The sequence below is a fragment of the Dreissena polymorpha genome, chromosome 4, assembly GCF_020536995.1.
Source record: "Dreissena polymorpha isolate Duluth1 chromosome 4, UMN_Dpol_1.0, whole genome shotgun sequence".
Classification (NCBI taxonomy): domain Eukaryota; kingdom Metazoa; phylum Mollusca; class Bivalvia; order Myida; family Dreissenidae; genus Dreissena; species Dreissena polymorpha.
Window position 1 is genome coordinate 38,186,321 of NC_068358.1, and position 63,221 is coordinate 38,249,541.

At 39.0% G+C, this 63,221-nt stretch overlaps 3 protein-coding genes across 9 annotated transcripts; 2 read left to right on the forward strand and 1 right to left on the reverse strand.

The window, feature by feature from the left end:
* Positions 1–2,204: 2,204 nt before the first annotated feature.
* On the forward strand, positions 2,205–17,017 carry LOC127878355 (uncharacterized). Its single transcript, XM_052424884.1, has 5 exons — positions 2,205–2,525; positions 2,984–2,999; positions 12,631–12,826; positions 14,707–14,825; positions 16,609–17,017. The coding sequence occupies exons 1-5, from the start codon at positions 2,205–2,207 to the stop codon at positions 16,713–16,715; spliced, it is 759 nt and encodes a 252-aa protein (XP_052280844.1). The 3' UTR covers positions 16,716–17,017.
* A 2,547-nt stretch (positions 17,018–19,564) lies between these two features.
* Positions 19,565–39,584, reverse strand: LOC127880020 (nocturnin-like). Of its 7 annotated transcripts, XM_052427227.1 has the most exons (7): positions 39,243–39,584; positions 37,319–37,513; positions 36,932–37,047; positions 32,674–32,759; positions 26,784–26,883; positions 22,642–22,785; positions 19,565–21,691 (listed from the first exon to the last, which is right to left on the reverse strand). In XM_052427227.1, the coding sequence occupies exons 4-7, from the start codon at positions 32,746–32,748 to the stop codon at positions 20,886–20,888; spliced, it is 1,125 nt and encodes a 374-aa protein (XP_052283187.1). In that variant the 5' UTR covers positions 32,749–32,759; positions 36,932–37,047; positions 37,319–37,513; positions 39,243–39,584; the 3' UTR covers positions 19,565–20,885. The 7 variants fall into 7 exon arrangements, with proteins under 7 accessions (XP_052283187.1, XP_052283189.1, XP_052283190.1 ...); XM_052427229.1 differs by lacking the exons at positions 26,784–26,883; positions 39,243–39,584 and having other exon boundaries at positions 37,319–37,699; XM_052427230.1 differs by lacking the exons at positions 32,674–32,759; positions 36,932–37,047; positions 39,243–39,584 and having other exon boundaries at positions 37,319–37,699.
* Positions 33,562–36,607, forward strand: LOC127880019 (uncharacterized). The gene is made up of 2 exons (XM_052427226.1): positions 33,562–33,762; positions 34,395–36,607. Exons 1-2 carry the CDS (start codon positions 33,748–33,750, stop codon positions 36,147–36,149), a joined length of 1,770 nt encoding a protein of 589 aa, XP_052283186.1. The 5' UTR covers positions 33,562–33,747; the 3' UTR covers positions 36,150–36,607.
* Positions 39,585–63,221: the final 23,637 nt, after the last annotated feature.

Below are 63,221 nucleotides of genomic sequence, written 5' to 3' on the forward strand. Positions count from 1 at the left end.
CAGGCTACAAAAAATGAAAATGTTGGTACTAAATACGTCGATTGAACAGCATTACAACCAAAAAAACCGAAGCTGATTAGGGCTTCTGTACACCAAATCAAAACACAATGGTGAAGATCCGCCATGACCTCGACGTAATGAGATGGAAGTTCCGAATGCACAAAACGGATTCGTCAAATTGTCGCAACTAACGCACGCACGTCTACTCAGACGCACATTTTTTACCATGCGACCTCGATTCCACTGATTTGAAAAGCCGGAAAACATGCAACTCTGACTCAAGTAAGTTGACTGTCCGTCGTGAGACCAGTCACGTGATATGATAGAGACAATCTGGTTGGTTCAAGACGCATTTGTGCGGCGCTCTGGGGAAAACGGGGCTTGCTAAATGTTCGAAAATTTGCGTCCCAGATCCGCTTATGCAGTCCGAACAGGCTTATCAGGGACGAAACTTTCCACCTTAACTGGATTTTCGCTAAGAAGATAAAAGGAAAAGTACCATAAATACGAAAAGTGTCCTTCCTGTGTCGCCTGCTCGGACTTCACAGGCTAATCTGGGACGACACTTTAGGCACATGAGCGCTACTCAAATATGTCACATGCATTGAGCCCGGTTTTCTCAGAACGCCGCTCAAATGTGTCACGTGCATTGAACTCCGTTTTCCAAGAACGCCGCTCAAATGTGTCACATGCATTAAGCCCAGTTTTCACAGAGCGCCGCTCGCATGAGTCACATGCATTAAACCCCCTTTTCCCTAAGCGCGACTCATTTGAATGGTTCCTTCTCCTACAACCATGCCTCATAGCATTTTTCTAGAATGGTAAACAGGACGACAGAATTCAGTGATGTCTTTAAGATAATGTAAGAAGAACACAATGTATTTGTTTTTATCAAGTAAATTCTTTATTTAGATACAAAAATATCACGAACGAAAACTGTTCGCCAATAAGGTGGTCGACTGGGTTCGTCAAAATGAGTCCTTGGCCGCGAATATGACATCATATCGGCGACTACATCACAGGAGAGCGAAACGTGCGAAAGCGATGGCAAAGAATGATGGCACGGAAATTAAACTCTTAACGTATATACATATATACAGAATACATAAATTTAAGAAAGATTGTAAACAGTGTCGTTAAAAGCATCGTAGAGGCCCAGAGGCAGTTAAACTTTGGGAACGGCTGACGGATTTTTGTTATAAAAACTTTAACATGTTATTCTGAAATGAAGTAAAGTTAAACATAATCGAATATGCAATCATTGATCCAATATATAAATGCTCTATTAACGCGCGAATGATTTATCATTTAGTACCGTTAGAATATCGCGTTGCATGCTAAGTAGTTTTTTTTTGTATTTCGTCAAATTCTCATGGGGCCCCTAAAAATCGCGAGGCCCATAGACATTTCATACTGTGCCTTATTTCAAAATGTGTAATCCGTGACTGGTAGCGATGATTATAGAGATGAAGATGGTAGCGATGATGACAGAGAAGACTTTGAGAGAGATGATGATTGAGATGACGATGGAAGCAATCATGATGTTAGAGATGACGATGGAAGCGATGAGATGGCGATGAGAGAGGTGAAAACTAACATTAGGTTTTTGACATAATAACGTAATGACGTCATTACAGTATATGACGTCATTGCGAATAACCTCATAGTGACGACATTATAACATTTTCCTGCATGAAGAAGAGGAGCGCAAATTTTCGATGATGACGGTGACGATAGAGATGACCATCATGATGGTGATGATAGAGGTGACGATGACAACGTTTCAATAGTTCATTTGTTATATGACGATAATATACATGACGCTATTGTTGAATATTATATACATTTCTATGACAAACAAGATGATGAAGATTACGATAGTGATGAAGACGATAGAGATTACAATGGTGATAAAGATGATAGAGATGAAGATGATGATGATGATGATGATGATGATGATGATGATGATGATGATGATGATGATGATGATGATGATGATGATGATAGAAATGAAGATGGTAGCGATGATGATAGAGAGGATGATGATAGCGATGATGATAGAGATGAAGATGATAGCCAAGATAATAGCGATGAAGATGATAGAGATGATGATAGAGATGAAGATTTTAGCGATGATGATAGAGATGAAGATAATAGCGAAGATAATAGAGATGAAGATGATAGAGATGATGATAGAGATGAAGATGATAGAGATGATAATGATGATAGAGATGAAGATGGTAACGATGATGATAGAGTTCGAGATAATAGCGATGAAGATAGAGTTAGAGATGGCAGCGATGATGACAGAGATGAAGATATTAGCGATGATGATAGAGATGAAGATGGTAGCGATGATGATAGGGGGGGAGGATGCTAGCGATAATAGTAGAGATAAAGATGGTAACGATGATAACATAGATAGAAATGGACACAACGATGATAAAGATCACGCTGACAGAAATAGAAATGGTAGCGATGATGACAGAGTTGGAGATTGTAGCGACGGTGATAGAGATGAAGACGTTAGCGATGATAATAGAGATTACTATCTAAGCGATGATATACATTAATATGATAGGAAGATGATAGGGATGAAGATGATTGCAATCATGATAAAGATGCAGATGGTGACGATGATGATATGGATTAAGAAGATAGCGATGATGATAGAGATGACGACGTAAGCAATGATGATAGGGATGAAGATGGTGGCAATGACGATAAAGATGAACATGGTGGCTATTCAGCATCGTGGAAGCCAATAGGCATTGAAACTTTTGAGGCAAACGCGGTAGTGTTGTTTCTGTTGTGACTGCGGTTAACAAATTGGATTTGGTGCAAAAAAAGAAAAACTAATATAACTGTCGTCTAAATCCTTTATTAAATATGACTTTTGTAAGTTGACAATAAAATTTGAAATGTGACGATATTTATGAAATGTTTTGATGATTAAATTGTATTGCTTTGCTGTTTGTTACAGGCTCTTACCGAGCGAAGTAATTAGCTAAATTTCACTTACCGGTATACAATATTGAGTACATTTTACTTTGATATAAGTGAAATATTCATTATGAATAATTTAATTAAAAAATGTATATTCAAAATGTTTGATCTTAATCATTCGGTTGATAACTAGTAAAACTACATACTAGTACTTCGTTTTAGGGGCTATAATAAGGGAGGTAATTTTTTAATTAAATTGAATAATCCTGAGCTCCGACGGGAGATTGAATCCCTGACTTCCAGAGTGGTAGACAGTCACTCTAACCACGTAATGAGCTTTACGAACATCAAGGCTGTTGGAAGTAACCTTAAATCAATACACCCCAACCTCTTATAATGTTTAAAGGCCCAGTTTCATGTCTTGCATGTCATGCATTGCCCGCCCTAAAAATCATTCAACAGCTCACACGCCTTGTCGCAATTTACGTGAAAAATCCCGAGCTTCAACGGAGTGGTTGACAGACATTCTAACCACGTCACTAAAGAGCTAGCACAACAGAAAGCTGTTGGAAGTGACCTTAAATCATTTCATAATTAAAAGCTGCAGTATCAGAAGTATTTGCTGGAGTGTGCACTGCTCACTACAAAACTCAAAAGCATTTATATGAAGACACAATTATCTGTATGAGCACTTGGTACGACGTTATTTTTGAATATTTCGTTGTTCATGCGGTAGAAAAAAAAACATCGTTGCGTATAACGCATCTACTCTTTGCTTTTAGGTCGGATACTACATGATGAAGTTGTCTCCCTTAGATAAATCGAAGGACTGCATCCGTTTGTATGGTAACATAATTATGTAAATATTGTCACCTTACGCATACGATTTAAAATAGAACAAGGACAAATTTGTGTATCAATTCAGTTTTGTGTATTTAAATAAATGCATTTCAATTTTAATTTAAAACGTAAACAAAATATGAATCCATGTAAAAAACGTATGTTTAGTGAATTACATTTTCAAGCATATGTACATTAATATGTAAAACAAAAACAAATATTCACATATACCACACATAAGGAATACATTTTAATATTCACGCATTAGGCATTCGTTAAAAGCAAGGGCAAATGCACAAACATTAGTATTTGTGCGATAACTAGATCAATTAGAGGCGCGTTTTGCAAAAACAAGGCTTAATGTATCCGAAAGGTCGCTTAATGTGTCGCTTTTATTGGCAAAAATCTTGTTGCAGCGGAAACTGTCGTCCCATATTAGCCTGTGTGGAATGCACAGGCTAATCAGGAACAAAACTGTCCACATATGCATTAAGCCCCGATCTTCTAACACGAGGCTCATTTGATCTACAATGTGTGTTCAAGCGCACACGTGTAAATATCGCTAAGTACGGATCAATAAAATCGATCCGTTATGAATCACACACAGTGTATAATTAATACTAGTCATACATACGCAAGTGAATTAATAGGTTCTCTTTAGCATCGGTAACTCAAAATGAGCACTTCGCCAAACATTACGTTCAGTACAAAATTAAAACATCACAGGCTACAAAAAATGAATTTTGTTAGTACTAAATACGTCGATTGAACAGCATTACATCCATTTTGAACACAAAATCGAAACACAATTGTGAAGATCCGCCATGACCTCGACGTAATGAGATAATAGTTCCGAATTAACACAACGGATTCGTCAAATTGTCGCAACTAACGCACGCACGTCTACTCAGACGCACATTTCTTACCATGCGACCTCGATTCCACTGATTTGAAACGCCGGAAAACAGGCACCTCTGACTCAAGTAATTTGACTGTCCGTCGTGAGACCAGTCACGTGATATGATAGAGACAATCTGGTTGGTTCAAGACGCATTTGTGCGGCGCTCTGGGAAAACGGGGCTTGATAAATGTTCGTAAATTTCCGTCCCAGATCCGCTTATGCAGTCCGAACAGGCTTATCAGGGACAACACTATCCACCTTAACTGGATTTTTGCTAAGAAGATACTTATTTGAAGTCAAAATACCATACATTCGAAAAGAATCCTTCCTGCTTGGACTTCACAGGCTAATCTGGGACGATACTTTAGGCACATGCATTAAGCCCCGTTTAGCCATAGAGCCGTTCATAAATGTCACATGCATTAGGCCCGGTTTTCTCAAAACGACGCTCAAAAGTGTCACGTGCATATGAATTAAGCTCCGTTTTCCAAGAGCGCCACTCAAATATGTCATGTGAATTTAGCCCCGTTTTTCAAGAGCGCCGCTCAAATGTGTCATGTGCAATAAGCCCCGTTTTTCAAGAGCGCCGGTCAAATGCGTCATGTGCATTAAGACCCGTTTTCAAGAGCGCCGCTCAAATGTGTCACATGCATTAAGCGCCGTTTTCCAAGGGCGCCGCTCATATGTGTCATGTGCATTCAGCCCCGTTTTCACAGAGCGCCGCTCAAATGTGTCATGCACATTTAGCCCCGTTTTTCAAGAGCGCCGCTCAAATGTGTCACATGCATTAGCCCCGTTTTTCAAGAGCGCCGCTCAAGTGTGTCATGTGCATTAAGCCCCGTTTTTCAAGAGCGCCACTCAAATGCGTCATGTGCATTAAGCCACGTTTTTCAAGAGCGCCGCTCAAATGTGTCATGTGTATTCAGCTCCGTTTTCACAGAGCGCCGCTCAAATGTGTCATGTGCATTTAGCCCCGTTTTCACAGAGCGCCGCTCAAATGTGTCATGTGCATAAAGTCCCGTTTTTAAGAGTGCCGCTTAAATGTGTCATCTGCATTAAGCCATGTTTTCACAGAGCGCCGCTCAGATGTGTCATGTGGAATAAGCCACCTTTTTTACAAGAGCGCCGCTCAAATGTGTCATGTGGATTTAGCACCGTTTTTCAAGAGCGCTGCTGAAATGTGTCATGTTCATTAAGCCACTCACATGAGTCACATAAATTAAGCCCCATTTTGAAGCGCGACTCATTTAAACGGTTCAATCTCCTAAAATCATGCCTCGTAGCATTTTTCAATAATGATTAACAGGACGACATAATGTTATGAGGTCTTTAAGATAATGTAAGAATGTATTTGTTTTTATCAAGTAAACTTTTTATTTTGAAGCTTAAAATCACGCACAAAAACTGTTCGCCAATACACGCCGGGTATGCGAATACTTCGTTGACGGATGGCACTTCACTAACAGAGAACAACAAACGCCACGCGCGAGAGGTGAGTTCTTCAGCTTTTTTTGTTGTTATGTTCTGTTTATTTGGTTTTTAGACACAGAACATTGTTTGGGTGATTAATGGTATAGCACTTCGTATTGCGAAGAAAGAAATTCGCGGAAAAACGGTGAATTATTAAAAAAAACGATAAAATTCCATCGATAATCAGCATGAATTGAATGATCAGTACATATTTTAACAAAATAAACATACTTGGAAATAAATCAAGAACGTGCTTACTATTCGAAATAAAAGATCAATATATCCAGTAATGTTACAACATGTTACATTTTAGTTTACTAATGTTTTTGAGAAAATTCAAATGTTTTAAGAGTCGCATGCACATTTTTCATCTGCACTTCGTTTACTGATCATCTAAAAAACAAGGGCACTTCGTTTCCCGACATCTAGACACTTTTTTTCCAGATATAACACACTCGTTTTTTTGTGAATAAAAAATGCAGAATTCGCTGTGGAATACTGTTTAAGTAAGCAGGCAATAAAAAAAAATGTATGTACTTAGTACGCAAATAAAAAATGAATTACCGAAGCATGTTCTTATCCCTTTGAAATATGATTATGATTTGGTATAAATATGAAAGATAAATGTTAAACAAATTGGATATGTCTAATGAGTAAAATCTATATACCCATATATTTTAAATTACGTTCTAAACGGTTGATCTAAAGCATTTATCTTTATGTCCAAATGAAGGTAATAAGGCTATTTACTTATATATTAGATAGCATGTCATGAATAATCACTCTGCTTAAACTGCCTCTCAGAGATTAATATCAGCAGCGATGCAGGTCCGAAATTCTATTCGAACTTTTTGGCTCAATGCCAGTAAACGAAAATAGCAATAAAAGAACGGGCGGGGTCGATTTAATCACACGACAGTGGTGTAAAAAGTTATGCATATCCGTCTTTGTTTTTAATATAAACACAACACATGCTGCATATGAAGTTGCATATAAGTGACACAATTATTTATTACAGGATGAGTGAATCGGAGCTTATGAATGCCGCCGACGGTTCGTTGTTGGACATTAGTTTACTTCGTTTGTGGGGGTATACTAAGTACTGACTCCATAATATGACATTTAAACATTTTATGTACGCATTCCTTTTTCCAGAATCAGTTGTTTTTACGATTTAGTTTTACCCGTGTTTCTTAAAACTCAACCAATACAGTGATTTATGGTCAGGTGAATCGCACTTCGAGCAAACGTTAGCGTTGCGTAAAGGGAAGTGCTCCCTATAAGCAGGGCTCAAAATTAAGGGAGTTTTACCATTCTCTTTTTAATTTTGTTGCTACGCAGAAGTATCGTCTTGATGATGCGATTCAAATAAGCACAACCGACATAGGATTTTATGAAGAACAAATGTGTATTTTCCTCATAATGACCCCTTCACTACCGTTATCTAGAGCCCTGCTATAAGTAAAATTAAACACGATTGTGTTGATCCGCATTATCAGTTGTATTTTCATTTCTCTGAATCTCAAGTTACCAATAAAAAAACAAGTTCATTATGTACACATTTATTTAATAATAAATATTATCTTATTTGAAAATTGCAATTATAATAAACACAGTATAAATTAATAGCAATGTGATTTTTGAAAAATATATTTTCAAAATGTTTCGTATGAATAGCCATAATATAAATAAATGCATTTAAGGTAGAAGATAAAACTCAGTTATTAGAGTGCCCGCTTTGTTGAAAGTCTCCGTAATCTGAAGTGCCCTTTATCGGTAAACAAAGTGCCTGCAACTTTATGTATGCCACCTATTACAACATGCACTATCTTTTTTTATATTTCATTGAATACTATCAAAATTTCAGTATTTGAAGCACAGTGATTACTCTACATGCTGGAATAGCAATCAATTTCTTGCAATAATTCTAAGTAGTTTTATTTTGTTAAAATGATTACCGTTCATCCAGTTTATTCTGTTTTCCGATCGAATTTTCTATTTTTGGGCAAAACTGTACCATTCTTCCGTGAAATTGTGTATTCCCAATACAAAAGGATACACCATTTATCAACGCGACCATGTATCTTGTCTAAAAAACTAATCTTTAGGATATAACTTTAAATAAAACAGAGGAACTTACCTCTCGCGCGTGACGTTTGTTGTTCTCTGTTAGTGAAGTGCCATCCGTCAACGAAGTATTCGCATACCCGGCGTGATAAGGTGGTCGACTGAGTTTGTCAAAATGAGTCTTTGGCCGCGAATATGACGTCAAATGGACGACTACGTCACCGGACAACGAAGTGTGCGACAGCTATTGCAAATAATGATGGCACTGCAATTAAAATCAAAACGTATAATGCATAAATACAGAATACATTACTTTAAGAAAGATTGTAATCAGTGCCGGATTAAGCACCATGGAGGCCCATAACCAGTGCAACTTTTGGGGCCCGGACGACGGATTTCGTGATAAAAAGTAAATTCTGAAATAAAGTAAAGTAAAATATGATTAAATTTTATTTGTGGATGTATAAAAACGATGTTTACGCGCGAATGATTAGTCCTTTATATTGCATATCAGGGCCGTACCCAGGATTTTTTTACTGGGGGGGCCCAACCGGGGAGGGTTTGGGAGGGGTCCCCCCCCCTCCCTATATATATACTTTTTTTTAATTTGGCACTTTGCAAGGTGAATTTTAATGCTTATAAAAAACGTATTTTGTGATATGAATTAATGGAATATAACAAGTAAATCAGTACATTTCGGAAGTCTTAAACTTAAAACATTGGTGTGAATTCACAACAATATTAAAAGCTTTAGATTTCCGAAACTTACAGGTTTAAACTGACAATTATCCACATCAACTCTCGTATTGCTTCCATCATTTTTTTTCACAAATCAATAACGTCACAGGTTTTTTTTTTAATCTGATTTTTGGGGAAAGACCTTGTCATTTTTGAGGAAAAAAATGCGCGAAACGTCTAATATTTGGGGGAAATAATGAAAGTCTTAAATAATCAATTTAACATATTTGACTGTTTTTAAACAAATTCAAGGAAAGAGATGATTTAATTATACAATATTTTTCTACACTGGATCAGGTTAACTTATATAATGAGATCAATTTGTTGTTTCAATTTTCATTTTTTTACCAATGTGCCATTAATAGGTTGATATTACTCAATTCTCGGTACTCAATTATTTTAAATACTGAATTCTGCCAAATTCTTATCTGTTGCTCGGCAAATTTATGAATCTGTTTTTCTTTTAAACAAACATGTAAACTATCTCATCGTAGTCTTGTTCAGTGATTTCCTTTCAAAAATTATAAATACTCAGTTGTAATACCTTTGTCAGTTTATTTGTTCCGGTTCAAATTCAGGGCCCTATTCTCAATGCAAAAAGTATATATTGGGACCTAAAAATTCCCAATAAAAGGTTTAAAAAAAAAACTTTTAGAAGGGAAAAATACGTCTATGGCCTTCTCAACGAAGAAAAAAACTTGCGATGGCTATTATCAGACCATAGTCTACGAACTCCTGTAGCAGTTGCTTCCATTCACTGCACGTATCAAAATACATGTTACATCAACCATCGATAGGTGAAGCATTCATGATCACAATGGGGGACTGATCGGGGATGTGTGTACAAGGCGATAAGAAAACATTGCCTAGAGGCTTATCTCGATTGGCGAGCGTTAATCCCCTTGTTTATCAGGGACAATAAAACATAGCTGCTCTTTTGTTTTGAGGGAAAGTATACTAGTGGGCCCTTGCACGAGAGAAAAAATTGCAGTGGGCCGATTAAAAAAAAAAAAATCATAGTTCGACAGCCAGCTGGGGGGGCCCGGGCCCCTGGTGGGCCCATGGCCTGGGTACGGGCCTGCATATTTAGTAAATAATCACAACCACGGGTCCCCTTTAAGTCGCAGGACCCATAGGCATTTGCCTACTCTGCCTTATGGATAATCCGGGCATGCATGTGCTTGTGATACACAATGCCCCCTATTGCGCTTTGAAGCCGCATGGCATCTATTTTAGAGAACAAAGTAAAAAAAAGGCCAAATACTTCGCATAAAATCAATGGAGCATAACGAACTCACTCTTCATCTGTAATGCCTCAGTCACAAATAATCCGGTCGCCGGCCGATGTGTCCGATCTCCAGGCATCGGGATGACTAGACACGTCGGAGTCGTCCGCCGTCCGATGAGTGACACAAACTATTTGTTATTAATCGCCAACTATGTTCACTCTTAGTGTGACAGTGATCTATGCCTTTGACCATGTGATCCCAATTTCATTAGGACCCAACTATTTGTAAAGACCAAAGCACATTAGAAGTATCTAGCCAGTTAGTCAATACGTTCACATGTTATTTATGGGAAATAATTTTATCTCTCAGTGTTACAGTGACCTTGACCTTTGACTTAGTGACCCCAATTTCAGGGTTCATCTACAGGCAAAGGCCCATTTACATGGGAAATATCTAGCAAATTGGTCAGTCTGCTCACAAGTTATTGATCAGAAACGAACTGGTCTACCGACGGACAGACCGACCGACATCCAGCAAAAACAATTTACCCCCTCTTCTTCGAAGGGGTGCATAAAAATGGAAAATATCTAAGTTTATTTTTAGATAGATGTTTAATAGTTCTATGATTTTGAAAACGAATAACACTATTGGTTATATTTTACATGTGTTTCTACATGTAATTAAGTATTGCATCGATTTACATTGTGTCGCGCTTGACTAGGCAAATTGATTCCTACTTAAAAATGTTTGGTTAGAATAGTCATGATATAAATAAACGCATTTTAAGTAGAAGATAAAGTTCGGATATCAGAGTGCCACATTTATTGAAAGTATCAGTTATCCTATGTGCCTTGCTTCACAATATAAAAAAACTTTTACCATTGTATCAAATCCACCATGCCCCGTCTCTAAAAACCTAATGTTTTTGATAATTATAATGGAAAACAACTTACTAATTTACCTCTCGCACGTGGCTTTTGTTTAGCTCTGTTATCGAAGTGCAAGCCGTATGTCGAAGTATCCGGCTGACCAGCGTGATGTAATAACTAGTTCTTTACTGAGGCATTTGACGATCGATTTGCGTTAAAAGGTATAATGAAAAACATTTCCTTCTCTACAGGTGTACTAATTATGCCCATACTCATTTGGCTTAACCAATTATCTATTCAAGTTTGAAACATTTCGAAACACGGACGTTATTTGTTTACTATTCTGATTGGAATATTTTAAAGTATAAAAACAAACTTCCGCGCTAAATTCCGGATAGTTGTATTTTCAGTAAACAGTTCCTAAGTTTAATGTTTTAATAATTTCTTCATTCGACTCTTCAAAAACGAGACATTTGGACTAAGATTCACGATACTTTATTTGGACATAAACAAATGAATATGGTTGTCGTTGTTCTCGTTTTACTGGGCCTATCAGGTATGGAGGGTTCACTGTTATGGCAACACTTAAAAGATTTTGTTCTTGAATTTCTGCAATGTAGCATGGTTATGTTGTTATTTTTAATGCTTGTGTAATTTTACAGCAGTACATTAATACGTGTATATTCGTCTTAAGTACGACAAGTTCATACGTGGGCCTGGTTATTAAAAACGGCCCATTTATTTTATATAATAAATTACAATTAGTTCTACAAGCAATATTCTTATCACACTTATTTAAGTACCGGTACTTCAGAATAACCGTTTAAACAGATCAAACTCGAATTAAAAATTGTCCAACACAAGAATAATACAAATGAGCTTGAATATAACAACGAGACTCATTATAACCACGACGGTGGAGGTCTTATGAAACATAAGTCCGTCAATCACCGATTTATTTTGTATATATTTTTTAATATGTAGTATGTAGTAGACAAAAATACTTCTCAATACATACGAAAGTATTAAGCTCTAGCATTTTGCTGAACAAGTAGTTGAATCGCGCTCTGTGAAAACGGGGTTTAAGTGTGCTTAAAGTGTCGCCCCAGATAAGCAGTCCGCACAGATACTTTTTGCTTTTATTGTATTAAAGTGTCGCCCCAGAAAAGCAGTCCGCACAGATACTTTTCGCTTTTATTGTATTAAAGTGTCGCCCCAGATAAGCAGTCCGCACAGATACTTTTCGCTTTTATTGTATTAAAGTGTCGCCCCAGACTGCACAGTCCACACAGATACTTTTCGCTTTTATTGTATTAAAGTGTCGCCCCAGATAAGCAGTCCGCACAGATACTTTTCGCTTTTATTGTATTAAAGTGTCGCCCCAGACTGCACAGTCCGCACAGAAACTTTTCGCTTTTATTGTATTTTTCGTTTAAAGGAAGTCTCTTCTTAACGAAAGCGAGTTTGTGCGGAAAGTGTCGCCCCTGATAAACCACGTTACGCAAATGCTTAAGCCCCGTTTTCCCAAAACCAAGCTTAATTGTAAAGCCAAGGTTATACAATGTTGCAGTGGGCAGCACGTGGGCGGGCGAGTGCTGCTCAACTCACTACGACACGGGCGTGAACGAACACTCGGCTAAGTGGTGCCCGGCTTTCTGCTGCGGCTCGTCGCTGACAGGGCTGCTTACCTGTTGTGAAAACGGACTTCTTAGGGCAGCGAGCTACGACCGGTACCCGGTCTGCGCCGACTTCTTCGTCCAGAACTAGTTAGTTGCCCTGAGTGTTTGTGACGGGTGATGTTCGTTGTGTAATTTGTCTCATGCAAGGTTGAATTAATTCTTCTGATGAAGAATTGTTGTTTTTAGTTACCGGTATTACCTTTAATAGACCATGGTACGTGTTCGCGGAGATACATGTGTAAGATACGTATACATGACTGACAAATCGGTAATGTGCGTGTGTTCGATTTATTTGTCTCTACTTTATACAATAACATACATGAAAAGTATAGATGAAAGTATATGATGTTTTACCAAAAGCAATTAAAAATCTTCAAATATTATAGCAGAAGGCATTGTTCCAATACAAAAGTAGATAAACAAATTACGCAATTACTAGTACAAGATAATTAAAGAAAGTACGAGCGACGTTCGATCCGGTAGTTATAATACTGAAATCGCTTTTCCGCAAAAGATATGACGTTCTCAGTGACACCAATTATGCCAATTGTTTAACGTGTAATACTTCTTTAGTTAAAAGTTTCTGCCACTTTTCGACTTGGTATTCAGTAGGCCATGTTCCGTTTTAAGATTGCATTGTAAATTAATAACACACGGTTGCAACGTCAATTCAATTTTCATGTGTTTTAATTATGGGGGTGCTTTAATTATCGGGAAATCTACATCCGAGGAACAAAAATGCGGAACAAACTACATATACAATATTTGTAATTGACTACTTTTTATTTAATCGTTACCAATTTGCTCCAGTTTGAGTATTAACAGTATATGCTTGATGATGTGTTTCGGGGACTTGTTCACTTTTTTTTTCATTAAATGCCTCAACCTGCTTCATTCAACGGAACGGAAGAGCTGAAATTGTTTAAATGAAAACATTTTGTACCAAACGAATGATTTAAAAACAGCTAACTTCACCAAATAGACGAACATGGGTCGTCTGGATCTATGAAAAACGCTTACACCACTCAACTACGCCGACACTTCAATACCAGTAGTACCAGTATCAAGCCAGGTTTTGATACACATTTTTAAGCAAACAACAGTCCAAATGTTGCAATTGCTTTGCGTTTTTAAGGCTTTATATGTATATTTATACATTTTGTTTAGAGTTGGAAAAAAATCGTCCCATTCGAGTGGAGCGGGATTCGATAGTAGTTTCCGTTTTTCCGTGTGTGGTAAAGCGGACAAGGATACGACTTTTCGTATCTTGATACTTTGTCCGTTTTCTTTCTTTTTTTATAATATGTTTAAATTGACCAGGATATGATAGTTAATATCCTATTATTGTTACTTGATATTATGCTAAAAAAGACCAGACAACGATTGTTAATGTCCATTTTTCGTTACTTGCTAATATGTTAAAATGGATCAGGATACGATAGTTAATGTCCTTTTTTCGCTACTTAATAATAAATTTAAAAGGATCACGATACGATAGTAAATGTCCGTTTCTCGTTATTTGATAAATTAAAAAAATGAAACAGGAAACGATAGTCAATATCCGTCCGTCGTGAATCGCCACCCCCCCCCCCCCCCTCTTTCCAAAAAAACAACACCTACAAAGCCCTGACACACACGCGGCAAAATGGACTATGTTTCACATTAAGACTAAAACGGCTTTCAAAACATGCCCCCTTTTTTCAACCAAAAATACGGATTTGCACTATTTATGTATTGTAATTCACCAATGTTTCTGGCAACAAAACATCATGGCAATATTCGGAAGATCAATCTTTGTTTTACATCTAACGGCAACAACCCGTACTTCAGCCACTGGATAAGTAGTTTTGGTACATGATATTCTAATTAACCGATTGGCTAAATAATCTTATAAATAAAATAGTTCACATGACGAGGCACACAATGTTTATGGTATTTTGATTCAAGTACCGTTGGTTTCGCTTCAGTTGGGTTGCGATCGTGATCGGTCTGGGCGGACTGGCCGTCTTGACGTGTATCGGGATCATCTTGGCGTGCACCATCGGGCGATCACGGCAACCCGTCGCGCCCTCGGAGACACGAACACGTATGTGTCTTATAATTGTCTATATGTAGTTCACATCTTCTCAGATACAATTAAACATGCTTACTGACTGTTTCTTTTTTCGTTGAATCTATATCATCACCCCCTGCTTCTTTATTTACCATAGGCAAGAGCAACATAACAGTAAGTTAATGATATTTTCAATACTTTTTTGCTGAACCGACACCTCAGTGAAGCCTCGTGCACACTTTCACGATATTTGGTACAATAGCCCAGACTGATTTCGAACGTGGTTCAAATCGCGATCATACGATATTGCACTAGCATCGTCTCAGGTATACGTACGGTTGCTGTAAGGCGGCACTGGTAGGTTTCACCAAGATATGATACGATCTGTTGCGCTAGCGAAAAAACATACGATAAGAGACGATTGTGGCATTTTTTTTTCTGCGATTGCAGTACGATTTAAGAGAGTTAACCACGATAACATACTATTAATCAAGTACTTTTAAGACAATTTAGATACACGATACCTACCGGACCGGTAGATGTGCCTATTGCATAATCGTGAAATAATAGCCGCCAAACGTTGTTATTTCGGAGTAATATCGTGACCTACCGGTAGTCTTTGCGATGTATGGGTTCATCGTGTACACGCGTGAGATGTCAGAACAAATTTTGCTGAAGATCCTACTCGTATCGGTCAAGAACAAATGATCAATCCGTAGTATGTACGTAAGTACACGTACCATATCGTACTGTGTGCAGTCTTGTTAAGTCAACGTCACTCTGTAACGTGTTTTGTCACATTCTTGGCTCATCGTCGTTCCTCCGAATTTGTTTAAAGCGGGAAGCGGACAACGACAACGAGCGAGGCATGGTATTGTAATGCGCAATGGGGGGGGGGGGGGGTTAGAGGGTTAGGGTAAGGGTTAGAGTTAGGGGTCGGGTTTGGGTTAGCCTTAACCCATACCTTAACCCTATCCCGACCCCTAATCCTAACCCTAACCTTACATAACCCAGGGTTTCAAGCAGGACAATCTAAGCGCATCGTTCATAGCTCGATCTAGCCTATTCGATAGCATCAGCGTCAATTCGTGTCTGTTCATTTCAAATGACGGAACATTGTTATTGATGTCAAGTGTATGCGTTTTGCAGACGTAGTGTACGTATGATACGAGAACGGTGCGTATGATTGAGCTACGTTGAATGGCTTAAGTGCGTGTGTCTACCGCTTCAGTTATGATTTCAGTAGGATCTTCGTGGAAAACTATAGAATTACTATGACTTTTCACGAACATTCGAACGAGGGACAATATGGACGCGTTGCCTGTATGGCTCATTGCGATATTACTATACGAATCCCGCTTTATTTACCTCTGATCTCTTAAGATGCGACGTTGTAATAGGGGACTTATACTATATTCCATCACATGCTTTCACATGTATTGCTGTTTTTATGAGCCTGACACGGCAATATAATTTTCAAATTTCCAAAAAAATTTGCATTCGCCTTCAACCGTTGGGGCTATACGATATGCTACGAACGCTCACGTGTGACGTGGTGCATAACGATCGAAAAAGATGACCAAATATTCAAGAATCACAAACATACCATTACCGGTAATGTTTGCAAGTCATGGATTATCATAGCGAAATTCGTAACGGCGTGACAGACTTGTTCATAGCAGGATTTAATTTATTGTGCATCACATGGTGTCATTGTAATTAGTACCACAGTATCTATCAACATAGTAAATTGTCTTACATCCACCTTCCAATGTTATTAGTTTTTTCACGTGTTTTTTTCAATCGATTCTTGCAGCCGTTACAAATAGCGCCTACGCCTATGGCGCCCCAACTTACAACAAGCCGACCGGAACGGCGCACGGGGCTGGGATCAACGGGAACCCCACAAGTGTGGTATGGTGACCACAGACCAAGCCAACATGCGCTAGGATCGAGCTTAAGCTAAGGTTGCCTATCGGAGATACAAATGTATTAATAGCCGGGCTTATTGACGGCATATCCACTTACACTTATTGAAAAATATACATTACTGATTTTAATATCCATTCAGTTGCAATAGAATTTAACATAAACCAGTAACTAGAAAACAAATCCTTACTGACAAGTGACCTGAATCAAACATATTTTAACGGTTTATATTTTTTGAATACAGCTACCTTGAATCTCAAATTTGTTTTACGCTCAATAAATCTGATTATACCTGCCTCAATAAATCCGTTTAAACACGTGCTCAATAAATCTTATTATGACTCTTTCTGGTGTTATACAAACAGGGGCCAATACATACAAGTATAGGTCCCTGATACAAATTATAGTAGATCGAGGGGGTGGCCGGGGGGAGGGGGGGGGCAACTCCGAAAACTACATCGGACAATACCTCCATTGTTACTTCCCATTTGAGAGTTTCTCTTTGCAGAACCTGTGAAATTTATATTGACTATACATACTAATAATTACAACTCTAGTCTTATTGTATTCTTTAGTCTTATTTTTAATAGAATAGTTTCATGTGTATAAACCCACACTTTTCTATCTTTATTGGGGAATGTCAATCACTTTCTGATTGATTGGCCAACGTTCAAACATAATTGAAGTTTGATACTTCTGGTACTATGCGCACAATGTAATAAAGAATTATATTTAAAGTGTTTATTTGTCCGATCTCTTTATTGTTAACAAAGTCATTCCATGTTCATGAAACAACACAGTAACCTGCAGCATGTTTGAATTAGAGGCACATTATGCAAAATGGGTCTTAATTAAGCAATATGCCGCCAGCATTACTACAGGCCAGTCTGGTAAGGAGCTGCATTACTACAGGCCAGTCTGGTAATGAGCTACACTGTCCCCTATTAAGTACCACAAGATTTTGTGCTCTTATTAGTAGATAGGGTAGCGCCAGACAAAACCATGCGGATATGAGGGTGGTCTGGAGCTAAGCTAGCCACATATGGCATAAGACCCATTTTTGCATGATGCTGGTAATTAATGGCTTGTTTTCAAACCCTTTGAAAACATGTCATATATACAATGTAGGTTGCAACCAATGGTTTGCAATTCTACGCAACTTTATATAGTCAGATATCATAACAAACCACAGATAACTCTATAGTAATATAATAATTTGAACATATATGTTAAAATTGACCAGGCAATAGCTTCTTTCTGTGGATTTGTTTTGTCTTGCCTTCAACAAATTCTATGGCATTTTAACCCAATGCGAACAAGGGACAACCTTCATTTATCTTCACGGGACATAACACAGCCAGTAACCACCAAAATGTCAACATGTATCTTTATGGGAGATAACAGAAATATCTTCTGCAAGTAGTTCATATGTAACTTAATGGAGTAAACATGGCAAGTAAATTGGTTTCAATTAATGTATTGCTTGTATTTAAGATACTTTAAATCATATATGCTGCTTTGTAGGACTTGAATTTATACCAAGGTAATACACATAGGTATTTCATTGGGCCAACTGTTATGACTAAGTTTCATGAAAATTGGACAATAAATGTGCCCAACAGAGCCATAACCAAGTTTCACTATAGTGATATAAGAAATACTGCCCCGACCCCTAGCTGCCGTGTTTTTCAACAAACCTGAATAATTTTCCAACTCAGCGGAAATATCATTGGAGTGAATGTGTTGACCACGTTTCATGAAGATTGGACTTTAAATGTGAATTCTATAGTGTTAACAAGGTTTTACTCTAACCATGAAAGGAAAACTGCTCCGCTTCCTGGAGGCTGTGTTTTTCAACCACCCGGAAGCATTTTTAGATGGTCGCTTTAGCGACCGTCTAAAGTGCTTAGTGTAAAATTCAGGTCGGTACGTCCTAGGTATGATTAGCCCAATTCCCGCTTACTACGCGCGAAGAAAGAGTTGTATAATTTATGCAAGAGGTTTGAGTTCTCCAATTATGTTTATTCACAAATGGAAACATTATATTAATATCGTGTTAAATGCAATAGTTTCGAATGGTGTTTTATAGAAAAGAATAAAAAAAAACAATGATCGTATTGTACGTGTCGCGGAGGAGATTGTTTATGAATGATTAAAATAGTCCACTTTCTGCTGCGTCTGCGTGACGTAGTATTTTCGCTCATCTCATTCATTAATCTGAGGCTGGCGATAAACAAAGGGGAGTCCGGGTGAGAATAACGCACTAGTATAAGGTTACGCTTGTTTATATTCACAGGTCTCAATAAATAATACGTTGACCACGAGTTCAACAATTATTACAGGGATACGATAGACAACATAAAAAATGTTTCATATACGCTGAAACTGTTGAAAAAAACATTTAAATATAACAAGAATATTCTCTAAAAAATGTAGTCTTGCTGTTTTGAAATAAGGTTTGGAATTTTGGTTTCTAAATAACTTAATTGAAAACAATAGTTTAATTATAGTGTTTTTTACTTTTTAGTCGCATATTTACCGCATTATAATGTGTGTTATAATAGGCAAACCATACATTAGTAAAATTCAATCTGCCTTCGCACATCGAAGGAATGGGTCAATGAGGTGCTGCGTTTCCTTTGCTAACTTCAGTTAGAGGTCAATTCTTTACGCAATAGCAATCACAAGGCCCCGGCTTCAAAGGAATTGCGGAGTGTTCTTACATAATAAAAGTCGTAGTCGCATTGTATTTGCGTTAAGCGTCCTATTTGGTCAAGTGTTTTTTTTTTCGCGGGTGTTTTGGCAGTCATGATATGAGGCTATTAACTGGGTCATGCGAGTTGTGTATCGTGTTATTCTTAAAAAGTTGACCCAGCATTTGTAAAAATATTGCAATATATATACATTTCCAGAAAGGAAATTCATTTCTGCGTTGAATAAGACCGAGATCGTGAAAATCGCTGCACAGTTGATGAAGATATGGCTGTTCAAAGCGATGCACCCCGTTTTGGGGTGATTTTGAGTTGCATACCTTGTTATATATATATTTGATGGTGATTTTGTTTTTCAGAAAAGATAATTTTTCGTTATAATATGATTATTTTTCATTCAAAATGATGTTTTCACTAATTAATATCATAGCAACACGCTAACCACCTGTGGCCTACTTCTGAACTTTTTACTAAAGAAATGTTTTATCAACTTTATTCCACTATCAAATCTTATTTTGCAAGATGTGCACAAAAACAATGGTATACATTTAAATAATGTTGGAGTAGTCTGAATCCGTATTTAGAGATCCATTCAGAGCATTAATATTTTATCAGTATACTTCAGATTTTTACATAGAGAATAAAAGGTTAGTGTTGATTATAGATCAGGTTTATCATGCGAGGCTTGGAAAACAAATAGCACGAGCCTTGGCGAGTGCTTTTTCTTTTCGTTTTCGTGCCGAGCATGATTAACCTGATCTATAATCAACACTAACCTCTTATTCTATTTATACAATTATCCAAATTACATTAGAAGAAAATCTTGGATTTTGACAAATCAACACTAAACATTAACAAAGGGACACAGACATAACACTTAAATGTAAAAGAACACACTCACTGCAAGACTAAGAGACAGGGATATAAAAAACTACATGAAAATAAAGTTTATTTATGCTAATATGCCAAACTACCTGTACTATTGTTTGTGTTTTGTTGTACATTACTTGATAACTAACTTGATTTAAAGCATGTATGTCACCGATGGAGACGCAAATTTTAAATGAGGCCAAAACACTTAATTGCAATCTCAGGAATTCAACAATCATAAAGTTCAGTCGATTAACAATCATGTAATAGTGTAATAATAATACCTATAATGTCTCGTTAAAATACAATGTTTTGGAGAAAGTCCGTCTAAAAATAGACAAGGGCTTTTTGCTATCTGCATGGATAATATGTATACGAGTCAGATTATGCTAAATGTGATTCCTACAATTTATCAAATATATGTTCTAAGTTATTTATAACTAAATAAAAAAATAGATGCTACTTCAGCCGTATTGATTTAAAAAAATCAGCTGTTCATTCTTACAACTTCATTATCAATACTAGACAATATTTGATTTCCACAAAAGAACCAAATGCCACATGTTTAGTGGTCTCATTCATTTCACTTAACAATAGCAAAGTCACAGACAAGTGAGATATGATCTGAGGGGTATCTCAAAGATGGTAGCCGATCCTTTCCGACCTCTTCCTCAGATGGAACATCCAGTAATGCCTTGACCTTGAACCCTGATGCCGTGTACCAAATGTAGTCAATGACATGACACTCCTCAGAGCCCGGCCGGATTTTCCAGGTCGTAAACTTGGGCTCCGTTTTCTTATCTGGGCTCAGGCTTGTGTAGGCGCTGGTCAGCCCACTGGACTTCATTAACTCACAGACTGGTTCTGTGGGCTCTGCATTGAAATCACCACAAATTATGAGAGGGTAATCCTGGCAATTTTCTAGCGAATATTTACGAATGAACTCACCCTGTAGCTTTCGTTGCTCTCTGTAAGGTTTTTTGCTCTTCAAATGAGTAACACCTACATTGAACACGAAATCACTGTCAGCATTCAAGTTGAAAACAGCCATGATCATCACTTGGTTTGCAGTGTTCATACCTTCTTTTAACGGAAAGCTGTTTGAATTGCGTAGCGTGACCACTGATGGCTTGTAAAACAATGCACAACCATCCGGGCCCCAGTTTTCGGGCATTTCTAAACATGGGGAGTGTGGCTTAGGAAAGAAAAGTCCAACATACCCACAGGCAGCTAATGTCTCTGTCAGGTACTCAAACAGATCACATTCTTCCAGGCATACAATCGTGGCAGAATAACGCAGGATTTCTTCTACAATACGTAGCTTTCGTGTGTCATGTTGAAGAGCTGCTGGAGGGCATGCAATAAAATTGCCATCGCCACTGGTAAGTCCTGTAAAAATATAAAACATTTTAACAATGACACAAAAGTACTAGCATTCAAATCATTTCCTCAGGAAGGCTTTCTTTAATCATATGTGTGTTTTTCAAGGTCTATTAAGAAGTTAGACATTAGTATTCGTGATCAATGTCAGAACAATCTTTAAGTAAATGATAATAATCAAATGTGACATCAATGCCTGAAATATTTTGGAATGATTACCTTATTTAATATAATATAATTTACTGTACTAAAATGTTCAAGCAGAGCTGCAGCTGTTCATCTTGCTGATGTTGATATTTCTGTTAGTTATGTTAAAAATACCATAGTACTGAAGGGGTCAATTCATGTAATTTCTAACAGTCTGGTAACTTCGGACAAATATGCATGTAGAGATACAATACGACATGCATTCAAGGTAACTGTAAAGAATATCACAAAAGAACCGTCTTTCTGTAAACTGCATGTCTAAATATCTGTTCCAAGAATCCCTACCCTGTCTGCATTTACCCGAATTTGGGAGACATTCGTTTTTGAAATTGTATTACTTTCCAAAAAAGTGAGCTAAATAACACCAATAGTCAAATCCAATTTTCAGATCATCATGATTACATAGGGATATACTACAGAGCTAGCTTCAGCTTTTGGATGGTGAAGTTTCCTTACAAAAACTGTCTGAAATTATCCTCCATCCACCATAATGATGACGTTATAGCAAACCATATATCTTCTATGTCATAATCATTTCATCTGGTAATTTATTGTCATATATCTTCTAATATGTCATAATCATTTCATTTGGTAATTTATTGTCAATTTGAATTATATCAAGTTAAAACACTTTCTCATAATGAAAATGTTATTAATTAATTAATAATAATATATTATTTTGAAATAACTTTTACATGCACTGTTTTACAACTTTTAGTATTTTTTATAATAAAGAATAGTTTAAAAAATACCCTGTGCAAGCATGTTGAACTGCATGACTCGAATAACAGGACCATCACAAGAAAATTGTTGGAAATTTCGTGAAATAAGAGGAGGCAGCCCTAGCTTCTTGATTTTCTCTGTTATCATCTCCATGCTGACCTGGTAGTTTCTCTCTAAAAGTAATAATAAACATGAGTATATTCGGTATTAATTTTTACACAGTAATATTTTGTTCTGTAATATTCTGCTTCATACATTGTTGAAAACTACAATTTGGTAGCTAATTATCGGAATAAAATAAAGTGCAGGAGGTTTTCATCAAACAACACTTTTGTCATATTCTTGTGTATAAGAAGGGAATGTAGGTTTTGTCACACTTACATGTTACTCTTGCAGGGGACAAAAATATTTCTAAACTGCACTCGTCCTGCAGGACAAGTGCATTAAAATTTTCACTCGTCCTGCCAACACATGATCTTGTCCTTCAAATATGTGTGAAATAAAGATTGCAAAGGGCTGATATTATTAATACAGTTTCTTATATCACTGCTAAAATGCTGCTTACTCAGTTATTCATGCCAGCTGATCACAAAAGCAGTGAAATAAGTTACTTTATTTATGAGGAACACAAATTAATAAATGAAGAACATTTTTTGTTTTCCTTTTTACTAATGCTCGTGTGCTTTCCGTTTCGGACGTTTGAACATCGCTCCCGCCAACTTTAAAGAACGCTCGTTTGTCAGTCCTTTTCTGACGAAATTCAGACTGGTTTAAAGCCGTTCTTCGGGGTTAAATAATTCTTTAAAAATCAATACTTACAGTGAATGCAGTCGGATAGTTCCCTGTCAACATGGACGCGCAAAGTTTACACCAAAAAGTCAATATTTACTCGGGACACAGTTTTGCATAACAACGCGCAACTGCTGTATGAAATTTACAATTGCAATTTCCGGTTCATTTGCGTTCTACTTTCGGAATAGATATGCTTTAAGACAATGATTTTATTTAATGAAAACGAGTCTTACTTGTCAGAAAATACATATTTTATTGTCAGCTTATTTTCACTCGTCCTGTAGGACGAGAGCTTCAGGAAAATCCACTCGTCCTGTCAAGATTTAACTCGTCAATACGAGCGGACGAGTAGTATTTTTGTCCCCTGTCTTGATAACAAGAGCACCGCATAACGGGTTCCACGCTCAACAACGGGTGCAGTTTTGAATTAATGAAAGCTTGTCAGATTTTATTTTTTTAGAGGTCACAGTGACCTTGACCTTTGACCTAGTGACCCAAATATTGGTGTGGCATGTAGAACTAATCAAGGTTCAGCTACCTATGAAGTTTCAAAGTTGTAGGTTGAAGCACTTTGATTTTAGAGCCAATGCTCAAAACCTTAACAAAATGTTAAGGTTTTAGCAAGATGCAGATGGCGGACGATGAGCTGAGCTGGCTATGACAATACCTCGGGTTTTCTCCGAAAACAGCCGAGCTAAAAATATGTTACAATATAAACACAAAATAGACAAGAGAAAATATACATTGACGACAAATTTCATAAAATGCAGCAAATACAAATTAGCGCCCCGAGCCAATGTCGAAGATATTTTTTACATTTTAACCTACAATAACAGAATAATTCATCTTTTTATTAGGATAGGAGTTAGTGTTCATGTGTCGTACAAATAGATATTGTTGCAGGAAATTAGAATGATCCATTAAACTAAATTTAGATTCACATCGTACATGCATGATTTACATACTGGCAAATTTGACTGTAAAGACATTTTCCGTTTCAGAATTAATGGCTTATTTCGCATTTTTCGACATATGTTCGTCTGAACTTCTATTTTAATTTATATTGAACAAGGGCTGTTTGTAAAACATGCATGCCCCCCATATGGGCTGTCAGTTGTTGTGCCAGCCATTGTGTGAATACGTTTTTTTGTCACCGTGACCTTGACCTTTGACCTTGTGACCTGAAAATCAATAGGGGTCATCTGCCAGTGATGATCACCAATGTACCTATGAAGTTTCATGATCCTAGGCGTAAGCATTCTTGAGTTATCATCCGGAAACCATTTTACTATTTCAAGAAACTGTGACCTTGACATTTGACCTAGTGACCTGAAAATCGAAAGGGGTCATCTGCCAGTCATGATCAATAAACCTATGAAGTTTCATGATCCTTTGCGAAAGCATTCTTGAGTTATCATCCAGAAACGATTTTACTATTTCGAGTCACTGTGACCTTGACCTTTGACCTAGTGACCTGAAAATCAATAGGGGTCATCTGCCAGTCATTATCAATGTACCTATGAAGTTTTATGATCCTTGGCGTAAGCATTCTTGAGTTAACATCCAGAATCCATTTTACTATTTCAAGTCACTGTGACCTTGACCTTTGACCTAGTGACCTGAAAATAAATAGGGGTCATCTGCCAGTAATGATCAATGTACCTATGAAGTTTCATGATCCTAGGCGTAAGCATTCTTGAGTTATCATCCGGAAAACATTTTTACTGTTTCTAGTCACTGTGACCTTGACCTTTGACCTAAAAAAATCAATAAGGGTCATCTGCCAGTCATGATCAATGTACCTATGAAGTTTTATGATCCTAGGCATAAGCATTCTTGAGTTATCATCCGGAAACCATTTTACTATTTTGAGTCACTGAGACCTTGACCTTTAACCTAGTGACCTGAAAATCAATAGGGGTCATCTGCCAATCATGATCAATCTACCTATGAAGTTTCATAATCCTAGGCCTAAGCATTCTTGAGTTATCATCCAGAAACCATTTTACTATTTTCGAGTCACTGTGACCTTGACCTTTGACCTAGTGACCTGAAAATCTGTAGGGGTCATCTTGTTTTTGTGTAAACATCAAGGATAACAATCAAATATAACTGTTTTCTTTATGAAACAAAATTTTACGATTTGTACCAAACTTTATTCGTACCAAATTTCATTTAATTATTGAAAATAACATTGATACAAATAGTCATACCTATTGATTGAAATTTTGTATACTTTATAGATTACACAGTCAATAATGAACTATGAGTGAAGACCTGTATGAGTATAATTCTGAAGGAACTGATGGCAGTGATGCAGTTATAGAGGTACAGACACTGGCAAGCAAGGGGAAAGCAAGGATTATTTGAGAAAATCGTTTTATAAATAGTTTAACAATTTGTATAAGTGCTATGTTTTAAAAGCAATACAATTTATGTAATATATATTTTTGGAAGGTATAATTATTTTATATTTTATAAAAGATATAAGATTATTAATTTAATTAAATGAGCAAATAAGATATTGATTTGATCATAACATTAATACATAAATATGGCATATTTTAGATGAAAGGAAATTATTTAACGCATTGACTTGTTTGTGTTTGACATGAAACAATAACTTGTTTGTATATTAAATAAAATATCATACACATTTTCATACTGTATAAAGTAACTATATACAATGTACAACTAATACCTATAAATAAATACATGTGTTTTAATACATTTATTACAATGTTATAATACTTTTTTAGAATAAAGATTTCAGATTCGGACGAAACTTTGCCGCCATCTGACAAAGAAACATAGCCACCTCTGGAGGAATGTGGTCAGGAAGTTGTATGATCCCAGTCACCATTAGAATATTTTGTAAGTCATGGTGAAGGTAAACATGTTAAAAAGTGTCAAGTGATTTTCAACAGGACTACAATTTTATGCCCCTGAAGGTCGGCATCTAGTAATTGCATTTCCGTCTGTATGTCCGTCTGTCTGTCATACTTTTTCAAATGTCTGTGCTTTGAGGTTATATTTTACTGTTTACATAGAATGTCAATGGAAGGAGTAGCAGATTGCAGATTGTAAGCCATCATCCAAGTTATAAGACTACATCAATGTTCACTTCATTTTCATCAACACACAGCAATAACATCAGTATTGTGGTCTCATTGGAGCAATTAAGCACTGAAATGGATACACATTTTTCACATTCACATGATATACCGGTAAATGCCTTTTTCATTCTTTCTAACTATCATCAACAACCGTTAAACTAACAGTTCAATTTGTTAACTAATGCAAAATAAGGTTATGGTTGTTTTTCAATGTCATTATTTGCAAATACATGTATATGGTAATCATATAGTATTGCTTATACCTATTTCATCTCTATCATTATCCCCATGTTTCTGAGAAAAAGTGGGGATATTGTGGTGATGTTCGTCTGTCCATCCGTCCGTCCTGGCCACCTGCTCCTCCTACACAATTAGCACTAGAACCTTGAAACTTACATACATGGTAGCTTTGAGCATATGTGCGACGTAGACAGTGACAGAATTTTGATCTGACCACTGGGTCAAAAGTTATGGGGGTTGGGGCGGAGCCGGGTCCGAGACTTTCACTCATTTTTTTAATGTTATTTTACATTAACTTCTTCATTTCTGCACCGATTTACTTCAAATTGATACTGAGCCTCTCTTATGAGAATACGGTCAATCTCAACTATGCATGGCCCCAATACCAACCCTGGGGCGCCCCGGCCACGCCCACCCAAAATTGCCTTTTACTATAATTTCTTCATTTCTACACAGATTCACTTCAAATTGATACTGAACCTCTCTTATGACAATACGGTCAATCTCAGCTATGCATGGCCCCATTACCAACCCTAGGGCAACCCGCCCACAAAGGCCACACCCACCCAAAATTGTCTTTTACTATAATTTCTTCATTTCTACACAGATTCACTTCAAATTGATACTGAACCTCTCTTATGACAATTCAGTTAATCTCAACTATGCATGGCCCCATTACTAACCCTGGGGTGTCCCACCCACATCGGCCACGCCCACCAAAAATTGCCTTTTACTATAATTTCTTCATTTCTACACCGTTTCACTTCAAATTGATACTGAACCTCTTTTATGACAATACAGTCAATCTCAACTATCCATGGCTCCATAACCAACCCTAGGGCGCTCCGGCCACATAGGCCACACCCACCCAAAATTGTCTTTTTGAAAAGCATGGGGATATTGTGGTTATCTGCGCTGTCAGTCCATCTGTCCGGGCTACTATCTCCTCCTACACTATTAGCACTAGAACCTTGAAACTTACACACATGGAAGCTATGAGCATATGAGCGAACCCGCACTATTTGGAATTTTTGATCTGACCCCTGGGTCAAAAGTTATGGGGTTGGGGTGGGGCCGGGTTAGAGATTTTTACTCATTTTTTAAGGTTATTTTACTATAATTTCTTTATTTCTACACCGATTGTCTTCAAATTGATACTGAACCTCTCTAATAACAAAACGGTCAATATCAACTATGCATGGCCACATTACCAACCCTGTGGCACCCCGCCCACATAGGCCACGCCCACCCAGAATTGCCTTTTACTATAATTTCTTCATTTCTACACCGATTCACTTCAAATTGGTACTGAACCTCTCTTATGACAATATGGTCAATCTCAGCTATACATGGCCCCATTACCAACCCTGAGGCGCCCAGCCCACATAGGCCATGCCCACCCAAAATTGCCTTTCTCTATAACTTCTTCATTTTTACGCCGATTAACTTCAAATTGATACTGAACCTCTCTTATGACAATACAGTTAATCTAAACTATGCATGGCCCCAATTCCAACCCTGGAGCGCCCCGCCCACATAGGCCACGCCCACACAAAATTTCCTTTTACTATAATTTCCTTATATCTACACTGATTCACTTCAAATTGAAACTGAACCTCTCTTATTACAATACAGTCAATCTCGACTATGCATGGCCCCATTACCAACCCTGGGGCGCCCCGCCCACATAGGCCACGCCCGACCAAAATTGCTTTTTACTATAATTTCTTCATTTCTACACCGATTCACTTCTAATTGATACTGAACTTCTCTTATGACAATACGGTCAATCTCAGTTATGCATGGCTCCATTACCAACCCTGGGGCGCCCCTGGGTCAAACATGCGGCGAAGAGATACGCGTCTGCCTCTGCCGCGCCATTTCTAGTTGCATTTAAATTGTATTTAAATGAATCGAAACGTATTGAATGTTTATTTCATTTTCAATATTTGTCATCATAATTAATGCAGTAGTACTGTGGGATAAAGTAAAACCATGTATTATTTAATTTTTATTTCAGGATTATTATTTTTATATTCCATCCTATGGTAATCGGAGACTAAGAAAACAGTGTAGACAAATGAGGTATTATTGATATAATATTTAGTGTATATTATTTACATTTTGTATTTTCACAGTCGCAATTTTCAAATTATGTACACAATGTTATTATTAAAAAAAATAAAATTATATGAGCCTCAATCTGGGAAAATGAGCTTTATGCATGTGCATGTGTCCTCCCAGATTAGCCTGTGGAGTCCGTAAAGGCTCATCAGGCATGACAATTTCTACCAAAACTGGATTTTTGTTAAGGGGAGTGATCCTTAAACGAAAAATACAATAAAAGCGGAAAGCGTCTTCCCTGATCAGCATGTGCTATTTATTGTACATATATAACCATTTGAAAAAATGGTTTGTCATAAAATGTCATATGAATGAACTTTCATGTCATGAAATAACATTGTGCAGGTATAATAAATTAAATACTCATAACACAATTATGCACTTAAAATTATTATATTATTACATCACATTTTCTTAACGAGGTATTTTTTTGCAAAAAAGACACAGTATTAGTATTTTTCATTATTATCATTAAAAAAATGTGCATTTCAATTCATTACAGCGTGCAATCCAGGAGGGGGGAGTTCTAAATAACTTGTATACAGCCAACCGGGTTTCTTTGTCTGTGTGAAGTGTTTAATATATGTAAAATATGTTAATGCAATCTTTAATTATGTCATATAAACACATATACAGTACTTTTTAATGTGGGGTTAGATTTTCTTTCAAAAAACGTATATCCATTTATTACCTCCCCTGAATTTTGCAATTTGTAATCTATATTTAAACATTAACTCTTTTACATATAGGGTACAAAGTGTATATTTTCTGATTATTTTTAAAAAAATGTATAATTTGCCATTGATTTTGGTGACATCAAAAATATGAGGTGGTTGCTACAGAGCGGCGAAACGTCCATAATTTATAAAATGCATCCGAAAACACATAAAACATATATTGTTCACCTGAAACAAAACAAGAGAAGATATAAAATAATAATAATAAAACAACAAAATATACCTTATTACTTGTCCAAATTTTTGACGCTCTCAAATATTAAGCTACTTTTTATATGGTTCCAAAGAATTTAGCCCACATAAAAAGTATCTCTAAATTCTTTGCGGGTCTTATAAATGAGACTAACCTTATTACAAAAGCGAGAAAACAACCCAGTAAAGGAAACCACGGAGTGTAGATGAATCGAGTATTTGACCCTTACTGTAGTAAATTCAATCTTATGCAAAAACTATTCATCCGATTTTATTGGTTTATACGTTATCTTGTTGCTTATTAATTCCTCTTTCAAAAAAATATAACTTTTAGTATATTCCCGTTGTAATTAATGGATTTATAGCGAGTTAAACACAAGAAATACACATTTTATGTTTTACCACCGCGCATTTTAACGTGTTGTGGCTATCGATCTTTTACAATTAGCGTACAGCGAAGCGCCGAGGTTATACATTTTGATGTACCCACTCACGTCTTTTGTTAAATTATAGTTTCATTTCTCGGCCGATGTTTACAAATTATATATCATTAGAAAGCTTACGTTACGTAGTAAACAGATATATAAATATATATTAAGTTTTTCTTCTGATTTCGACAGCCTGGCGAGTTATAACTTGAACTTTTGCAAATATCATACCGTTTTGGAGTTTTAGAATCTAGATTTACGGTTGACATGTTCGTACTTAATACCAATTTGTAGCGTTTATATTTGGAGTTCAGTTTTAAAAATTACATATTGCTCAGGAGAATAGAATTCTGTATACGATAGAAAAAAAATTGTTTAAAAACGAAAGTAATTAAGGAATGAAGGCAGAAAAAAGTAGCGCGCGTTCCTAACGCACTGAACTGATGCTACGGTCTTGGCGATTATGCGTTCGTTTAGAAACCGGCCATTGAATTTCCTTTGCCATATTATTATATTTTTATGGAATATATTGTAGTATTTTGTTCACGAAACATATCAATAAAGCTTATTATACATGAATCTTAATAAATTAACGATTTCAGCTCTTGTTTATAACACAGAAAGGGTGTTAAATTTATGATGAAACAGCGTATATAGCGGACCGTCTCGATATTATTCGGCTTTGCATGCATACTTGAAATAAAATGGGTGTCAAAAACATTTATCGTTTGCTGTTTATTATCAACGAGGTAATTATGTATAATTATTTGAAATGTTACTCTGGTGTCATAGTCCCATGTTTTTCCCTTAATCGAACAATAACCTTCGCAGTCTTTTGTCCCACCCCTGGAATTGCACGTAAATCTGCCTCTGATGCAGTATTAATTTGAACAACCATTTTTATTTATTTTATGAACTAAATGAAACAAGCACGGGTGTGTTGCAAGTCTATTTAAACTATACAGAGTTGTGTTATGTATTTATTGTACTCTTTAGTTTCAATCTGAAGTTACCAAAATAGTATAAACAATGTACAGTCAGTGTATCTATTCCGTCACACCTTACGCTTTTTCGCTGCAAATTTCTCACGTGCGATAGACACATTTCTCTGTTTTCGTATGATGAGAGACACTTTTTTTATCGATAATTTAAGACTTACTTGAATTAAATCGAGCACGTGTAAGTAGGTAAAACCACGCGTGTAAACCTGCACCCGACGTGTCCGTTTGCGATAGCAGAGAAACTATTCCGAATCGCAAATCTATTTTTAGATGTGTGCTCTCGGGGGTCATCTCAAAATGATTTTTGACTGTCACTTTGAGCAGATTTTTGTACAAAAAGGTATCGAGACATTGTTACAAAATATGGAGTGTAAATAAAAAACACGATTAAGTAATAATTTTACAATTTTATTTCTAGCAAATCAACTGCCTGTTGAAATAACACTTTCAATGCTGGATATTTTTTGCGTGTCTTATCAACAATGTGTTTCAAAGATAACACACACATTCGTGTAGTTGAATCTTTGTTACAAACTGTCTCAAATCATTTTGGCTATTTTGGAAGGCTGAGCTAATTGGATGCAAGTGCTTAAATCCAGTCCATAGACACATTAATTCCAAATCTTGAAATGCAGCATTGAAAGGTTTAAAATCAATAACAAGGGATTTTCATGTAAGTACCAGCTGTCTATACACAAAGTTTGGTGTTCATTATGCAAGGGTACTTAAGTTATTTAGCAAATCAAACTCTGAAGCCCACCCACACACCAGCTACAAGTGATCACATTATACAACCTGTCATAAATGACAGGCATATTCAAATGGCCACAAGTATATTTTGAAGTGAATCATTAAACAAACCTACAGGCAATTGTGGAGTACTGTATTGCATATTAGTATAACATATCATTTGACTCTGTTGAATGGCCACAAAGATTTTCAACTTTTGTTTACAGACACTGGACCAACCCACCGATGTGAATCCAATTCAGCCCCATACTTTGTACATGGGGTAAAATAAAAAAAACTAAATCCTTTTGTGTTCACCTTGTTGCACAATGTGATCAACTGATCATGTGAGAAAATACCACATGTACCATACTGTATTCATTTTTATTACAGTTCATACTGTATGTAACCTTATATGTTTACATTTATTAAAGGCAAATATTTCCTATGATATCATAGTTTATTTATACAGTAATGCGTGAGTATAACATACATTTTAATTTATAGCTAAGTTAAGTATGAAACTGTGCTCTGTATTCAATGAATTTGAAAATGGCTTTAGGAAGTTCACAACTAAGATACACACAGCAATCAAAATGGTATTTAAGTCAAAATTGTTATGTGTACCATTATAAGATGCACATTATACTTTGAAATATTTTTTACCGCATAACTATTTAATTGATTAAGATAATTAATTACCCGCTTTACAGATTTCGCTGCCTCTACAGCTGGACTACAATGTACTGATGATCTGTTTGTCTTCTGCTTTCCCATGGCAATTGTATCTGCAAATGTAAATGATATAACAAGTGTTAACCCTTTACAATGCAATAACAGGGTTTTACAAGGTTTTGATGTTGACACTAGATATAATTGTGATAAAAGGAGAAATTGCTCAAATTTGAGCAATTTCCCTTTTTATCAAAATGATATATAACCTTCTAAATCAACTTTGTCTTATTACATTACAACTTAGTGTGTTATCTGCAACCTCTTTCAGTTTGGGATGGTCTAAACCTAAAAATTAAGGTAATGCGGGCTACACAGAATGTTCCATGAATATTTAGAAATCCGCCAATTTATTTGAATTAATATTATAACTTTATCTTTATAATAATATCTGTCAGCATATACTCTTTAAATTTGTTCTGAGACAGCATACATTTAGCATTTCCCTAATGCAAAGAATATTATTCAATGCATTGGATAATTTGTGTAAATATTGTGACAAAATTATAAACTGCTCATTAATGAGCCTGCAGCAGGGATATAGTGAACATATTGTGACACACTGTGAATAATGAGACCAATTATTTGAAAGAATTCATCATAGCTTTTGTTTATAATAGTGTTCATACATGTATATGTGTGTGTGTGTGTGTAATCACATGAGCTTGAAATTCTATCACTACATAAAGTCTATGCATAAATTATTAAAAAAATACCCCACCCACCCCTCTTTTCTATATATAAAAAGACAAGCTGTCTTTTTATATATAGAGAAGAGGGTTGGGTGGGGTATTTTTTTTTACTAATTTATGCATAGACTTTATGTAGTGAAAGAATTTCAAGCTCCTGTGCTGTAATTCTGACAGTTAAGACAGTTTGTCTGACCACTGAAAGTTTATCCCTTATTCTTCCGATACCGTTATTCTCGAGATACCGTTACGTCACATATATTTCTAGAATTACAGCGTGTGCGAAATTTTCATTGTCCGAAAACTACGCCAATTTTGTTGGACCTCGTCCTTGTAAGAAAATACAGAAGAAAAGATGCGTCATAAGCAGGTATATTGCTGAAAATCATCATATTTATGCTAAATTATAACAAACAATATGTTAATCAGTACCCTTTGACCCAAATTTACTTTAAAATCCGATTTGGAATTATGAATTTATGTTGTCGTTTGTTTACACAGAAGGGAAGTAACTCACAAATAAGGTCAGTATATTTTTGCGCTTAAAAGTATAGGTAATGTCAGGAAGTCTACGCTAAACCACCATGTTCACTTATGTGCATCAAAATCAATTAAAATCCAATTTAAAACTTGTATTCAAGATTGGTTGCACTGAAATCCGTTTCCTTAATGAGGTGTTGTCAAATTTTTTCCGGGTATTACCGGCACATCTATTGCAGATCTAATGGAAAAAAATATTGCGTTATGTCTGAGCCATGAATGGCAATTTAAGCAATTTAAGTAAAATAGTTTCACATTATTTCGACTGAATTGTGTGCTAGAAAAAACTGTCGAGTCCGTGCCATTCAGCGAACCAGATTGTTGAGTTTATGAGCAGATATTTATAACTTTATTTAGAGGGGATCGAACAATGAAGCTATTGATCGAAAGTTTAGCATGCACCATACGAGCTTCACATGAAACACATGTACTCATTTAGGTAGCATTAATTTTGCCTTTCAGCCCGTCCCCAAAAAGTACAATGCTGGAAAACGAAATTACAATCCAGAAAGCCTGCTTCTTGCTTATAAGGCAGTTAAAGAAAAGGGTATGAAAATTAAAACTGCTGCGCGCAATTTCGGAGTTCCGACTCAAACATTGAGGGATCGCGTTAAGGGTCTTGTAAACGCAGAGAATCCAAATGAACGATGGAGAGCTATGACCCAAGAAGAAGAAGAAACCCTAATTGAGCGCATCACAACGTTGTCCCAGTTAGGGTATGGTATAACCAATGCCAAACTTAAACAGCTGGCCGGCGAATTGCTTCACAAACTTGGAAGAAAACCGGATAACAAACCAATGAGCAACACCTGGCTCTACGGGTTTAGAAAAAGGTGGGACCACAGAATAGTTTCATTAAAGCCGAGAGCATTAGACACCAACCGCGCCAAGTCAACAACCCCAGAAGCGTTAGAGCAGTATTTCAAGAATTTAGAAATGTCCCTTCACCAACACAATCTCCTTGACAAGCCACATCTTATATTCAACATTGACGAAACTGGAATTCAGCCTGGACACAGACCACCCAATGTTATCGCTCCCGTCGGCAGCAAACCACAGGCCATAACTTCTCCCAGATCCACAACAAAAACCGTTATCGCGTGCGCTAATGCCTCAGGAAACTCACTCCCACCCTATTTTGTTTTCAAAGGCAAAAGGTATAACCCCGAATTGATGAAAGGTACGTCTCCGGGAGCCAGGGGCGTCATGTCAGACTCCGGATGGTCTAACGGTGACGTATTTCTTGAGTACCTGAAGACGCACTTCCTTGAGCACGTCCCTGCCCTTGGACCACAGCAGTCAGTTCTTGTTATCTACGACGGCCACGCATCTCACGTGAATCAAGAGCTGATTGATTGGGCAAGCAAAAATCGAGTGGTTTTGTTTGTGCTACCACCACACACATCTCATGTGCTTCAACCCTTGGATGTTGGTATCTTTGGGCCTTTTAAATCTTACTACTACAATGAATGCGCGTCTTTCATGAATGCTCATATGGGGCAGAAAATAACTCGTTTCGACATGGCTAAGTTAGCATGTAAGGCATACCTGAAGGCCATGACGCCGCTCAATATCCAGTCGGCATTCAGGAAAACCGGAATACATCCCCTGTCAAGCAACGCAATATCTGCCGAGAAGCTGATAACGTGTGAGGGTTTCCGCGAAGCAAGTCCTGTTCGCAAAGTAGCGGCACTGAAGGGCGGGAAAGATGCGGTGCTCGCATTTCTTAATTCAAAGAAAGAAAACGACATAGCGTCATCAAAGAAATGCAGCATTTGCCAAACCGAAATGAAATGCCCTTCGTGCAGCAATGCAAAACCACGGACGCACAAACCAAAGTCAGGAGGACGAGACATTACGTCAGACTCGTATAAAAATGAGGTCGCAACATACGCATCCCAGAGAAAGGAACAAAACGACACCAGCAAGATAACGCCCAGCCGTCCACTACCATCTACAAGTGGCCTTCAAATAAATCGACCCGATGTTGCCATGGAGACGGACACAGATGATGATGAGTTGGACGACAGAGTACCGTGCTGCGTTTGCAAGCAGATTACACCTCCAGACTTAAGACTCCATCCACATTTGAAGATCGTCAACTGGGCACAATGTGATAAATGCGACGGTTGGGTACATCTAGCTTTCTGTACAACCGTTCGTGTCGTCAGACGTATGTCGGAGTTCGTGTGCCCAAAATGCGAGGTCGAGGCTTAACAAACAAATCAGCAAGCAATTCATATCACAGTTTTATTTATGTTTTAAATCTCGTTATTATTTCTGTTACTGTTTGAAGCCGTTTTGCATTATACAATTTAATAGTTTAACGAAATTTGCAAGTTACATACGTTGATTTCATTTTAAATTGATTTTGTACAACTGGATTAACTTTCACGAGCCGACCGTAGCGAGTGAGTCATTGTGTGTGACGTCAGCACTTGGCCAATGAAAAGAACGGTATCGAGAGAAGCGCTTGCTGTACGCAGATCGTCATGGTCGAGTACATTCAGGTAGAGGTCACAGATTATAACGTTGATGTTTGATGTTATTTTTGTTTTTAAATTAAAGTTGAATGTTTTTCCCATATTTTGTTGCGTTTTAATAACTTGTGAGTTGAAACTATAGCCCACAGCATCCAATGTAACGTCTAAGAGGAACGGTATCTAAAGAACAGAGCATATTTATTTTCATTACACATTTACAAATGGGAGAAAATATTGCAAACATTTTATTTCAAGGCATACTTTGCATGTCAACCAAGTTTAATGACGAACTATAGCATTAAACAACAGACCAAATCCGCAAAACATGAACCAAAAATGTTTGTCGAAGTTACGGTAATGTTTATACGGCCCCCGAGTTATGCATCCAGGTGGTACGGAATAGATACACTGACTGGCCTTTATATAATGGTGTTTATCTTTCTTAAATGAAGGTGGAAATGCATATTGATGACTGTAACGAGTAAATTATATATAATTCAAGAAAATAACACGAACCTTTTGGTAACCTCGGTCATTGAACCAGATTAATGTTGTCCACCGACTTTTCAGACGTCCGAAAAAACGCGCCGGAAATTCAACCGATCTGAAGCCTCGTTTTGGAAATCCAAGCGCTGGCAGACCAAGAGTTCATACATTTTGTAAACATCCATTCAGTAGACAAAGAAATAATTACTTTACATGAAACAACAGACAAAATTAAGTTTCTAAACATACTCTCTCCGTACCAGCCATTCAATCTAGAAATATGTCGGAATCGGACAGGAGCCGGAATAGATAAACTGACTGTATTAAAACCAAGTTGTTGTTTGTTTGTTTTTTAATAACGATGTTAACAAAGTTCACTTAATTAATGGCAACAAAGGCCCACCATACTATACATACCAATCAAACTGGTAAGACGTATGTGAGCAGCCAAGTTCCCAGCACCTCCCTCCTTCTTATCACTGCAGTAGAGCCCCTGGATGCAAACTGCAACACCTCTGTGCACCTCCGCAACCTGCGATTGCTAGAAGATTCCTTGCACAAACTGCGCCGCACCCCTGTGTACCACCGCAAATTGCGATAGTTCTAGTGCTTCTGAATAGATACGCATAAACACGTGACGTCACAGCAACAATCGTTATTTTCAAGAAAAAACCGTCTCAGACAAATTTATTATGCCAAACTGGCTCAAATTTGCCTAAAACTAGTTGTTACTGATGGATCTCCACCGACAATCGTACTCTTGACGACCCACGCAGTGAAACCCACGGTTGCAAAAACACGTGGTTTGCCAAACTGGCAAAAGTAGCAGTAGGAACGACAACTCTGCATGGAGATTGAAAAGTAGCATGAACCAACAAGGGAGGCAACTCGTGATGTCACAAATCGGCAGTAACCAAAAAGTGGTTCTTTATTATCTTGCTTAACATGGGTCTAAATTACGTTTTAACGCTCTTTTCTGATTGGATTAAACAGTCTAAAATCATCCAATCAAGAAAGTAGAGACATTTATCGTGCATAACATTCAATGCCATGCTCTATGCAAGCTATTTAGAAAATAAAAATCGTAAACCAAAAAGTTCGGAATGTTTTTTTTCGCGGTTATAGACGGTGTTACTTGCTGAAATCAGTAAAATATTGCTTTGAAATCATTTATGTATTATTATTGAACAAGAAAGTGGTCGAAAATAAGTGGAAAACATAAGTATTGTGATTAAAACTTGTGTCTGCTTCAATTTTACGAGTGGTTACGGAAATTACCGATCGTACAGATGTATTGACAAACAAAGGCCAAATGACCGAATAGCTTTCATATTTCAAGTTTATCAGCCTTGAAAGCAGCACTTTTTCAAATGAGAAGCAAAATCATACATTTATCAACCAGTAATAGTCAATAACACCAAAATCTTTGGGTACATCCATTTCGTTTTTCAGAAACCACGACATGTATTATTTTCGGTAACCGACGATCGGTCATTTCCGGAACATCTCGGTAAATTTCAGCAGACAAGTTTTCGTCAAAAATTCTTATGTTTTCCGCAAATATTCTACCACTTTCTTGTTGTATACCAATACATAAATGATTTGAAAGTAATATAACATTGATTTTGGTCAGGAACACTTTATATAACTGCTAGAAAAGACATCTCAAATTTAGCACATAAACCATTGAAAAATCATACTTCAGTTTATCCTTCTTATGATTGTTTTATCAGTTACTTGAGCTTCAGCCACCCACTTATTTTTGAAATTATGACACACATATGTTTAAACTTGAGTTATTATATATTTTTAGTTATTTTTATTGAGAAACTTTTATCTTATAACACATTTTTGGTATATATAGTTTGAAAAAAATACATAGGTAAAGATTTACATAAACTTGCTACACATGTAAAATAAAATGCCAATAATTACAACAAAAATCACTTTTAAATAGTATGTTTTTTTTATTAGTCTTAAACAATATTAATGTTTTCATTTCAAAATTATAAAACACAATACATTAAATATTGTCCTATAAAAATGATGACATAACAGATTGTTAGGAAGATATGAACAGAACGTAAACAGTATGCTTATTGAAATTAAAAACAACTAAAACACCTTTTTGTATTAATTTTCTGATCAAAAGTGGTATTTCTAGTTAACGTTAGTAGCCTGTTTTCCGGTCTATTCGTCCACCTAAGAGGTTAGACGCGCGCATGCGCCTTACGTGTTGATATGCATGAAACTATTACACAAAGTTCAAGCAATATCTTATCTATAAGTTTAAACAACAAAAACTTGTCGATAACTTCGGTAACACAACTTATTTACTTACGAAAAGGTTGCTGTCGACAAATCAAACGTTTCCTATGTATTCGTTCACATCATTCGATGACGTCACGCGCACACAATTTGAGGCCTCGGAAGGGGAAACACAGATCGGTGAATTGCACTATGACTGAGACATAAAAGATGAGCCCTTTCGCCACGAGAATATATTACATATGCCGTCCGAAATTATATTTCCTGTCATTAATCATAAAATAAACACAAATAACAACTGTAGAAATAAGATACACATCTAAACAACAATAAACTTTGTAATATTAACAACAACAAAAAGATAAAGTTTGTCTTTCGAAGTTTAAATTATGCAGTGCATGCACCGAAAAGCATCTCCCCTCCTCTAGACTCTTTTCTTGTCACAGAAAGCAAGGTAAACCCAATGTCCGCACTCATCACACTGTGCCCAGTTTACTATTTTAATAAACGAATTTTCGTCAGCTCTGCGAGGATAAAAAAGTCCACATACGCAGCAGACCTCGCTTTCCCCTTCTAGGAGATATTGTATCAAGAAAAAGCACTAAAACAGTAAATATATATTAAATATGTTTTAATATTTTATAAATATTGAACAAGTTTCTTTCACTTTTCTTAAGAACAAGTGTCACTCTTCTTTAGCACAGCATGGGCACATAAATGTTGCACATCTTCTGATGACTTTAATTTCTGTACTAAATGACAGGTGTACCCAGTGGTTGCAGGCTCTATTGTCACGCTGTGCCCGTTTTACAAAAATTATTAAGCACTGTGCTTGACAGCTTCAGGGGAAATCGTTTGTACTGGCAACACAAGTCCTCTTCATTTTCAGTGTCACTACTGTCAGATGCAATGCCTCTACACTCTTTTCTGGTATACCCATAGCCATATTAAGCCATTTTTTTAAAATGTTCAACCAATTTTTTGTCTTCCTCATAGGTAAACAAAGGCAAAGCTCCTGCAGACATAATGTTAACATTGACCCTTCCAGCAGTTCTATCTCTTAGAGTGGTTTTTGTGACGTTGAACAAGGCAGCCGCTTTTCTTACAGAGACACCATCTTTTTTTTACTAGCTTGTAAGCATTTGATAAAGCTGTTGGGGAGTACAATCTGTGTGTCTTTGTCTGTTTAAGTCGTTTTGGATAAGCCTTAAAAGAAAAAAAGTAAAAAAATCACCATTATGAAGAGGTCTGAAAACCAATTTAATAAAAAAAACTTTGCCTTAAATTTAATACGATTTACTACTATTTCCGATATATCATGTCACTTCATCAAAATACTCAGAGCGCTTGCGTGTGACGTCATCCAAATGGCCGCGTTCTTAATGTAAACAAAGTGGTCGAAATTAGGTCATGGTCGACTTACGGTAATCGTACGAGCATGAATGGTTACGAGATGTAGCCACAGAACAGTCGCTTCCCTTTGTTCACATCGTTATTAAATAAGTATCAACTATTTGCTTCAGGATCTTTATTTCCATCGACAATGATCAAGATCTGAAATTAACAATGATGATAATTATATCTATAAAATGATAATTAGAGAAATGATGCTATACTATCCTGTATCTCCCCCCAAGTCTTTGGGTATGAAATGTTCATATGAAATAATATTACACTTTAACTGAAGTTGAAACAAAGACTGATAACAAAAAGTACTGGGAACATTGGAGCCCACCAGGTCTACTCCATTATAAAGTAAGAGAAAAAAAAGAGAACTTTTTAACAACAAGAAAAGGCAAATGTCTTTGATGTGGTCAACTATATGAGCCTTTGTCAACAATCACATGACATAGTCTTTCTGCCACTCTGGGGCAGTTCTAGTTCTTCCTGATCGTCTGACTGGAAGGCACAACAGGTCCGTTGGCGGGGTTGTGCGGTTTGGTGTCTCACGACTTGGTCCTGTGTCCACGGAAACGTCTACTGGTCGACTGTCAGGACTCGGAGGCTCAGTATAGGCTAGCTGACGACGACTCTGCTGCAGGTTACCTCGGCTGGGTGTCTCACTGCTGCTTGGCGTTACCTTACTGGGTGACGCAGTAGGGTGAGGAGCAGAGTGAGTTGGGATCCCGGTGTTGGTTGCAGCCGGCGTAGATCTGGTTGCATGTGTTGGGGTCACTGCTGGTGTGATGGAGTGTCCTGTGGGATTTTCAGTTGTTGCTGCAGGTAGCCTGAGTGCTAGGTCACTATCAATGGACAGCCGTCGTGGTTGTAGTTGAACGGGGACATACTTTCGTAGGAACTTCCTATTGCGAAGGGTTACCCGTCTTGAGCCATCAAGTCGTACCACATACTGGTCAAATTGGCGAACTTCAATTACCACGCCAGTCTTGTCCCACTTGCGAGGATAGAGTCCAATCTGGTTTTGCAGGCGAACATTGTCTCCCACAGCTAGAGGTGGTAATCTCTGAGTGTGCTCTGACAGTTTTTCTGCACACCGCATGTGCCTGTTTCGCAAGGCTTCTTCACGGGCCAGTGATGTGCTTAACCAAGTTTCATGAGGTTTATACTTTCCAGGTGGAATTTGTATGAAGTCTCGAATGGGGCGGCCAAATATGCACATGGCTGGAGAGAGTTTGGTATCCCTGTCTGGTGTGTTTCTGTACTGAAGCATGGCACGCTGGAAGGCATCTGTGTTTATGTCACCAGTGGAAGTTGTGTTATCCATAAGGAGACGCTTCACTGTCTTTACACCAATTTCGGCCCTACAGTTGCTGTGTGGGAAGGCTACGGAGGATAGGCGATGGTGTACACCCCAATCACTCAGGAATTGACGTGTGGCTACAGCAGTGAATTCAGGGCCACCATCAGAGGCAAGTTCATCAGGTATTCCATATGTCACAAAGATACGTCTAAGACATGTGATCAGTCCTTGGGCTCCGTTAGCTGACTGCTCTACAATTGGCCAGTTGGAATAACGGTCCACTACAACAAGGAAATGATGCCCTTGGTAGCTGAAATAGTCAGCACATAAGCACTGGAATGGATACTCTGGACTTAATGGAGGTACTGGTGGTGCGCTAGGATTTGATGGTGCACTACGGTTGCATTGTTGGCAACTGGTACGAAGAGCCGTAATGGCAGGTGTGATTCCTGGCCAAAATACTGATGTCTCTGCCCTAGCAACCATGGAGGTGACACCTTGGTGAGCTGCGTGCAAAGCCTCAAGTACTTCGTCTCTCAGTGATGGTGGTATGACAATACGGTCTTTGTATAGGATGACGCCATCGACTGTAGATAGACCTTCACGGTACTGAAAGTAGTCTCTGAGCGATTCTGGCAGCTGGTGACGGTGTTCCGGGATACCAGATTCGATGATGTCGGTCAATGCTAGCATGTCTGTATCGCTAGCTGTGGCTGTGCGAACTCTGTCCCAGGTGACTGATCGAAGGTTGAGAGCATTGAGGGATGAAACAACACCTGCAATGACGCATTCATCTATGGAGTCTTCCTGATCTTCCTGCATTCTCAAACCAGTCATGAGAGTACTGCGGCTAGCTGGACACACAGAGGTTGAATTGATATGTGTCTCATCATCTGGCAACATCAGCTTTTCTGCATCACTGATTGGATGACGTGATAGACAGTCAGTGGCGCGATGTTTGACACCTGGGATGTGGACCATACGGAACTTGTAGCGTAGCGTTTTCTCTTTCAAGTTTCTTAGACGAGTATTAGAGATGTCCTCAAGCGATCGGTCTGTGAATATCTTGAGAAGAGGCTTATGGTCAACAGCAATGATGAGGTCTGCGCAGCCTAGGACAAAGTACCTGGCCTTGTCAAGGGAATCTGCGACGGCAAGAGCTTCACCCTCAACCGGCGCATAGCGAGACTCTGCTGGATGAGTGAATCTGCTGCCAACAAGTGTGATCTTCCATCCAGATGGGCAACAGAAGGGTTCCTTCTTTGAGCATGTGCAGTGCTTTTGAAGGAGCCAGAATCCAATACCCACTTTTGACCAGTCGGTCGCCAGACATGTGGGTCTTTTGGGGTCAAAGATACGAACACCTTCTTCTATTTCGCTGGCGATCAGTAGTTTTGACTCATCGAAGACGTTCTGGAGATGTTCATTCCAGTTGAATGGAGTGCCAGGTTTCAAAAGTTCCCTAAAGGGTAGCATTCTTTCGGCCATGCTGAAAGCATATGATACCTGGTTTACTAGACCAAACCAGGAACGCACATCTGTAATGTCTTTTGGCGTGGGGAAGTTAAGGATGGCTTGTAAGTATCTCTGGCAGGGTCTTACATCGTTGCGTGTAATTTCAAATCCTGCAAATTCCACAACATCAGCTCCAAACACAAACTTTTCTGGATTCAGTGTTATGCCATTTCGACCGCAAATGTCTAGCCAGTGTACCGCTTGAAAGAAACTGTCCTCGAGATCATCAGCCCATAGCAATGCATCGTCAATACATTTGGTTTTGTGAGGGATGTCTGCAACAATCTCATCATAGCGTCGGGTGTATCCATCACCTGAAGCAATGTAGCCCTGAGGTGCAGTTTTGTAGCGATATCTTCCCCAGGGAGTGATGAATGTGGTAAGATGGCGGTCTTCCTCACACAGGGGTACACTGTGATAGCCGTTCCATGCATCGAAGACTGTTTTCTTCTTCCCATGGGGGACTGATCGTGCTTGATGAAAAGGTGATGGTGTGTGATGTGTTTCACGTGTGGCATGAGCATTAAGGGCCTGCAGATCAACAGTGCGTCTTGGCTGTCCACTTTTCTTTGCACACACAACCATTCGATGGCACCAAGTGACAGGCTCACCAATAGGGACAGGCTCAATGACGCCAAGTCGTACGTCTTGGTCAAGACCTGCCTTGACTGCATCTCGCCAGTGGATTGGAACTGGTACCGGTGTGTGGTAAGCAACTGGTTTAGCGTTGGGATCTACCAGAAGTTTCATTGGCGGACTGTCCATCAGACGAAGTGTTTGATGTTCACATGTGTTAAAGGTGCTGGCTTTGTAGAACTCAAGGAGGTACTGTTGAAGTTTGACACGATTCTCTTCTGTCGGTGAGCATGGTAATGTACTAGGTGGAGCTGGCGGAAGTTGACGGGCAGGGCATCCACATGGAGCTTTGTCCTCACCATTCAATGCTGCTGCACTGTATTGTTGTGAGGCATGGATTTCCGGAAAGTTGTCTGTGATGATACCAAGATTGATACAGGCTTCTCGACTCAGAAAAAGTTTGTCCGATGAGTCAGTAACATATGTCATCTGCCTGGTTTCAACTACTTGACCACTAGAGTCCTTGCTCGACATCCGCAGTAATAATGCACCGAGAATTTTAATGCCATCGTTGTTCTCTGTGTGCATGCGCATTGTCACAGGGATTAGGTCAGATTCACGTAACCCAAGGTGATGGACAACTTTGAGACCCGCAAGGCAGCTCTGGCATCCGGTATCAGCCATAGCCGGTATCACTGTAGCTAGAGACGGTTTAGGAAGATTGATGCCAAGTGCCAAGTAGTCCTCTGGAAGAGCCTGTATAGACACTCTTACGAATGGTTGAGGCTTAGAGCTTCTGCGAATCCAAGTGTCAGACAGGTTGTCATAGACATGATGATCAAGCGGGATGCTGTGTTTATTATTGTTCACAATGTTCACATCCTGATGGTGTATTTGAGAGGAATCTACAGTACATAATGCGTCAAACAGAGCACTTTCCTTGTCAAGGTTTTTGGGCTGAGTGTGTGAAGGGCGCCTTGGATTGTCCACACTACGGCACACACTCTCAAAGTGGTGTTCACGTCTGCATTGTGCACACCTGTGGCCATAAGCTGGGCACTGAGTCTTGCGTTCCTGTGCAGTTCTTTTCTTTCCGTGGCCACGTTTGCCACAGTAGGAGCAAGCTTCTTGGGTGTCTCTGCTGGACTGTTGCTGCTTCATGTAACTGGTGGCTGCTCCAACAGCATGGGAGTCTAAAAGTCTCGAAGCTGACCTTTTTCCTGCTTCCTTGGCTTCCACGAATTGGAACTCTTCCTCTAGCGACATGTTCTGGTTTTTATCACCAAATAGGTCAAGCTGAATGTCAGGGTCTGCAACACCTCTTGTGAGAACATCACGCATGATTGCTTCAGTGTAATTAACTTTGGCGGCACAATTGTTGCAGTCAATCACAAATTTGCAAATGTCAGCCTGTCCTCTCAGACGTGCACCAAAGTTGCGGACAGATTCATCGCGATCTTGTCTCATGTTGTGGAGTGTCACTCTTGCCACCATTGTGTTTTCTTCACGCACTGCTAGCTTACGAATTGCTGCCAATACATTGTCCACCGATTTGTCAGTTAGATTGCCACCTGTTGTTCTCGTTAGGTCTCTCCGAAGAGGTTCATCACAACATTCCAACAACTGGATCACTTTGTCTCGACCATCCAGTTTGGTGGCAGCAACATAATCATTCCAGCGTGAGAGAAAGTAGGCCCAGTCCTCGCTGGATCCAGCGGCGGTAACTGTAGGACGCTTGACTTTCTCTACTCTGGCTGTTTTGGCAGGTGCCAATGTGTGTACGGCGCTGTGGGCAGTTATGAGTGCCGCAACGATGGCCGGATCTAGATCGGCTGTTGTGTAGGCACAGTCAGGGAACGGACACTTTACTGCAGGCATGGTGTCGTCTTCACAGTCTTGATCATAAATAAGTATCAACTATTTGCTTCAGGATCTTTATTTCCATCGACAATGATCAAGATCTGAAATTAACAATGATGATAATTATATCTATAAAATGATAATTAGAGAAATGATGCTATACTATCCTGTAGTTATGCACAGTTTCTACCCTTGCTTCTAAATTTTCATAAAAATGTATGTGAGATACTGTAGTCCGTACATTCTTTTCAAATAATTAATCCTAAAGCAGGAACAGACGCTCTAGCAGCGCTAATTCATTTATTTCATATACAAATAGTATTGAATAAAGTAGCAAATGGCAACTTAAAATTACATAAATATTTATGAAAATCTAAATGAGAAGGGGTATACGATAAAGGACTTTTTCCCCCAGTTTTTGTATATCTGGAAGTATTCAATGTATGAACTTTGGCAAACATAGGAGCTAAAAAGCATTTAAATCTAAACAAATAATTCTTGCCTCAACCAGATACAAACTAGATCCCCTGTGTATTAATTAGATGTCTTAATAGCTTTACTATTTTAGACCATTAATTTTAGACCATTACATTAAAGGGATCTTTTTACGCTTTGGTAAATTGACAAAATTGAAAAAAGTTGTTTCAGATTCGCAAATTTTCGTTTTAGTTATGATTTTTGTGAGGAAACAGTAATACTGAACATTTACCATGGTCTAATATAGCCATTATATGCATATTTTGACGATTTTAAAACCTAAAAATTATAAAGCGTTGCAACGCGAAACGATTGAATAATTAGGAGAGTTCTGTTTTTGTCGTTAAATTTTGTGAAACTACAAAGATTGCTTATATAAGGTATAAAATACGTCAAGTATGTGCACTCGGCGGAATAGCTCAGTAGGCTAAAGCGTTTTTACTTCAGGACTCTGGCAGGACTCCAGGGGTCACTGGTTCGAAACCTGCTCCGGGCAATGTTCTTTTCCTTTTTTTAATTTTATTCTTGATTTTTTACTGGAGCTTTTACGATCCAATGTTTACAATTATCAATATAAAGCATTTAATGAATAAGTTAAAAAATGCCAAAATCTGTGAAAAGGGCCCTTTAAAGGGGCCTTTTCACGTTTGGGTAAATTGACAAAAATGTAAAAAGTTATTTAGATTCGCAAATTTTTCTTTTAGTTATGATATTTGTGAGGAAACAGTAATATTGAACATTTACCATGCTCTTAAATAGCTATTATATGCATCTTTTGACGATTTAAAAACCTGAAAAATATGAAGCATTGCAACGCAAAACGAATTAATAAGTTTGAGAGTTCTGTTGTTGTTGCTATATTTTGTGAAACTACAAGGAATCCTTATATAGAGTATAAAATACATTGGTTATTGTATCTGGAAGGATGGCCAAGAGGTCTAAGTCGTAGGCTTTTTACTCCAGGACTCCAGGGGTCAGTGGTTCGAGCCCTGCTGAGGTTTACTTTTTTTATTTTTTAAATTTTATTCTTGATTTTTTACTGGAGCTTTTTAGATCCAATGTTTACATTTATCAATATAAAGCATTTAATGAAAAACTTCAAAACATGCCAAATCTGTGAAAAGGCCCCTTTAATTAGTAATCACAAATTAATAGTATGTTTTTTTTTGCATTTTCCACACCGTATTTTTAACAATTGTTAAATGAAAAAAATACTTGTAAATTAAGTGCATGGTCTGTTTAACCCCAGATCAGATTTGTTTTAAATAAGAGTTGTGGGTTTTTAACATTAATTTTGGTAAAGCCTAAATATTGTATAACCGGTATATACAGTGCTTATTTTTTACAAAGATTTATTAATACTCAAAATCTTTGAAACATCATGTCGAACTAAAAAAATTTGGGAAATTCTCGCTGCGAATACATGATCTACATCACATAATATCAATCAGGCAGTTGGTGATCTCTCTTTGTTATTTGGAGATCTCATTCAGTATGGCAGCGTGTCTGCCCAATTGATTCAAATAAACTAAATTTCATGGCTTCACACAATAGAACTGAAAACATGTGAAACATGAAAAAGTTTCGATATTTATTTTAGAGTTGATATATTATCTGATTTAAAAATAAAACAAAAGATTTGAAAAAATATATGTCTCTGAGCAAATATAAAGCAACAATACATAACAATACATAATAATAGTATTTTTGGCCCAGTAAGCTTTTTAACAAGTACACCTTTCAATATTCCATTACCTTAAACTTGATTTTTTCTTTTTGGAAATAATGAAAGAAGTTTAAGTATAAAGGTGATATAACAATCTATAGTCTGTAATTTTGTGCTTTTATCTTTAATATTTGTGAAGGTATTAAATAACAATATGGCCTAAAACTACATTTTTTCTTTATAAATATTTCTGATTACGTATCATTTTAAAGGTAATATAAAAGTATACACGGCTATGAAAATTGTTTGATTTTAACATGAATACCCCGGTAGTCTCGAAAATATTCATAAGCAAATCTTTGTAAAATCAAAGCTATTTGCATGTTTTCTTATACAAAAATACATATCCGCCTTTGCCCTCAACTTTGCTTTTTCTAAATTAACATTTCATGTTTGAAAATTTAGAGGTAATATAAAAAGCTATAGCCGAATATAAATGTAGCTGAAGTAGTTCAGAAGATATTCATTAGAGAAACTTTGAAAAATATCTGGCCATGGCATACTTTTTTTATTGAAAAGTTCATATCTGCCTTTGCCTTAAACTGTAATTTTATTTAATTTTCTTTATCAAGTATTATTAAAGAGTTAATAAAAAAATGAACAACTGAAATAAAATAGATGATTTTCTATCAAACTGTTACAGCAATGTTCTCTATATTTCTTCAACTGATCTATTTTTTATGAAATTTTCCAAATAAAGTGTAAATTTTAGAATAAAGTATAAAAAAGGGAACTCATATATTGATTTTGCCCTTACTTATTACTGATAAATAATATAAGAAACAAAATAAACATTTTGAATACACATCTGCTATAGAGGCGCAAACGCATTTCATATGCTGCATTTAACGATAATGTCTATTCCTTTGTTGGGACTATTTTAATGCTCATTTCTGTAAATTTTGCTTTTATTTTTGAAATGTGTGAAAACAATTCTTAAAATTACCCATAAGTATAAGTCAATATGTGAACAGTTCCCTTAAATAGAAAAGGCTACCTAGAATATCTTATAGAAAGAGTATAGTCTACACAGGGGTGCCATACGGGTAATAAAAAACTAAAGCAGAGTCATACAGTTTTGTCTGCTGTGCATTTGTAGAGGTCCAAGATGGGGCTCTGGACCTTTCTTGAAGTAGGGTGATTAATGCAACAAATTAGGGAACACAGATAGCATTTCTGACAAATTAGGATGCCGACATGTTCAATAGATTATGTAATTGTATAATGCCTTGGTAGTTGAAGCCATAATGGGTAAGTTGAAGCCATAATGGGTACGTTGAAGCCATAATGGGTAAGTTGAAGTCAAAATGAGTAAGTGGAAGCAATAATGGTTTTAGTTGAAGCCATAATTTGTAAGTTGAAGCCATAATGGGTAACTTGAAGCCATAATTTGTAAGTTGAAGCCATAAAGGGCAAGTTGAAGCCATAAATTGTAAGGTGAAGCCATAATGGGTAAGTTGAAGCCAAAATGAGTAAGTGGAAGCAATAATGGTTTAAGTTAAAGCCATAATTGGCAAGTTGAAGTCATAACGAACAAATTGAAGCCATAATGGGCAAGTTGAAGCCATAAAGGACAAGTTGAAGCCATAACAGGCAAGTTGAAGCCATTATAGGTAAGTTAAAGCCATGATTGGCAAGTTAAAGCCATAATTGGTAAAGTTAAGCCATAATTGGTAAATTAAGGCCATAATGGGCAAGTTGAAGCCATAATGGGCAAGTTAAAGCCATAATAGGTAAACAGGTAAGTTAAAGCCATGATAGGCAAGTTGAAGCCATAATAGGTAAACGGGTAAGTTTAAGCCATGATGGGCAAGTTGAAGCCATTATTGGTAAGTTGCAGCGATTCGTTCAACCCATAATGGGTAAGTTAAAGCCATAAAAGGTAAGTTGAAGCTACAATGGGTAAGTTTAAACCTCAATTGGTAAGTTGAAACCATAAGTGGAATGGTCTGCAGTAGTTTCCCTTAGATCTGTTTTGGGGTTCAAGGAAGTATTATTGTAATTGTGTACTGGTGTAAAAGATATAGTTTTCATGGTGCATTGGACCAAAAAACCTGTGGGACATCCAATTTAGTACAAATTTATAAAATAACACATACTCTAGGTCAATATACTAATTTGCTGTGGCTAACACAATGTGCAGAACTTTAGTGCAGAGAGAAATCTCACCTTTACCTTTTTAATATAAGTAAAGTCAAATGTCCAAGTATTGATACCAGATGAATGATCAAAACTTTACAATATTACAAAAAATAAATACAGTTGCAGATATCAGAAACTTAAAAAAAGAAGAAAGAAAACATTTATACATGAGCCTTGCGCTGGGAAAACAGGGCTTAATGCATGTGGGTCAAGTGTCGTCCCAGATTGGCCTGCACATTCCGCTTTACTGAATTTTTTTCGTTTCTATTAAATCTTCTAAAGGAAAATCCAGCCTATGCCAAAAGTATCCTATTTGATTAGACTTTGCAGATGGCACAGGCTAATCTGGGATTACATTTTTTGCACATTGATTAAGCCCAGTTTTTCAGAGTGGGGCCCATGTATACTTGCTCCAATTGAACCTAGTCCCCTAATACTATTGGCAGTCCCAACCCAATGTCCCCTAATACTATTGCCAGTCCCAACCCAACGTCCCCTAATACTATTGCTAGTCCCAACCCAACCTCAAAACCCAAACAAACAAAAAATTAAAGCAAATAGAACCTGATTTACCTGTTGCTGGGTCAAAGTCACTGCCATCATTTAGTTGTATAATTTTGACAACAGGAAATCAAATATTGTGCAATGTAAGCAATCTCAACAAATATGGATCGGTTGGTAAAGTAAACTTTGTATGACACCACTTGAATTTAAATGTCATACTCTGTTTACTCCCACTTTGGTTATGGGTTGAAAAGGACAAGTGCAGTGGTTTGGCACCAAGGGACTCATATGTTTAGCATGACGATCATTCTTAGCAAATTTGTATTAAACTTGAATGTTTGCGAAAAAGATCATACTTTGCATACAAATGTATTAACCATGTTAACATTTGTCTATCATAATGTTACATTGCCAACAATAACTGCTATTATTATCACAGGGATGTTTATTCTGCCATTTTTTTCATGCAATTCTTTATGCTCTCTTAAAGTGGAAGACATTGAGCATTGCACTTGTCACTCTGCATTTTTCTCTCACATTATGTCCTGACAAAACATTCTTTGTCTTAGCCTTTGCCTTGAGACATTTTAGTTTACCGGTGTGCATACATGTCTGTATGAGCCTCGGCCTGGGATAACTGGGCTGAAAGCATGTGCGTAAAGTTTCATCCCATATAAGCTTGTGCAGTATGCAGACTTCATGGTCTATCTGGGACGATACTTGATGCACATGCATTAAGCCCAATGTAGACTTAATGGTCTGTCTGGGACGATACTTGATGCACATACATTAAGCCCAATGTAGACTTCATGGTCTATCTGGGACGATACTTGATGCACATGCATTAAGCCCAATGCAGACTTCATGGTCTGACTGGGAGGATACTGGATGCACATACATTAAGCCCAATGCAGACTTCATGGTCTGTCTGGGACGATACTTGATGCACATGCATTAAGCCCAATGCAGACTTCATGGTCTATCTGGGACAATACTTGATGCACATACATTAAGCCCAATGCAGACTTCATGGTCTGTCTGGGACAATACTTGATGCACATACATTAAGCCCAATGCAGACTTCATGGTCTATCTGGGACGATACTTGATGCACATACATTAAGCCCAATGCAGACTTCATGGTCTATCTGGGACAATACTTGATGCACATACATTAAGCCCAATGCAGACTTCATGGTCTGTCTGGGACGATACTTGATGCACATGCATTAAGCCCAATGCAGACTTCATGGTCTGTCTGGGACGATACTTGATGCACATACATTAAGCCCAATGCAGACTTCATGGTCTATCTGGGACGATACTTGATGCACATGCATTAAGCCCAATGCAGACTTCATGGTCTATCTGGGACAATACTTGATGCACATACATTAAGCCCAATGCAGACTTCATGGTCTGTCTGGGACAATACTTGATGCACATACATTAAGCCCAATGCAGACTTCATGGTCTATCTGGGACGATACTTGATGCACATACATTAAGCCCAATGCAGACTTCATGGTCTATCTGGGACAATACTTGATGCACATACATTAAGCCCAATGTAGACTTCATGGTCTATCTGGGACGATACTTGATGCACATACATTAAGCCCAATGCAGACTTCATGGTCTATCTGGGACGATACTTGATGCACATACATTAAGCCCAATGCAGACTTCATGGTCTATCTGGGACGATACTTGATGCACATACATTAAGCCCAATGCAGACTTCATGGTCTGTCTGGGACAATACTTGATGCACATACATTAAGCCCAATGCAGACTTCATGGTCTGTCTGGTACAATACTTGATGCACATACATTAAGCCCAATGTAGACTTCATGGTCTATCTGGGACGATACTTGATGCACATGCATTAAGCCCAATGTAGACTTAATGGTCTGTCTGGGACGATACTTGATGCACATGCATTAAGCCCAATGCAGACTTCATGGTCTATCTGGGACGATACTTGATGCACATGCATTAAGCCCAATGCAGACTTCATGGTCTGTCTGGGACTATACTTGATGCACATGCATTAAGCCCAATGCAGACTTCATGGTCTGTCTGGGACAATACTTGATGCACATACATTAAGCCCAATGCAGACTTCATGGTCTGTCTGGGACGATACTTGATGCACATACATTAAGCCCAATGCAGACTTCATGGTCTATCTGGGACGATACTTGATGCACATGCATTAAGCCCAATGCAGACTTCATGGTCTATCTGGGACGATACTTGATGCACATGCATTAAGCCCAATGCAGACTTCATGGTCTGTCTGGGACGATACTTGATGCACATGCATTAAGCCCAATGCAGACTTCATGGTCTATCTGGGACGATACTTGATGCACATGCATTAAGCCCAATGCAGACTTCATGGTCTGTCTGGGACGATACTTGATGCACATGCATTAAGCCCAATGCAGACTTCATGGTCTATCTGGGACGATACTTGATGCACATGCATTAAGCCCAATGCAGACTTCATGGTCTATCTGGGACGATACTTGATGCACATGCATTAAGCCCAGTTTTCCCAAAGGGAGGCTCACACACACAACTTCGGAACTGTATTTGAAAGAACTTGGTTCTGCTTTGAAGTGCTTTATCTTACACAAGAATGCGTTTTTAGTCAACTACTAATATAGTTTTTCAAAAGACAAGGTACTTATTTATTATTTAACCTTTTTTCAATGGAGAGGTATTTACCTTTGCATAAACTGAATTTCCTATTCACTATAGTTATGGCATATTATTTTATTTTAGGGTGACATGAGAATTTGTGATAAAGACTAGTTCTGATCAACAGTCGTCATAATTTTCCTGAGATATATTTTAAGTCTTAATTGCATCATAACAACTGAAATCTGTGTATCTTTACAATGTTTTAAAATCTGACTGCAATTGCATTTAATCTTTGAGACATGGTTGTGGTTTGTAGTCACCAATTATGGGGTGAATTTGAAAAGAATGGATTGTAACAATGCACCCAAATTCTCTTGAAGTTTATATCATAATGGTTGAATTGGTTCCTTTATCCTTTGGGTAACAGAAGAAAGTACATGTAAAATATATCCTCTTGTTGTTGGTGATTTATTTCAACAGTTCCCTGTTATTTAGTGTTCACAGTTCCCTGTTATCAAGTTTTCACGGCTGTGAGCCATCAAGGTGGGCTTATGAAATTAAATGCAATAAAATTGTTTTATGTCGAGATAATATTCAGCTTCTGTATATAATTTTACTAGATCTAACAATGACTTCTGTCAAGCATGAGCTTACTTTTCTAACCTTAAAGAAAAAGTTTTTTAGCTTAAATGCTTTGCCTATAAATTTCAACTTTTACTTTGTAGCAGTATACGAGTCCAGGTGTTTTTGGTTAACTAAAATACGGCCAATTAAATGCTTTGTGCAATCATAAATAAGTATCCATATGTCAAGGCTATAAGATTTATTCATGAGAGAAAAGTGAACATTGTTCAATACTAATTCCCACATGAAGACAATGCCAACATCCTTTACATTTGTAATCTCCTTCTTTCCTATCAAGTACCTTCAAAGCAGATAAAAGTGACAAATAAAATTTAGAACTCAGGGGAAAAACAACTAAAAGAGCAACCACAAAAAACACACATGATATAAAATAAAAAGACATGGTTACTAACATTTCAAATTTTTACCTTTGTTGACTGGTGATGTGTAATTTGGTTTATGAACACATAATTGGGTTAAAATTTCAAGTTAACATATATAAACATGTATTTTAATTTCCACACATACAGATGAAAACTATGTGGCTATTTAAACTAGCTTATTGTTCAATTTGTAACATTATTTGCTTCAAATTTTATTCCTTTTTCAATAGACTTATATTCTATTAAATTTTTTTCTGGTAAATTGTAGTTAATTTGGCTCAAGGTCATATGGTAGGGTCATGCATGTTAAGACATATTTAAATACTTTATATAATGTATACAACTTATAGATTAATTTTTCAGGGCATTTGAATATTGTTTCAGTTACAATATGTATTCAAGCTATACATGCTCAATTTACAAAGCAAACAATGTACAAAGCATACAAATATTTTTTCTCACTAAGAAAGAAAACAAAGCTTATAATGTGTATAAGACTTTACAATACTTTACAAGTAAAAGATCACTTCTATTGTCATTTAGCTGATATCAATGGTTGCTTTTGTCTTCCAGAGTAGGTGCCTACAGAAGAACATGAAAATATTTTGGCCAACATGTAACTACAGAAAGAACAAACACCAACAGCATGTTTGACACCATGGGAATTAGGAGCAGGAGATGGCTAGGCCATATCTGCACAATGCCACCTGACTCTTTACCAAGGTTGGCCAGGTCTGCACAATGCAACCCAACTCACTATCAAGGATGGCCATATCTGCACAATGCCACCTGACTCTTTACCAAGGTTGGCCAGGCCTGCACAATGCAACCCAACTCACTATCAAGGATGGCCATATCTGCACAATGCCACCTGACTCTTTACCAAGATTAGCCAGGTCTGCACAATGCAACCCAACTCACTATCAAGGATGGCCATATCTGCACAATGCCACCTGACTCTTTACCAAGGTTGGCCAGGTCTGCACAATGCAACCTAACTCACTATCAAGGATGGCCATATCTGCACAATGCCACTTGAGTCACTATCAAGGCTAGCCATATCTGCACAATGCCACTTGACTCACTATCAAGGATGGCCATATCTGCACAATGCCACCTGAGTCACTTTCAAGGCTGGTCATGTCTGCACAATGCCACTTGACTCACTATCAAGGTTGGCCATGTCTGCACAATGCCACCTGACTCACTATCAAGGATGACCATGTCTGCACAATGCCACCTGACTCACTATCAAGGCTGGCCACGTCTGCACATTGCCACCTGACTCACTATCAAGGATGGCCATGTCAGCAGTGCACATTGCCACCTGACTAACTATCAAGGCTTGCCATGCCTGCACAATGCCACCTGACTTACTTTCAAGGCTGGCCATGTCTGCACATTGCCACCTGACTCACTATCAAGGCTGGCCATGTCTGCACATTGCCACCTGACTCACTATCAAGGATGGTCATTTCTGCACATTGCCACCTGACTCACTATCAAGGATGGCCATGTCTGCACAAAGCCACCTGACTCACTATCAAGGATGGCCATGTCTGCACAATGCCACCTGACTCACTATCAAGGATGGCCATGTTTGCACAATGCCACCTGACTCACTATCAAGGCTTTCCATGTCTGCACAATGCCACATTACGCTATCAAGACTGGCCACATCTGCACAATGCCACCTTACTCTATCAAGGCTGACAACATCTGCACAATGCCACCTGACTCTATCAAGGCTGGCCACATCTGCACAATTCAACCTAACTCAATATCAAAACTCTATCAAGGCTGGCCACATCTGCAAAATGCCACCTTACTCCATCAAGGCTGGCCACGTCTGCACAATGCCACCTGACTCACTATCAAGGCTGGCCAAATCTGCACCAACCAACCTAACTCACTATCAAAACTCTATCAAGGCTGGTCACGTCTGCATATTGCCACCTGACTCACTATCAAGGATGGCCATGTCTGCACATTGCCACCTGATTCACTATCAAGGCTGGCCTTGTCTGCACAATGCTACCTAACTCACAATCAAGGCTGGCCATGTCTGTATAATACCACCTTACTCTATCAAGGATGGCGATGTCTGCACATTGTCACCTGATTCACTATCAAGGCTGGCCACATCTGCACATTGCCACCTGACTCACTATCAAGGCTGGCCATATCTGCATGTTGCAACCTGATTCACTATCAAGGCGTGTCACATCTGCACTATGCCACTTGACTCACTATCAAGGCTGGCCATGTCTGCACAATGCCACCTGACTCACTATCAAGGTTAGCCATATATGCATGTTGCCACCTGACAAAGTATAAAGGCTGGCCACATCTGCACAATGCCACCTGACTCACTATCAAGGCTGGCAACATCTGCACAATGTCACCTGACTTACTATCAAGGCTGGCCACGTCTGCACAATGCCAACTGACTCACTATCAAGGCTGGCGAAGTCTGCACAATGTCACCTGACTTACTATCAAGGTAGGCCACATCTGCACAATGCCACCTGACTCACTATCAAGGCTGGCCACGTCTGCACAATGCCACTTGATTTACTATCAAGGTAGGCCACGTCTGCACAAGGCCACCTCACTCACTATCAAGGCTGGCCATATCTGTACTTTGCCACCTGATTCACTATCAAGAATGGCCATATCTGCACAATGCCACCTGACTCACTATCAAGGCTGGTCATGTCTGCACAATGCCACCTTACTCTATCAAGGCTGGCCACATCTGCACAATGCCACCTGACGCACTATCAAGGCTGGCCATATCTGTACTTTGCCACCTGATTCACTTTCAAGGCTGGTCATGTCTGCTCATTGCCAACTGACTCACTATCAAGGCTGGCCACGTCTGCACAATGCCACCTGACTCACTATCAAGGCTGGCCATATATGCAAGTTGCCACCTTACTCACTGTCAAGGCTGGCCATATCTGCACAATTGAACCTGACTCACTATCAAGGCTGGCCACGTCTGTACAATGCCACCTGACTCACTATCAAGGATGGCCACGTCTGCACGTTGCCACCTGACTCACTATCAAGGCTGGCCACGTTTGCATGTTTCCACCTGACTCACTATCAAGGCTGGCAATATCTGCACATTGCCAACTTACTCACTATCAAGGCTGGCCATGTCTGCACAATGCCACCTGACTCACTATCAAGGCTGGCCATGTCTGCACATTGCCACCTGGCTCACTATCAAGGCTGGCCATATCTTCACATTGCCACCTTACTCACTATCAAGGCTGGCCATGTCTGCACATTGCCACCTGACCTTCTATCAAGGCTGGTCATATCTGCACATAGCCACCTGACTCACTATCAAGGCTGGCCATATATGCACATTTCCACCGTATCTGCACAATGCCACCTGAGTCACTATCAAGGCTGGCCTTGCCTGCACTAATGCGATCTGACTCACTATCAAGGCTGGCTATGTCTGCATGTTGCCAACTGACTCACTATCAATGCTGGCCACGTCTGCACAGTGCCACCTGACTCACTATCAAGGCTGGCCACGTCTGCACGTTGCCACCTGACTCACTATCAAGGTTGGCCATATCTGCACATTGCTACCTGATTCACTATCAAGGCTGGCCATGTCTGAACAATGCCACCTGACCTACTATCAAGGCTGGCAATATCTGCATATTGCCACCTGAATCACTATCAAGGCTGGCCAAGTCTGCACAATGCTTCCTGACTCACTATCAAGTATGGCCATATCTGCACAACACCACCTGAATCACTATCAAGGCTGGCTATGTCTGCATGTTGCCAACTGACTCACTATCAAGGCTGGACACGTCTGCACAGTGCCACCTGACTCACTATCAAGGATGGCCACGTCTGCATGTTGCCACCTGACTCACTATCAAGGCTTGTCATTTCTGCACATTGCCACCTGACTCACTATCAAGGCTGGCCACATCTGAACAATGCCACCTGACTCAATATCAAGGCTAGCCATATCTGCACATTGCCACCTGACTCACTATCAAGGCTGGCCATGTCTGCACATTGTCACCCGACCTACTATCAAGGCTAGCCATATCTGCACATTGCCACTTGACTCACTATCAAGGATGGCCACGTCTGCACAAAGCTTCCTGACTCACTATCAAGGATGGCCATATCTGCACAACACCACCTGACTCACTATCAAGGCTGGGAAAGTCTGTTCAATGCCACCTGACTCACTATTAAGGCTGGCCTTGTCTGCACAATGTGACCTGACTCACTATCAAGGCTGTCTATGTCTGCATGTTGCCAACTGAATCACTATCACGGCTGGCCACGTCTGCACAGTGCCACCTGACTCACTATCAAGGATGGCCTTGTCTGCACAATGCCACCTTACTCAATATCACGGCTGGCCATATCTGCACAACACCACCTGACTCACTATCAAGGCTGGGGAAGTCTGCTCAATGCCACCTGACTCACTATCAAGGCTGGCCTTGTCTGCACTAATGCTATCTGACTCACTATCAAGGCTGGCTATGTCTGCATGTTGCCAACTGACTCACTATCAATGCTGGCCACGTCTGCACAGTACCACCTGACTCACTATCAAGGCTGGCCACGTCTGCACGTTGCCACCTGACTCACTATCAGGTTGGCCATATCTGCACATTGCTACCTGACTCACTATCAAGGCTGGCCACGTCTGAACAATGCCACCTGTCTCACTATCAAGGCTGGCCATATCTGCACATTGCCACCTGACTCACTATCAAGGCTGGCCATGTTTGCACATTGCCACCCAACCTACTATCAAGGCTGACCATATATGCACATTGCCACCTGACTCACTATCAAGGCTGGCCACATCTGCACAATGCTTCCTGACTCACTATCAAGGATGGCAATATCTGAACAACACCACCTGACTCACTATCAAGGCTGGGGAAGTCTGCTCAATGCCACCTGACTCACTTTCAAGGCTGGCCTTGTCTGCACAATGCGACCTGACCCACTATCAAGGCTGTCTATGTCTGCATGTTACCAACTGACTCACTATCATGGTTGGCCATGTCTGCACAGTGCCATCTGACTCACTATCAAGGATTGCAACGTCTGCACATTGTCACCTGACTCACTATCAAGGCTGGCCATATCTGCACATTGCCACCTGACCTACTATCAAGGCTTGCCATGTCTGCACATTGCCACCTGACTCACTATCAAGGATGGCCAAATCTGCACATTGCCATCTGACTCACTATCAAGGCTGGCCCTATCTACACAATGCCACCTTACTCTATCAAGGCTGGCCATGTCTGCACATAACCACCAGACTCACTAAATCAAGGATGGCCACATCTGCATATTGCCACCTGACTCACTATCAAGGCTGGCCATGTCTGCACATTGCCACCTGACTCACTATCAAGTCTGGCCATATCTGCACATTGCCACCTGACTCACTATCAAGGCTGGCCATATCTGCACAATGCAACCTTACGCTATCAAGGCTGGCCATGTCTGCACATAGCCACCTGACTCACTAAATCAAGGATGGCCACATTTGCACATTGCCACCTGACTCACTATCAAAGCTGGCCATGTCTGCACATTGCCACCTGACTCACTATCAAGTCTGGCCATATCTGCACATTGCCACCTGACTCACTATCAAGGCTGGCCATATCTGCACAATGCCACCTTACTCTATCAAGGCTGGCCATGTCTGCACATAGCCACCTGACTCACTATCAAGGCTGGCCATATATGCACATTTCCACCATATCTGCACAATGCCACCTGAGTCACTATCAAGGCTGGCCTTGCCTGCACTAATGCGATCTGACTCACTATCAAGGCTGGCTATGTCTGCATGTTGCCAACTGACTCACTATCAATGCTGGCCACGTCTGCACAGTGCCACCTGACTCACTATCAAGGCTGGCCACGTCTGCAAGTTGCCACCTGACTCACTATCAAGGTTGGCCATATCTGCACATTGCTACCTGACTCACTATCAAGGCTGGCCACGTCTGAACAATGCAACCTGTCTCACTATCAAGGCTGGCCATATCTGCACATTGCCACCTGACTCACTATCAAGGCTGGCCATGTCTGCACATTGCCACCCAACCTACTATCAAGGCTGACCATATATGCACATTGCCACCTGACTCACTATCAAGGCTGGCCACGTCTGCACAATGCTTCCTGACTCACTATCAAGGATGGCCATATCTGCACAACACCACCTGACTCACTATCAAGGCTGGGGAAGTCTGCTCAATGCCACCTGACTCACTTTCAAGGCTGGCCTTGTCTGCACAATGCGACCTGACCCACTATCAAGGCTGTCTATGTCTGCATGTTACCAACTGACTCACTATCACGGTTGGCCATGTCTGCACAGTGCCATCTGACTCACTATCAAGGATTGCCACGTCTGCACGTTGTCACCTGACTCACTATCAAGGCTGGCCATATCTGCACATTGCCACCTGACCTACTATCAAGGCTTGCCATGTCTGCACATTGCCACCTGACTCACTATCAAGGATGGCCATATCTGCACATTGCCACCTGACTCACTATCAAGGCTGGCCAAATCTACACAATGCCACCTTACTCTATCAAGGCTGGCCATGTCTGCACATAACCACCCGACTCACTAAATCAAGGATGGCCACATCTGCACATTGCCACCTGACTCACTATCAAGGCTGGCCATGTCTGCACATTGCCACCTTACTCACTATCAAGTCTGGCCATATCTGCACATTGCCACCTGACTCACTATCAAGGCTGGCCATATCTGCACAATGCAACCTTACGCTATCAAGGCTGGCCATGTCTGCACATAGCCACCTGACTCACTAAATCAAGGATGGCCACATCTGCACATTGCCACCTGACTCACTATCAAGGATGGCCATGTCTGCACATTGTCACCTGACTCACTATCAAGTCTGGCCATATCTGCACATTGCCACCTGACTCACTATCAAGGCTGGCCATATCTGCACAATGCCACCTTACTCTATCAAGGCTGGCCATGTCTGCACATAGCCACCTGACTCACTATCAAGGCTGGCCATACATGCACATTTCCACCATATCTGCACAATGCCACCTGAGTCACTATCAAGGCTGACCATATCTGCACAATGCCACTTGACTCACTATCAAGGATGGCCATATCTGCACAATGCCACCTGAGTCACTATCAAGGCTGGTCATGTCTGCACAATGCCATCTGTCTCACTATCAAGGCTTGTCATGTCTGCACAATGCCACCACCTGACTCACTATCAAGGCTGGTCATGTCTGCACAATGACACCTGACTCACTATCAAGGATGTCCACATCTACACATTGCCACCTGACTCACTATCAAGGCTGGCCACATCTGCACAATGCCACCTCATTCACCATCAAAACTGGCAACGTCTGCACAATGCTTCCCGACTCACTATCAAGGATGGCCATATCTGCACAACACCACCTGACTCACTATCAAGGTTGGCCATGTCTGCACAATGCCACTTGACTCACTATCAAGGCTGGCCATGTCTGCACAATGCCACCTGTCTCACTATCAAGGCTGGTCATGTCTGCACAATGTCACCTGACTCACTATCAAGGCTGGTCATGTCTGCACAATGTCACTTGACTCACTATCAAGGCTGGTCATGTCTGCACAATGCCACCTGTCTCACTATCAAGGCTGGTCATGTCTGCACAATGTCACCTGACTCACTATCAAGGTTGGCCATGTCTGCACAATGCCACTTGACTCACTATCAAGGCTGGCAATATCTGCACATTGCCAACTGACTCACTATCAAGGCTGGCCATGTCTGCACAATGCCACCTGACTCACTATCAAGGCTGGCCATGTCTGCACATTGCCACCTGGCTCACTATCAAGGCTGGCCATATCTTCACATTGCCACCTTACTCACTATCAAGGCTGGCCATGTCTGCACATTGCCACCTGACCTTCTATCAAGGCTGGTCATATCTGCACATAGCCACCTGACTCACTATCAAGGCTGGCCATATATGCACATTTCCACCGTATCTGCACAATGCCACCTGAGTCACTATCAAGGCTGGCCTTGCCTGCACTAATGCGATCTGACTCACTATCAAGGCTGGCTATGTCTGCATGTTGCCAACTGACTCACTATCAATGCTGGCCACGTCTGCACAGTGCCACCTGACTCACTATCAAGGCTGGCCACGTCTGCACGTTGCCACCTGACTCACTATCAAGGTTGGCTATATCTGCACATTGCTACCTGATTCACTATCAAGGCTGGCCATGTCTGAACAATGCCACCTGACCTACTATCAAGGCTGGCAATATCTGCATATTGCCACCTGAATCACTATCAAGGCTGGCCAAGTCTGCACAATGCTTCCTGACTCACTATCAAGTATGGCCATATCTGCACAACACCACCTGAATCACTATCAAGGCTGGCTATGTCTGCATGTTGCCAACTGACTCACTATCAAGGCTGGACACGTCTGCACAGTGCCACCTGACTCACTATCAAGGATGGCCACGTCTGCATGTTGCCACCTGACTCACTATCAAGGCTTGTCATTTCTGCACATTGCCACCTGACTCACTATCAAGGCTGGCCACATCTGAACAATGCCACCTGACTCAATATCAAGGCTAGCCATATCTGCACATTGCCACCTGACTCACTATCAAGGCTGGCCATGTCTGCACATTGTCACCCGACCTACTATCAAGGCTAGCCATATCTGCACATTGCCACTTGACTCACTATCAAGGATGGCCACGTCTGCACAAAGCTTCCTGACTCACTATCAAGGATGGCCATATCTGCACAACACCACCTGACTCACTATCA

Coding starts and splice junctions, on each gene's coding strand:
- LOC127878355 (XM_052424884.1), top strand. CDS start 2,205: ATGATAGAGATGATAATGATGATAGAGATGAAGATGGTAACGATGATG. Junction 12,827..14,706: donor GACTTCTTCGTCCAGAACTA/GTTAGTTGCCCT, acceptor GTTTCGCTTCAG/TTGGGTTGCGATCGTGATCG. Junction 14,826..16,608: donor GCCCTCGGAGACACGAACAC/GTATGTGTCTTA, acceptor CGATTCTTGCAG/CCGTTACAAATAGCGCCTAC.
- LOC127880020 (XM_052427227.1), bottom strand. CDS start 32,748: ATGGGAAAGCAGAAGACAAACAGATCATCAGTACATTGTAGTCCAGCT. Junction 22,786..26,783: donor TAATGATAGAGATGAAATAG/GTATAAGCAATA, acceptor TATTACTTTTAG/AGAGAAACTACCAGGTCAGC. Junction 21,692..22,641: donor GTTCAACATGCTTGCACAGG/GTATTTTTTAAA, acceptor ATATTTTTACAG/GACTTACCAGTGGCGATGGC.